The sequence below is a fragment of the Miscanthus floridulus genome, chromosome 11 (genome assembly GCF_019320115.1).
Source record: "Miscanthus floridulus cultivar M001 chromosome 11, ASM1932011v1, whole genome shotgun sequence".
NCBI classification, from domain to species: domain Eukaryota; kingdom Viridiplantae; phylum Streptophyta; class Magnoliopsida; order Poales; family Poaceae; genus Miscanthus; species Miscanthus floridulus.
Window position 1 is genome coordinate 98,428,101 of NC_089590.1, and position 70,632 is coordinate 98,498,732.

General features: G+C 47.6%; 5 protein-coding genes and 3 pseudogenes across 5 annotated transcripts; 4 read left to right on the forward strand and 4 right to left on the reverse strand.

The window, feature by feature from the left end:
- Positions 1-913: 913 nt before the first annotated feature.
- On the reverse strand, positions 914-5,439 carry LOC136492793 (pathogenesis-related thaumatin-like protein 3.5; annotated as a pseudogene).
- A 319-nt stretch (positions 5,440-5,758) lies between these two features.
- LOC136492792 (ASI1-immunoprecipitated protein 1-like) lies at positions 5,759-9,262 on the reverse strand. Its single transcript, XM_066488811.1, has 3 exons — positions 8,924-9,262; positions 7,036-7,502; positions 5,759-6,186 (listed from the first exon to the last, which is right to left on the reverse strand). Exons 2-3 carry the CDS (start codon positions 7,489-7,491, stop codon positions 6,037-6,039), a joined length of 606 nt encoding a protein of 201 aa, XP_066344908.1. The 5' UTR covers positions 7,492-7,502; positions 8,924-9,262; the 3' UTR covers positions 5,759-6,036.
- A 2,421-nt stretch (positions 9,263-11,683) lies between these two features.
- On the reverse strand, positions 11,684-13,745 carry LOC136492791 (uncharacterized). Its single transcript, XM_066488810.1, has 2 exons — positions 12,543-13,745; positions 11,684-12,418 (listed from the first exon to the last, which is right to left on the reverse strand). Exons 1-2 carry the CDS (start codon positions 13,218-13,220, stop codon positions 12,107-12,109), a joined length of 990 nt encoding a protein of 329 aa, XP_066344907.1. The 5' UTR covers positions 13,221-13,745; the 3' UTR covers positions 11,684-12,106.
- A 423-nt stretch (positions 13,746-14,168) lies between these two features.
- On the reverse strand, positions 14,169-19,893 carry LOC136492785 (probable receptor-like protein kinase At1g49730). Its single transcript, XM_066488804.1, has 9 exons — positions 19,723-19,893; positions 18,729-19,280; positions 18,360-18,638; positions 17,792-18,053; positions 17,661-17,713; positions 17,507-17,574; positions 15,985-16,074; positions 15,819-15,903; positions 14,169-15,557 (listed from the first exon to the last, which is right to left on the reverse strand). The coding sequence occupies exons 1-9, from the start codon at positions 19,841-19,843 to the stop codon at positions 15,025-15,027; spliced, it is 2,043 nt and encodes a 680-aa protein (XP_066344901.1). The 5' UTR covers positions 19,844-19,893; the 3' UTR covers positions 14,169-15,024.
- Positions 19,894-23,147: 3,254 nt separating this feature from the next.
- LOC136494461 (PI-PLC X domain-containing protein At5g67130-like) lies at positions 23,148-24,920 on the forward strand. Its single transcript, XM_066490620.1, has 4 exons — positions 23,148-23,456; positions 23,545-24,094; positions 24,175-24,398; positions 24,466-24,920. Exons 1-4 carry the CDS (start codon positions 23,211-23,213, stop codon positions 24,688-24,690), a joined length of 1,245 nt encoding a protein of 414 aa, XP_066346717.1. The 5' UTR covers positions 23,148-23,210; the 3' UTR covers positions 24,691-24,920.
- A 2,570-nt stretch (positions 24,921-27,490) lies between these two features.
- LOC136492524 (predicted GPI-anchored protein 58) lies at positions 27,491-27,910 on the forward strand. The gene has a single exon (XM_066488508.1). It carries the CDS (start codon positions 27,491-27,493, stop codon positions 27,908-27,910), a length of 420 nt encoding a protein of 139 aa, XP_066344605.1.
- Positions 27,911-37,518: 9,608 nt separating this feature from the next.
- Positions 37,519-39,064, forward strand: LOC136494406 (cationic peroxidase SPC4-like; annotated as a pseudogene).
- A 24,738-nt stretch (positions 39,065-63,802) lies between these two features.
- Positions 63,803-64,862, forward strand: LOC136492525 (peroxidase 2-like; annotated as a pseudogene).
- The last annotated feature ends 5,770 nt before the right edge of the window (positions 64,863-70,632 follow it).

The following is a 70,632-nucleotide window of genomic DNA, read 5'->3' on the forward strand; positions in this document are numbered from 1 at the left end:
AGAGCCTTATTAGGATCCGAAGCTATACCATATAACACATTAATATAGAAACTGAAACTACCTCTTAAAATCAAGGTATTTTTGTGGTATTTGTATAAGGAAGTAATCTTACCGAAAAACAATTTAGCAAGACGACAGTGGCAAGGAGATAGAAAGTGTTGTTTCTGTTCCTCTGAGGAGTCCATACAACATTTACTCTTTGATTGTCATTTTGCTAAATTTGTGTGGTGAACTATTCATGTTTCCTTTAATTTAATACCTCCAACTAGTATACACAATATGTTTACGGACTGGTTAGATGGGTTAAATAGGAAACTGAAATATAAGATTCTTGTGGGTGCAAGTGCTTTTTGTTGGGTAATATGGTTGACCCGGAATGACATAGTTTTTGATAAGATCCTAGCACCATCTTATTTGCAGGTTATCTTTAGGAGGACTTACTGGATTAGGTTCTGGTCCCTACTACAAAAGGAGGAGGATCGCTAAATGATGAAGATGGGATGTAGGAAGATTGAGACAACCGCAATATAGGTGTTTGCAAAAAACGGTTGGAGATTCAGTAACAGAATTGCATTTTAGATGTTGCTTTGGGAAACTTTACCTTGTTCTTCTTTGACTCGAAACTTTGTTTTTGAGATTGCGTGGACCTTTATGCTTATGCTTGTAATAAGGAACAGCTATATGCATTAGTTGATGTAGAAGTTGTGATATTAATATATTCCTTTTTCTAAAAATGATTGCAATCATGCATGTGGCCTGGTGCAGTGCTGCTGTCTGCACTTGCAGTGACTGAACCACATGCCTATTACTCCTACATGCATGGTAAAAAGGGAGAAAGGAGCAAGCAAAGAAGAATCACTTATTATGCTGTCTCAATGCTTGTCAAGAATCACTAATATATAGTAATAAAATATATGTTCACATGTACTACGTGTGTGTGTGTCTCGTCTCATCAGTTTGAGAGAGTGTGCCTGCTGTACGTATTTGACAAACAAATAAAATCACCTGTCTGCTGTACTTTTGTTCCTCGATCGATCAGAAAGTTAGAATCAGATGAGAGGAGCGAGCGAGGAGGACAATATTGCAAGAGAAGAAAAACAGTTAGCAGCAATAATATATACTGCATCAGGCATTCAGGCCGGCAGCCGGCTAGCTGCTCCTTGGTCGATCGATCCTCCCAGCTAGCTTACACTGAAAACTGGAAAGCCAAAAGGCTGAGGAGCAGCACGAGCATAAGCTTGGACATGCTGATCGCCAAAGATCTGCTCGAGTCACTGCAGACAAGCTGGTTGTTGTGGTACGAGCACACTGATTGCTTCCTGAAAAACAGAAATAATCAATGCAACAACGGGATTTATCAGTTAATCATACTACTACTTGGGACTAATTGGGAGCAAAAACCGGCAAACACATGTTGTGACAGGGGGTGTTTAAATCCAGGGGCTAAAGTTTAGAGGTGTCATATCGGGTGGCACATAGGGATGTCACATTGAGTGTTTGAATAGTAATAATAAAACAAATTACACAAGCCCTCAGTAATCTACGAGACAAATTTATTAAGCATAATTAATCCATCATTAGCCCATGTTTACTGTAACACCACATTGTTAAATCATGGATTAATTAGGATTAAAAATTTTATCTCGCAAATTAGTCTCAATCGATGCATTAAGTTTCGTAATTAGTCTATATTTAATACTCCATGTATGTGTAAGTATCCGATGTGACAGAGGCTAAAGTTTAGGAGAAAAAAATAAACACAGCCAAGTGATAACATCTTCAGAATGCAGGCAACAAACTATAATGCCGCTTGTTATCATAACCAAATTTCTAATCGATCGAAAAAATTACAAAAGCAAGCAGCACATCAGACAACAGTTTCAGATATATAAAAACAGTGCAGAGGGGAGCTTTGCATTGTTTCGCTGTGGCATCTCTAGATAGTACTCTCTTTTTTTGTGAACACTCTAGATAGTACCCTATATATGATTGCTACGATTCCATGTCGTCGCTATGCAAATGCACATGACACCTGCGTCAAGTTGGAATCAGATTCCTTGGCAGTGTAAGGAAAGTGTGTATGCAATTTCAGAGGTCGGTGAAAGGATAAGGTTCAGCAACACTGCATGTTCAGATGAGAACAGCATGCAGGCGTTACATGCAGCAGAGCACATATATAAGTTTAGTTGGCATGGAGATGGGGATTGATTTGCAGCAAGCAAGATTGAACCTATAATATAGGAGTATATATACCTGTTGGAGACTTGGAGCAGAATGTGATGACGTAGTCGGCGTCTGAGCAGGTGAAGATGCTGGTGGGATCGTCGTAGGCGTGTTCACGTCGTAGTAGTCCACGGACGCCAGCGTGAACTCGGCCAGGCTGGCCGGCGTCGCGCCCGACGACCCGCACTTGAGCAGTTGAGCGCGCTGCCGCAGGAGCCCGTGGCGCACGACCCGTTCCCGCCCGCGTCGAAGTTGCAGTCCGTGCGGCCCCAGATGCGGCCCGACCACCCCACCGGCGCCGTGAACATCATCGACTGCCCCGGACGCAGCGCGAACCCGCCGCCGCCGAAGCTCTCGCCGGGTGTCACCGCCGGCCAGATCACCGTCTTGCACTGGTTGATGATCGTGAACACGCGGGCCGACTCAGCACGCCGCGCCGCGCCTGCATGCATGCAATTTTTTTTTTGTCTCATCATAAGTACATATTCCTAGTAGTATTAATATAGGAGTCCATATTTAATTAACTGACATCTTGTTATCTTGTATTATCTTATTACTTATAAGATTAAGAGAAGTACAGTAACAATTTGGTAAACTGACCCCACCAAGTCGAAGAAACACGATGAATCAGTTTGCACATTGTTTTTTTTCAATCCAATGTGATGCAAAATACTCACTCCGTGGATGCAATTCTTGCTTTTCAAGAAGCCAAACAATTTTACATTTCACCAAATCTATACAAAAAAGTACTCGCATTTATAATGCTAATAAGTATATTAGAGTAATCAATGAATATATATTTTCACAGTATAGCAATTTGGAGTCATAAATGTTAATAATATCGAGTGGTTCGACTGATGGTTTTTGCGGCTGATAAGTCAGTTGATGTTGTTTTGTTGTGAGAGAAAAAAAACTGTACCATGACTGATAAGCCGGGTTGATAGGTTCCAGCCAATAGGACGAATTATTTTGTAAACTTAGTTAAATTTAAACAAGTTTGACTTAACTAAAACCTAGAATTGTATGTTTTATAGGAGGCAGTACATAGCAATATGTACTGGCAGTTTCATAGATTACAAAAACAAAAAAAAAATTGATGTGACAAAACAAAATGGTGGCAATCTCAAAGTGCAATAGACACGACCAGAGACAACTCTGATACATGTCTTTCCCTTTCCACAGGGAGCAAATGGGGTAGTACTGCAAACTGAAAAAGGCCAAGGCAAAGGAAAAGGAAAAAGAGGGGGGGCATTCATTCAACTCCTGAGCTTTCGGCAGGCAGGGAAAAGTGAGAGAGCACTTCATTTTTTTTCCAAGAAAGAAAAGAAGAATGTACAGTAACTAGCAGTACCTGACAGTAGGAAGCAGAGGAGGAGAGCCAGCAGAGGCAGGGAAGCTCTCTTCTCCATGGCTGTTTAACGTGGTGCGATGTGCATGGAAACGAAAGCCAGATACCTGGACAGAGCTCGGGTTTAATACCATACTCCATAGGGAGGAAGAGAATACGTACGTGATAGGGAGGCTCTCTTCTCCACAGCAGCAAGGAAGGTAAAAACCTTGGCTTGGCTTGCATGGCAGACTCATCTTCTTCTTGTACAGCAACAGAAGCAAACCATGCTCTTTCAGTTGTTCCTTCCTTGCTCGTTCCACATCCTCATTATCGTCCATCCCTCCTCCTCATGTCTCATTACTCTCACCCGATTCCGATTCCGATTCCAATACTAGTAGCTCCGTTGTTGGCTTCATGCTTTCAGCATCTCGTCAGTCAACTCAATCAGAATCACAATTCACATGATATGACCAGCATAGATATGATGTAGCTCACCAGGCTTTCCTCTTATACTGTATAGTCACTTCTCTGTGAATCCATCCAAAATCATGTTTGTTAGCACAATCACCAAGAGAAAGGCTACATTAACAATCCAAACTATTTTATATACATGTAATAATATACCATCGTCCCTAGAGGAGTAGGGGTTCATTGGATATTGGAGTCCATGCATGACTCATGTGGTTTCTATCTATGCGCCAACTGTTGAATTTTTTATTAATACATTTTAATTAAAATTTACAAATATATATGTATATATAACTACTACCCTGTAGCTGGCTACAAAATAACATATATATATACACACACACACACCTTGGGTCTACTCAACTACAGAAATAACATAATATCGTTTACTAGGAAAAATAAGTTTAAAATTTTATCTAATATTGTTAACAGTTCAAAACTGCCCAGTCCTTAAACAATTAACTGATGCGGTCATAGAAATGGCATGGCAGATCACAGATATGGATGTGCAAATTAATGCATAATTCATGTTGGTTTATTTATGCTATGCATCAAAATTTGTGTCAAACCTAATGTGGTAGACCTTATGTAGTATTCCTGTTGAACCAACGCGCTCTAACAGCCACAGAGGTGTGTATTACGGATGCTCATGAGCCAGCACTGCATAGTGTTGGACCCTCACCGAATAAAGGTTAATTCCAAAAAAGGCCCGTAAGCATTCCACTAGTTACCATTTGTTTTCACCATTCCCAAGTCAAATCAACATACTCATCATGTTAAACTAAATCAAAACTAGCCTACAAACAGCTATGACATACACAAAATTTTTACTTTCCAAATCATTATAAAGTAGGGTAAAAAAATCCAATCATAACAACCTTACAAGTAGCTATGGTAAACACAAATTATAAAGCATATAGACCTAAGGCTTATTTACTGGACCAAATTCCGAATAAAAAAAAGATGAAGCTAGCTGTGGCTGCGCCAGTACAAAAATAGCCTTACATACAAAATTAAGCTAGTTAAAAATAATAACTTAAAGCATAGTATTCACTAGTACAAACACTAACTTTACATAAAAAAGATAAATCAAGTTATAACCTACACACACGTACTAGGGCCTATAAACCAGCGTAGAACCGTGTGCTTAAGTATTAGACTAGTTTTTTTTTTAGAAAAAAAATATATATATGAAAACTTCACCTGCTGGTCGCACGGGCCCGCAGCTCGATCGGCCGCACCGCCGCCCAAGACGCCGCAGCAGCCCGCCGGACCCGGACGCCTGCGACTCCGTATCCGCCTGCCTCCCGCCCCGCGCTTTCTCCGTCCGCCTCACGCCCGCACGCCACCCGCTCCAGCAGATGTGGTCCGCGGATAGGAATGCGACCCCCGTGTTCAAAGTCGCGGACGATTTTGACATTTCGTGTTTCAGGTTGGCCCAAATTTTGAAGTCGTTTCATCGGTACAGTAGACAGCTTCTACAGATCGTTTTCCGGCTGGACGACGATTTTGAGTTGTCGTTTTACCGTCGAACGATTTCTAGCAGGCATCTTTTTCCAGCTATCAACGTATATTACAAAATAACATATTCTGGATAAAGATCCATCAGTAACATGTGAAACGTGCTAAACCGGGACTGAAGAAAATCGATCAGAAACGAAACCTGCAAAACTCACAGGAAAATGACCCAAGAAAATCTTTCTCTGGAACACAAGAAAATAACTAACCTTTGGTGCCTGGACACAATAAATAAAGGTAATCGGATTTCACGTGGAAATATATACACACGAGACAGCAGCTGATACTTCCAGTTTAACTACCATAGAAACAAAATGGTTACACTTCGGCGCAACAGCTGCTAACTAAGCTGGGACTTTGGGGCAGTTTTTACACCAGAGGGTCCAGCTACCGGACCAAAACTAACCCACGACGATGTGATTTGGAGTATCATCAATGTACTATTCCATCATCACACCAGTTGCCATCGCTCTAGGAAAAAGGACACGAATGACTCGTCAGTTGTCCAAGTTTATTCCGTAGCGTTGAGCAAGGTTCTTCATGGTTCCGTTTTGCACCAGAGTTTCCAGCATGTCGTACTTCTTGCAGTTTCCATCGAGTAACTCCTGCTGCCGATTCGCTAGTTCCTTCTCCTCTTCCAACAGTTTCTGGACAGAAAAAAATAAAAACAGCTCCACATAAGCACTATCATGTATAATATAATATTCTCAATGAAACATCAAAGTAGCAGCATCAACACCACAATAACAATCAATATTGTAGTTAAAGCACAGATACAGTACTTGGACACTCACCAATCTGACGAGAGTGTGAAGTATTTATAGGAGACAGGCCACCAGTATTGGTAAACTATGATAGATGCAGTGCAATGTGCAATAGTGCATATGCACTTGGCTATCCAATATGAATTTGCATACTTTTAACAAGTGATCCACACCTAGTCACAATTACTCTTGTATAGTCTCCTCTTCCTTTGAGGCGCCCCCACAAACAGCTAATTGATAGCATGAGAACAAAATAAGCATATCTTTTTGTGCCATTAAAACTCAAGGTTAATATCACCTATGGAATGGATATTAAGTTCCCAATTGTTATATTACATTTAAGATTCATGGAAGGAACTTTTCCACTTCTGAAAATAAAGGATTATAAATGGAAAGCACTAGGGGTCTCACTGTTTCATGTTTGGTCTAACCATGAAAATAACATAGCAGCCAGTAAAACCAACATTTTTATGCTAACCGAATGTACTCCCTCCATTCCAAATCATAAGATGTTTTGGCTTTTTCATATACATTGCTTTTGCCATGCACTTAGCTATACACTATGTCTAGTCTAGATATATAGTAAATCTAGAAAAGACAAAGCGTCTTATGATTCAGAATGGAGGGAGTACAACACAAAAGATCAAATAACACATCATCAACCATACACTGAAAAAGGGCAGGCACAAAGACAGTTTTCCCAGAGCAGTCACAAGACAACTAAACATTTACCTTTATCAGAGCCATGTTCTCAGATTCCTGCCTCTTTGCAAGGTTTTTCAATTTCTGCATCGCTTCATAGTCCTTATCTCCTTGTTTTACCCAACAGAAATCTTTTTTAAGGCCAGGGCAAGGAGGGCGATCGTGAAACATCTCAGGCTTGGCATGTGTAGCTTTTACAGGCCTTGGCATTCCACCAATTATGAATGGGAAATCATTCATCAAGTCTACAGCAGCCTTAGCCTGCACATCATCATTCAATTCCACCAATGCGGCACAAGGGATTTCATATGGGATTGTGTAGTTGACGATGAACTCCACACTGACAACATTTGCACACTGTGCAAGAGCAGCTTTGATGGCCGATTCCTTTACTTGAGGAGAAAGCTGGTCAATATATATCGTCCTCTTAACTTTCTCCTCGAAATCAGCATAGTCCTTGGAAGCCTGCTCTTTGGAAGTCTCCATTGAAGGGCAACCTGTTGAATATAAGGTACGACACTTGGTCACTCCAATCTATAACGTTCCATGCAAGGCGTAGCCAGTATACATAAGAAAATTCAGGAGAACAGTATACAAAAGCAAAATAGGGTTCAAAGTTGAAATGTGACAAACATACACATACAATATATTTTTGTATCGTTGACATAGCAAATCTGTTTTTCTTGCATGTTGGTCATTAGGTGGCGGGCTAGGATTTTTAAGCAAGGAAGCAGGGTGTATCTAGACAATAATAATCCAACATTGACTTCGGTGTGCAACTATAATTTGCCAAGCATTTAGTATGCAGATATAAATTTTATTAGAACCAGCAAACCACAATTCAGTAAACAGCAATATTTTCGAAAAGTACTATTCAAATCCTTGGAGAAAACATCTTGTTCAATAAATGTGACTAAACAGTCATTCAATAACTTATCACTTATTATACTATTTCTCAACTAATTCCTAGGTAGATGGACTAATTGCATAGAATACTCTTTTCAGTAGTTGTTATCTCCAAAATCAATTTAAGAATCAAGCACAGAAAATCATAACGAACACTTTTATTTGTTTCAACAAGCTTAATGGAGACCTCACAGCCTCTGAACCTGTTATATTTGCTCATATCTATATATCTATCTATCTATCTATCTATCTATCTATCTATCTATCTATATATATATATATATATATATATATATATAAAGTCAACCTGCAAAGAAAGACTACCTCCCGCATCATTGCATTAAGAAGAAGCATCTCACGTGCAGGCTGAGAAACACCCTGAAGGCCGGCTGCCCTGGACATGCCATCAAGCACCCAGGACACATGTATGCGGCCATGTGCATCTCGCTGAAAGCAACTCAGGTGCTTACACGTATAACTCAGGAACACAGCCTGTTTAAATTCGCTCCCATGGGAGTCAAACCTAGGACCTAAGGTGCTCCTAAGGCTCCTGTGACCACTAGGCTAGAGACCCTTTGGCTATATTTGCTTGTACCATTATCATCATCAATAAAGTTACCACGTTGGAGTTGAAGCCTTATCAAATCCACACTTGAAATATCCTTAGATTTTGATATTACGGTATCGCCAGACAAGAAGTCGAATACGCGATTCAGTATAATCCAATGAACAATCCAGTAAACCAGGGGCGCATCCAGTAAAGGTCATGGAGATGACAAAATGGTATATATAATATTTCTGACACACGTGATAGGAAATGCTGTAGAATATACGGTTCCAGTCTTCCACACATTCATCAGTTCAAAAGAACAAGACGATACAGTGCCAGATGTGCATTTAGACAATCCTGACCATGCGAATGGAGCAGATTCGCATCTAGAACAGAACGTGTTGCCCTTCCCACCAAACAGAGCTCGGCCTTGTGAATTTAGGGCTGGGGATTGGTGCTTACCTTCGGAGGATGCAGACGGCTTCTCGGCGCTCCGGCCTCCTCGGCGGGGTGGGACAGTGGATCGGTGCCGCACTGCCGCGTGGACGCCGATGCCGGCCTCGGTGGGTGCGAGCGCGACGATGCCCCTGGCTGCTGCGGCGCTGCCGGACCGCCCAGCCGCTGCCAGCAGGTGTGCGGCGCGGCAGCCGCCCAAGACAAGCTGAGCGGAGAGCTGCCGGTCCGCCGCCGCGTCACGACGGAAATAGGGTTTGGAACGCAGGAACGCGAGTCGGGAGGGAGAAGCGCCGTCAGGCCGACCGGACCGGGAGTCGCGCACGCAGAGCAGAGGGGGCGTCGGTACGGCGAGCGGACTGCGGATGGGGGGAATTGGACAGGTTGGGCCACTGGGGCATTTGTTGGGCCGACGGAGACGGACGGTAGAGCCGCAGGAGGCTACTGTTTTGGGCTCAATTCGCGAATAGCCTGTTATTTTAACTATATTTTCATTTTTGTCCACTCAAAAAAAACTATATTCTACAGTACACGTTGATAAATAGTACGGCCCAATACCGCTGGTTTAGCTGCAACCGGCAGCGAAGCGGCAACGCTGCCCGTTCCAGCCCTCCCCCCACCCAACCCCACCCAAAAAAAAAAGAACCGAGGAGGATACAAATCGGCAGTGTTATATACTGTGCCTTTCAATCGCTACCAGTTTAAGCCACGACCTGACAATAAATCAAACCTATCACCGGCAGTGAAATGGAACCTCAGCCATGGTACAAACCGACAGTGATAAGCTATTGCGGCATGAACCATAAATGGTAGTGAACCTGTCACAACCCTGCTAGCCTAGTACTATGGCAATATAGGATGTAAGAAATAGTTCCTCTCTCATGCCCGACCAATGGAGGTCTTTTTCTTCAAGTTATGCCAATAATGCAGCTATTTTTCATCAAAATTCCCATAGAAGCTCCCTTTTTTAATAAATGATATGATCATCACAGAGTATAACTATTTTGTTACTCCTTAAAAAGGAATTACAACCTGTGCTGTGACGATCATTGTAATACCCATGTTTTTGCCATTGTTGTTACATCTTTTTTACGAAGATATGTTCATAAAAGATTTGGCTTATATAACACTAAGATTTAAATCAGTAGCAGCCTATTAATCGTCAATATTGCACTCATAATTTTTCATTTCCTTGGGGCATTCCATAATTTAGAGTGATCTTTTGAGTTTAAATCTAAATTTTCCACCTGCTAACTCGTCCAAGGCATTTGATAAATTACCTAGCATCATCATTAATTAAATGGACTAAAATAACCCCAAAAATATGCATCCAAATCATTTGTGTTCTCTGTTGTAAAAATTATCCCAATCTAAATTATCCATTTATGTCTTATTTATATAAGAAAAACTAGCTCAAGGTCTGTGGTATTTTGGGTAAACTCTTTTTTACACCAACGAGGGGTAATTTGTAAGTATGTGGAGAGAGCTTGGTTTTCTACGGTCTTTCAGTAAGGAAGCGCCAAGGAATGGAAAAAAAAAAGGCAGAGAAAGCAGTGCAAGTTGTGCCGGAGGTCAACTCCGATTGTCAACGGAAGAGCAAGTTAAGCTTTTGTGACCTTTGTTTATTTTTGGACTAGGCACTTATTAGAGCAACAGGAGAACTCTCTCTATTTCCAAACTGTTAGACATTTTGACTTTTCTAGATACATGGTTCTTATTATGCATCTAAATGCATAATAGAAACTATATAAAAAAAAGATCAAAACGTCTTAAAATGAAGGGAGCAAAATCAAAGGCGAATTGGTACAAGTTTGTTCAAAATGAGAGACGCTTTTTAGTTACGCCCAGTTTAGTTGCACTTCATTTTGCAAAAAATTTCAAGATTCCCCGTCATATCAAATCTTTGACGCATGCATGAAGCATTAAATATAAATAAAAAATAAAACTAATTACACAGTTTAGACGAAATTCACGAGACGAATCTTTTAAGCCTAATTAGACTATGATTGGACACTAACAGTACCATTTCACCAAAAATTTCACCAACTAAACCAGGCCTGAGTACGATGCCAATGCAAGGCGATTGTTGACCTTTCTATTATGTACTGTAGCAATAGGAAAGGGGGAACGACTGAGGGACAGCTATGATATTGGTTGGGATGGTGACAGTCGCACATGCATGATGGATCGTTTGATGCGGACTGGACCACATCCATGTAGATGTAGGTACGCGCACAGCACAGCTCATCCACTGCATCCAGCATGCAGCTACCAAGTAGCCTTCCGGTGTAGGAGTAGTAAATTGTTAGTCGTTTTAATCTTTTTTTATCTTCTATATATGTTATTATACCTAGATACTATTAAAAAATTATAAACAATTTACTGTATAATTTAGAATAGAGAGAGTAGTCAGTCTCCAACAATGATTGTATTGTATGATGTTAGTAGAGAAGGAAGGTGTACAGCGCTTGCTTGCGTTGTATGTTGCTATATGCTGTTGGTAGGCAATGCAAGTCAATCCATCCGCATTGCAAGGCAATTCAGGCTCACTAATCAATCTGTAACCGCCAGCAGCTACTCTGTGTACAGCAATAGCTGGAGTGTAGCTAACACAAGAGTACTGTAACTGTACCTGCACGTACGTACAGACAAAGAGCAATGAATTGTACTCCTACATCGTGTATACGGTTTCATGTGTAGAGGGATCTCGATGTCATGAACATATTCTCACCCTGGCGATCCAGCGCAGCATCCAATTGGAAATTTGCATGGAATGGAATGGGGATGGATCATGGATGGGAGGATACTCGCTTCACAGCCATCCCATCCCATCCCATATATTGATTGATTCATTGATCCCATATTGTCATATTATATGTATATGATGACGATCCACAAAAATGAAGAAGAAATTAACAAAGATAATTAATACACAGAAGAGAGAGAGGAAGAAAAGACAAGAAAGAATTGGCAAAGCAAAAAAAAAAAAAATCAATACTCCATTACAGTACAATTGGGAGCTGGAGAGATGCATGGCCATGGTGATGTTGAGGAAGGATATTGTAGAGTTTTATAGTTTCCTGTGTTGAGCAGCTGAGGACCGGACCAAGAAGAATGAAGATTGAAGACGAAGAAGAAGAGGGAGAAGGAGAAGGAACGTGGCCGATATATTCATTCATGTGCTTAATTTAATTATGAGTAGTGGCAGGCCTTCTCGAGCGAGATTGGCTTGTTCTGCTTGCTGGGGTTCATGAGCACCCTGCACTCGACGGCGAGCGTGAACTTGGGCTTCACCAGCGCGCCCAGCACGTAGGCCCGCGAGTGCAGCGTCGTCCTCAGCACCATGGGCACCGACGCCACCGTGGTGCTCGCCTGCGCCCCCTTGCCGCCGGCCCCCGGCGCTGCCGTCAGCGTCGGCCCACCGCCGTACAGCGGCACCTTGTTCCCGACCACGGCGACGCTCACGGTGCGGCTGCTGCTGCGAGCCTGGTAGAACTTGTTCAGCTGCACAAGACAGATAAATTATGGATGAATGGCAAGGCATGCGCAAACAAAAAGAAAAATTTTGAATCCATCTTGGATCCAAATTTCCGAAATCTGGTGCAAGATCGATGGGGGGTTCACTTACGTCTCCGGACGCGAGCGTGAGCTGGCTGTAGGAGAGCTGGAACGGGTCGGCGGTGACGTGGATCCCGAAGAAGGTGCCCTTGTTGCGGTAGGTGAACTTGACGGTGGAGTTGGTGGTGGCCATGTCGGTGGGCACGAGCGACGCGTCGGTGCCGGCCTGGATGATGAAGTTGTCGAAGCGGATGCTCTTCATCACGATGTGCGGCTTCTGCGACCTGCTGGCGCCCCACAGCACGAGCGCGAAGAAGGAGAAGAGCGCCACGAAGCCGAGCACGAAGACGAGGAAGTAGTAGCACTTGCGGGGCACGATCCGGGTGTGCTCCTCCTCGTCGTCCAGGAAGCCCTCCTCCTCGATCACGCCGATCTCCTGCCACCCCTTGCCGCCCGGCGCGCCCTTGTTGCTGCTGCCGTGTCCCTTGTCGGCCTTGCGCTTGTGGTGCCCCGAGAAGCGGCTGGAGGAGGAGTCCCTGCCCACGGACGAGTGCGAGTGCCGCGGCGACGCCATGGGGCTCAGCGCGGGGGTGGAGTGCACGGACGTCGCTGTCTTCGTCTCGCCGTCGTGCGAGTCTCGGGACGGGCTCTGCACGTAGTACACGGCCCCGCGGGTCCGTGGCGGCGACCGCGGCGGCGACGACGGCGCCAGGCTCGTCACCTCCGAGTCCGTCTTGGCGTGCGGCATCTTGGCCGGCCGGCTCTCACCACGACGGCACGACCACAGGCTGCTGGGATGGGATGCACTGCAACTGAAGAGCTAAGATCCTAGCAAATGCAGTGCAGGCAACAATGGTAGAAGCTGAGAGCTCCTGCCTTTGTGCTTGATCTGCCTGCTGCATAGGGTGGCCTTAACTAACCACTCCTAGTTGGAGAGGAGAGGAGTATTAACTAGTAGGTGGAGTAATAAGCGGGATCGGCAAGGCGTACGCGGATCGATTGGATTATTAAAGAAAGAAAGAGAGAAAGAAAGCAAAGACAATGGCAGGCAGGAGAAAGGGCGAAAGCGAGTGTTAGTTGGCTCAACTGAAATCGTCGGTGGAGTGAGCAGAGCAGCTACCAAGGAAGCTGCACGGATCGGGATCACTTCACTGGCAGTGCAAGCAGCTAGGAGCAGAGTGAGCGAGTGATATGCATCCACTGCTCGGCATTTCGGCAAGCACCACCAGCAGCATGTGTGCCGGATTCGTCGGTTGCGAGACAGACTAGCCTCGCCAGTTCACCTGCGGCTGGCTGCCCAGTCCTCCTGTGTCTGTCGGTCCAGCAAAGCCACCACCACCCACCTGCCAGCCACCTTCTATCCACCCGACCCGCTTGGGTTTTGCATCTTCTCTTTCCCTCCCTACTCCAGAAAAGGAACTGTACATTTACGCCAACGAACAATATTTTTCTCTCACAACAAATCAGCCAACGGTACTTCAGCCAAACGAACAGGGCATTGACAGTTTACAAAAAATTCAGACTCACCTGACTACCTGGACTATCTGCATTTCGGTTGAAAGAATTCACCTGTAAAATATAGACCTGCATTTCCTTTTCTTTTCTATTTCTACCTATATGCAAATGCAGCTATGTCTTCAGATTTTGTCCGTTCCATATATGCCATTTTGGAACGGTTTAAATGGCTCTGAATTTACACAACATGGTTGTTAGTCAACTGAAGTGAACATGGTTGTTAGTCAACTGAAGCAATTTACAGATCCCAGTCAAAACTCAAAAATCAAAACTCGAGAGGGACATGACCAACAACCACATGGAACATGTGTTGCTCACTCACTGCCACTTGTTCCTTCCAATCACCACTTCACAATTTCTTTTTCTTACAAAATAAAACCAAAAAAAAACTGCACCTACCACTTCCCACCCACACACAGACACATGATATAATATAACAAGTTAACAACCAAACAAATAAAAAAGCAGTAATCACCAACAAGTTGCCTACGATGATGCATGGAATCTCTCCCATCCCCACGTGGCCCAACACGCACTACACCCATTCACCGACACACACAAAAAACCGCCAATAAAACGAGATTTATCCAACTGCAATCAGGGGGCAAGAAAAGAAACCACACCGGCATGCCAATACAACAACAGTTGAGTAAAGAGTGCAAAACCTTGATGTCTTGCCTTCTCAAACAGTCTCTGCAAAACCATGCAATACAGACGTGCATTCGTCTGGTTCCACTTCCATCCAGCGGGATCAACCAGGCTTTCGCTCCCAGACCCAGCTTCTGACTGACTTCGCCTCAGCTAGCATACACATTACACTACTTCTGTTTTTCTTTTTGAGATTCCTGCCACATGCCAACTAGTTGCCTTTACATCACGCAAGCTAGTTCCTGTGGCAAATGTTGCTGCCTCAAAACTGAATTCTCACCAGAAGACTGCAAGTGCATCATGTACTCCCACCACCGACACATACCCTGACATTATCATGAGCAGGCCAACATTTTTGCGGGCCGTGTCCAAACAGAAAGCACTCTTCATCACAGGGTTTCTGGGGGAGATTGAGTCTGCCCACTCTCAAGCAGCATGCTGCGGCTGCAGTAAGACCTGGTCGTGCTCGATGAGGAATGCAGGGACCTCATGTCACAGCTGTAAGGGACCAGCTCGTTCCGGTGATGGGTGCCACACTTGCTGCTCCTGGGATAAAAGCCCCCCTCTGCGTCTTCCATGCCCTCACCAAAGCTGCCGTTCCCCGGATCCAGCCTCTCTGAGAGCATCCTCAAAACCTGCCTGATGGATGGCCTCTGCTGCCCTTCTCTCTGGGTGCACCATTGCACAATGCCGACCACGAGATGCAGCTGGTCCATGTCAACAGCAGCCCTGATCCTTGGGTCTACAATTTCAGGAGAGATCACTCCAGACAAAAGGTGCATCTGTGCCCACTCAACCAAGTTCTTGTTGTCTTGTATTGCTCTCCGTCCAGTCACAAGCTCCAAAAGAAGCACGCCGTAGCTGTATATATCACTCTTCTCTGTCAACTCTTGAGTAACCACATATTCAGGGTCCATGTACCCTGCAGTTGATTCATTATAAGAGACAGATGAGCGAGCTTATCAGTTATCAATAGCTAGTCTGCAGCCTTTCCTGGATGTGTGTTCACTAAAGTACTGAAGTCACAGTGGTAAGGAGTACTTATTTTTCACCTAAGCTGCAATGCATTACCTATCAACGCTGTTCCATTTCTTATGTAGATTTTGAGGACAACTAACTGAGCAAGAAAGTAAACTGTTCTGTTCTATAGTTTCTCTAACTGATTCACATTGCAAGAGCTCACCTGGGGTTCCTCGTATATCCGTGTTCACAGCTTCAAAGCTGATCGCTCCAGTTCTTGATGCATGTGCAAGGCCAAAATCAGCAACCTAAGTAGAAGAGTGAGGAAAACTTCAGCAAGCATTAACCATGACTTATAAAGGTTACAACGGTGCATCACAAGACCATACCTTTGCAACAAAATGCTCATCCAAAAGAATATTGCTCGATTTGATGTCTCTATGGCAGAGTGGAGGGTTACAAAAGAAATGAAGATACTCCTGAAACAAGAGGACATGGAAATCACCCAAAAAAATGCAGTGCAACTGTGCAATTCATATAAAATGAAGTTGTTCACACACAATCATTTATAAAAGGAACCAATGAAACGTAGCTCACAGAACTCCAGGATAGAATGCATGATGCAGGCTGCAGTTCCAACTGTGAAGCATGAAGTATGGTCCAAGGAAGTCTCAAAAAGACAAATAGAGTTGAAAATGCAGCACCAGTAAATGCTATCATCCCTTCAATACCACAAAACTACCCTTATACTTCTTCAGAACCTCAGGGAAAACACAATAGCTTAAAATAATATTGCAGCAGAGCACATATATGAGCTGGAAAATATGTGTCTATGATTCTACTCAGCAAACCTTACATTGATATAACCATAAAAGATGTGCATGTCCCATATTAGTAAAGTATAAGGATGGCTAACTTTCAGAAGGTAGGGGGAGCTATTGGTTCCAGTTCAGGAGATAGCTATGGAGGTCGTGCCAACAACGGGTGGCGATTTAGTCATAGGATAAGTGGCTAAGCCTAGTGCCACTTTTGTTATCTCATTCAAATGAAACCTTGTAATAATTAACTGGAACTGTATCCATCAGATGATTTAAAAAGGCTGAACTCGTTTTCCATTTTTTTTTAAAGATTGGCCAATACTAATTTCTGAATGCTACTGGAGTGTCACAGCTAGTATTATGGATCAAACCAGTTTTTTTTTTTTTGGTGGTGGTGGTGGTGGGGGGGGGGGGGGGGGGGGGGGGGGGGGGCGAGGAGGCAGCACTATCACATAACAGTGACAATTATTGATTCAATTTTCAAAACAAGGACCATTCTTTGCGAAGGGGTGCAAAATGCTTCATATAGTACAGTGTGCGCACACCAAGGAATTAATTCTTTTATTGATTTTCAAATAGGATTTCCAGATATGGGGCATCACCCAGAAATATCTTAAACTACTGTCCAGGATTCGATACAGTGATAGGGCATCTCAGCAACTTAATGGCATTTATATTGATGGTCTGGACCTGGATGATTGCTCTTGGTGAAAAGAGGGAGGAGAGATGCGCAGCTAGATTTGATGCTACTGGCCATGGTTAGTTATGTTGTTCTCATGAGAAATTCAGTGCGAACTGTAGTCTAGTCTCCTAGCTCGATGCTTTTATTCCAGATGCTGTATGCCATTTTAGTGGGTATAGTTAACATCAAGCAAGCAACAACAAAGAAACTAAGGAAAAGAGTTTTGAGCTTCAAGATAAACCCAATTAGATAAAACAAGTCAAATACTGTAGTTACTAAAACACGTTGATAGACAACTTGAGCCGTGATTAGCTGAACACTAAAGGCATAAAGAATACTTTCCAGTGTTTTGACTAAAGCACGAACAAAATACAATGCATGTAGCAGTTCAATTTGCAGTGGCGAACTTACCAGAGCATTGGCCATGTCCATTGCAATCTGTAGCCTTGTCTGCCAGCTTAACGGCTTCCTTCCAGATGCTGCAGTATTTCAAATAAGAACACATAAGAGAAGTTCAAATATATGTTTTGCACATAGACAAGATTTGAAACAAATGAGAACACACAGTGCAGGTGATCTTTTAGACTTCCGTTCGCCATGTATTCATACACAAGAAACCTGAAAGGTTCAAATGTAAGCCCTCATGTCACTACATATTACTTAGAATACGCAATGATGATAAGGAAAGAACATTACCTTTCTTTCTTTTCAATACAGAAGCCCTTGAGGGTCACGAGATGGCGATGATGCAACCTAGCCAAGAGTTCCATTTCTCTACAGAACTCTTCTTCAGCTTGTTTTGAAACCTTGTCCATCCTTTTCACCGCAGCTATAGAGCCATCATTGAATTGAGCTTTACAGACAGTTCCAAATCCTCCCTTTCCAATAACTGTGCTGAAATTATCCGTTGCTTTCATTGTTTCTTTGTAGCTGTACCTTTGGAACATTGGTGATTGGCCTGAACAAGGTAAACAGAGTGGTTTGGATCAAAGACAAAGGTAAAATAAGACAGTCTGCTTGTTTTTTCTTTCTCTACCATACAATAGGTTCAGCAAAAGTTGATCAGTCAATGCTCAATATTAGATATAACAAACAGTTTTTGTTATTATTTGTTAGTGCTTCCTGCAACAAGCTTGATGCCTATGGAAACATTTCATAAGAACTGGAAAATAATGAGCTTATCAGTTTACAATATACATGAATGATGAGACAGCGAACGCACAGGCAATCATAGCTTATGTAGAAAGGAAGCATGTTCACAAACCATCGGGGCATCTCCAGGATTGATTGTGGTGAAATGTGTTATCTAGATTCCGAGCAGGAAATTCAGCATTCTTCAATTCCCTGCTCTTTCTACGAATCAGGACCACTAAGAAGATTTGCAGCAGCACAGCAAGCAATATAACACCAATTCCTATCCCTGGAATAACTGTAATCCTGTAGTGTTGCTGATGTTTCTGTGGAAGACTCTTGATATTTGGAGCCGGAGAATCAACAGTGACATTTGGAGAGGATGCTGGGGTAGATGTGACAGATGCTGGTCCTGGTGTGCTCCCAGAGTTAGACAAAAATCACAGGGTGTGGGTGGTCAAGAATTGAACATAGTCAAAATGCAGTATAACAGTAACAATACCTGGAAATGTGGTGATTCCCTGGACACCAAAGAAGCACTTGACGATATCTTCGTATGAAAGAATACCCTCTTGAGTCGCAAGCGTTACAAAAACCGCGTTGCGGCACACGCTCAGGCCAACATTATCGTCTGAACCGATGAGGCGATGGAGGTACACGATGCCATAATTCAAGCAAGTCTTACAGGTGATATCCAGCGACAAAGGGCCCCTGCAGCTCCCGATAACGTCGTTGAAGTTTGGGGACTGCATCATCTCCAGCACGGTATCCCGCCCAGCGCACTGATACGAAACCCGTATCTTGGGTCCCAGCCCGCAGAAGACATCGGCATCGGTGGGGATGCCCCGCAGCTTGAACGTCTCGGACACGGAGCCGAGACAGATCTCAGCAAAGGCAGGAGGGACCCCCAGCCTGCCCGTGGCGTTGGCGTAGCGAGCAATGGAAATGGCAACGAACGCATTGATGTAGCGGCAGCACGCCGCCCGCTGGGTCGGATCAGAGCAGGCGGCCGCAGCTAGTGTGAAGTTTGCCCAGCTAAAATCCAGAGGGCAATCTGTGGAAGAAAAAAGGAAATCACTGCTTTTAGTAAGGGCCTAATGACAGGTAAGGTATAGGACACGCACAAATTGGGTAAAATCAATGTTTAGTGCCCCACTGCCTGATTGCCTCCGTTGGGCAATCCGCATTGAATCAACTACAAGGTCAGCGAGAGGGGTAAAATGTGCGGTTTTTCCTGCAAAGGTGCCGTTCATCGTCCAGCATAGGAGCTCATAGCAAGCTCATCGTATAGATGAATCAAATCAGAGACAACATACGAGTAGCATGGAAAAGCAAGCGAGAATCACTATGTAGATCATATACATCCTACAATAACCATTGCACTCTGATCCCCAAACATGACGGAACCAACACTATCACGAGGGGATCACAAATAATGCGATTTATTCATTATATATACGCAACGCAATAGATGAGGAGAGAAGGAAGGGGCTGACCTCCGACGGCGGTTGCTGCGGGGCTCGGGGAGAGGAAGAGAGGGGAGGAGGCGAAGAGCGATAAGAGCAGTAGCAAGGGAATGGGGGAGGACCGGCGGCGGAAGGGCAGCAGCGCCGGCATTTGGAAGCGGCGGAGTGGAGTGGAGTGGGGTGGGGAAGGGGACGAAGAGGGTTTTTGGATCGGCTGTGGCGAGCGACAACGATTTTGTTTTTGGCGTTGCTTCCGGAGTACGAGCGGTAGAGTAGACCGCGGGTGGTGGATGTCGTGTGGTGGCTCACCCGGGGCCCTCCCCTGGGGTTCTGTAGCGTCGCCCACCACCCTAGGCACGGCAGCCTGCCCTGCTGCTCCCCTCCCCTCCGTCACAGCCTCCAGCTTGTTCGGCTGGCCGGCTCTGGCCGCAGTATTTTTCAGCAGTGCCATTTTAATGCCAGTCGAACAGATTGCTCATTCACAGCTCACCTGAGGACGTGAGGCTGCCTTTCTTGCTCACTGCTCCACATCAAGTTCAGCAATCACAGATATACCCATCCACAGGTACACCCTACACAAAAAATAGTACTGCTACTCCTGCTTGACGTATCATGGCCTTGTTTAGATCACCTCCAAAATTCAAGTTTTTTCACTTTCTCTATCACATCAATTTTTGGACGCATGCATGGAGCATTAAATGTAGGTAAAAAAAATAACTAATTGCACAGTTTGATTGTAAATCACGAGACGAATCTTTTGAGCCTAGTTAGTCCATGATTAGACAAAGTTTGTCAAATATAAACGAAACGTGCTACAGTATCCAGATTGCAAAAATTTACAATCTAAACAGGGCCCATGTCTGTTTTCTTCTTCTTCTTCTTTTTCCGAAAAAAAGTGTCTACCATCAAATTCCAACCAACCATTTGCACACAATTTATTTGGGTGATCATTATTGGAAGTTGATGCGGAAGTTTTGTTGGTCTTTTTAACTCCGTAGAAATACTGTGACATTAAAAAATTACACTCTTTTGTAAGTTATTTTCGGAGCAATCTATTGGGCACGTTTAGAGTACCTTGCAGGAGAGCAATACACTGTACTAACTTCTAAAGTGGGCTTGTCATATGTCGGAGATTGGATGCTGTGGTTGTGGAGATCTTCGTCAGACAAGGATTGTTGTCTTTTAAGAGGAATCGATGTCTAAGTAGCTGCTCATTCGCTTTGTTTAAAAAAAACATACGGAGGCCAGAACTTAATGAGGATTGGTTTTGTGCAAGACTATTATAGGGGTCAGAATAAAAATATATTTTTTTATAAATAAAAACGCTTAATTTAGAGAAAGGGATGCATTCTACCTAGGATAACAAGCTATATAGACTGAAGAACGGAAGATGGCACAAAGAATCGCTTCAAAATTAGGGGAGAAATTTGGAAAGGGAAGATTTGATGAAGGGTACAGACATTAGTCAGTGGCGGAGGTGTTGATAAGGAAATTACTAAAAGTGAAGAAGGTGAGGGGAGATGGTGGTGGGTGTGGAGTGCAGAGATAGGAAGCAGAGAGGAGAATTGAAGGGGAAGGGATTCCAACGCCTGCGTTGTTTTCTTTATACACACTTTCGTCGATTATCACCGGAAAAAAAACATCACCATTCAAATCTAAAAAATATGAGCACCGACATTTAAATCAAGGATTTAAATTCGAATGAATAGATTCTGCCACGTGGACTTAACGAGCTGAGCTACACTCAGCCCACAGTGCAATGACACGGTGTTATTTGAGAACTTTGTTAGTTGCGGTGAGAATTTAAGACCAGTCAGTGGCCACCAATGCAAGCAGACAACAACCTACAGCCTGTTCGGAAGGCTGTAAAGGATTGTGGATTATTTACTGCTGGCTGATTTAGTGTGAAAAAAAATACTATTTTAACTAAAAATTTACGATCGTCAACGACCAAGCGAACAAGCTTTTCTGGCTGGTTGGTTGACGCGCCCCACGCCGCATGCTTACATGGTCCATACACACACACACACACACATATATATCCATCCGTACACATGAATGACACATTCAGAAGGAACAGTGCAGAGCAGAGGAGAGGAGACGGAGGAACAAGAAGATGATACGTACGTACGAGTAGGATGATGCGTGATGACAGATACGTACACCTGCTTGCAGGGAGTACTTGAGTCTGGACTGCACTTGCATTATACAGTATATTGCATCAAAGATGAGAGGCTCCCCATTGATTGGATCTAATTAGGGAGGCTATTTTGTCTTATTTTGCTCGGTTTGAAAATTTTACAGAGTAACCTCACATAAATTAGTTTAATTTCGTATGTGAAAATTTCCTACGTTCCAGTCTAATTTCGTTAAAATTCTTACGTCACAGTATCTTCACATAAAACCAGTCTAATTTGGTTAAAGTTCTTACGCTCCAAGCACGGCCTTCCCTCACAATCCGAGGCTCATACGAACAAATGTAGCGCTAGATTGTACTACAACACTGTTGGAACTATCCTATCCTAATAAGGTTGCCTACAGAGTACAGAATCAATGCAAACTGCTTGCTTCTTACTACTACAACCTCAACCTGTAATAGGCAGGTAACTGCATATGTACCGCGGGAGATTGCTGAGTTAAAGGACGGTACGGTAGAGGATTAGAATGACAGGGGATCGAGGTGCCTGCTGCTTGTAATTAAGCTTCTTTTTGTTCAGCAGATCATCAGCGCTGCACATGCATGCCACCCGTCCACTTCATCATCAGATAATAATCCGAGAGATGCAGAAATGGCGGATGGAGAGAGGCAGCAGAGACATGCATTGCCAGAACAGCAGCACGCTGCCCCTACCCAACATACACCCCACCAAGGCACTAGAATATATATGTTTGCTTGCTGTTGTCGTTTCTCCCTCTGGCGGTCTGGCCTTGCTACCCTGAACTGAATACATACATATAATTCAATCTGATCTATATATATCATCCTCTGAATCTATGACTATACATCGTCTGATCTTGGCCTCTTGGGTTAGTTGGGTTCGTTTTCGTTGGAATTGGAACAGGGGACTGGGGATAACTAAATCATTCATTCTCAGCCAACCTGCCGGGGAGATGGACAGCGGGAGGTAATGATTTTATTAAAGGGCTGGGTGAATGCTAGCTCCGACCCACTGTGTTTGTCTCTCTGCCTTCCACTCTGGTCTCTGGATCAGATCAGGCAAAATCACATTGACGACAAGTCATCAGCAAGGCTGTGTCTACTCCACAGAATAAGAATATTTCAAGTAAATCTATCTATCTCTCTATCTATCTATTCTTGGCGGGCAGCTGCACTGCACTGCATGGTACGTAACGTACAGAGGAGGCAGGCACTCCGATCCCGCGGTTCGCGGCCGTCCTCCAGTTGCACACGCCGTGCCAGGCTGCCCTAACTAGCTTGTCCACGGCCGTACGTGCCGGACGCTTCCTTCCCTTGGCAACACGGATCGGACCCACGGGGCGCGCGCGCGCGATAGACGATGGCCGTGGCCACGGTCCGGCGGCGGCGTTGCTTCCTCCTTGTGCTGGGAACGGCCATTGCCATTGCCGCCTCGTTATTCGGCGCGGCGTCCGGCGCCGCGCTGGTGGGCGATTCGTGCAAGGCGTCGTCCACCTCGGACGGCGGCGGCTGCGGCAAGGGGCTGCGCTGCACCACCTGCGTGCCACCGCCGGGGACGGGACCCGCCGCGTGCGCGCGGAGCACGCCCATCGACCCCAAGACGCACGTACGTTGTTGTTACTGTTGTGCTGTCGTCTCGTCGATCGTTTCTTGCATTGTCGTGTATGCATATCATCCATGCACCGTGCATGCAGGGCACGGGTCTCCCCTTCAACAGGTACTCGTGGCTGACGACGCACAACTCGTTCGCGGTGGTGGGCACCAAGTCGCCGCTGGGGTCCGCCATCATCTCGCCGCCCAACCAGGAGGACTCGGTGAGCGAGCAGCTCAAGAACGGCGTGCGGGGCCTCATGCTGGACGCCTACGACTTCAACGACGCCGTCTGGTTCTGCCACTCCTTCCACGGGCGGTGCCTGCCATTCACCGCCTACGTGCCCGCGCTGAGCGTCCTCACGGAGGTCCGGGTGTTCCTCGAGGCCAACCCGTCCGAGGTGGTCACCGTGTTTCTGGAGGACTACGCCGCGCCGGGGTCCCTCAGCAACGCCTTCAACGCCGCCGGACTGTCCAAGTACTGGTTCCCCGAGTCCCTGATGCCCAGCCCCAGCAAGGGCGGCGGTGGTGACTGGCCGCTGCTCAAGGACATGATCGCCGACAACCACCGACTCATCGTGTTCACGTCCAAGAAAGGGAAGCAGGGGACGGAGGGCCTCGCGTACGAGTGGGACTACGTCGTGGAAACCCAATGTACGTATATCAGTCGTCGTCGTCGTCTTGTTTAGATTTGGGAATCACTTGTTGGGACTCCATCTCCATGCAACAAGCAGATGGGAGCGAGGGCATGTCGGATGGCGGGTGCCCGAAGCGGTCCGAGTCTCGGCCCATGGACTCCAAGGCCCAGTCGCTGGTGCTGCTCAACTTCTTCACCAGCAACCCGAGCCAGAGCTGGGCCTGCAGCAACAACTCCGCGCCGCTCATCAGCAGGCTCAACGCCTGCTACCAGGCATCCGCCAACCGATGGCCCAACTACATCGCCGTCGATTTCTACATGGTACTGTATGTCGATTGGTATATGTATATGTATACGTATACATTGACCTGAGTGATGAAATGCACAGAGGAGCAACGGCGGCGGCGCTCCCCTGGCCACCGACGTCGCCAACGGCCGCCTCCAGTGTGGCCGCGACAGCATCACCTACTGCAAGCCGTCTTCTGCTCCGGCACCCGCATCGGCTTCTTCACCGTCTCCTGCCCCGGCACCGGATTTTGCAGCCGCCGCTTCTCCGTCGTCTCCTGGGCCGGCACCTGGGCCTGCTAATAGCTACTACTCTACTACTGGTTAAGAAGCGGCCTCAGGTTGGACCTGGCCTGAAAATATCCATGAGAGAGGCCTATCTAGTGCTCACTGCTCACTGATGAATATTCTTAGATCCAGGATCAAAAATTAATTTCATTGAAAAACAAATAGCATTGTCAAGTTTTGTGTGTGTGTACATATGTAAGCGTGATGGCACCCCAAGCATATATAAGGGAGGTTTGCCATAAGAGTGATGGTGCAAAGCTTAATTTTATATATTGCCCTCCATTATCTCTCTCTTCCTGTGACGTTCCAGGGGCGGCTTAATATAATAATGTAATGTCCCATCGAGTGCACGTCTGCATTGTCTGTACTTAAGCCATATGCACCTACGAAACGTACACAAGCTTTGAAGATAAATTCAAGCAGTTGATCTTTCAGACAATGAGATAATAGTGGATATATATGCATGCATCATGCATGTATGTTTTTTTTGAGACAATAATGGATACATTTGCATGCATCATGCATGGATGGGAGTTTGGAACAGGTAGCTAGCACGTAGCGCGGCGCACGTGTGTACAGAGCACGACATGCACTGCCATGCTCTGGTCTCTGGTCTGCGAGACACAACACAATACTCTTGTATATATGGCATGATGCAAGAGTAACATTCGGTCAATCAATTCGAATTCGAATTCGAATTCAAATCCAGATGCATGGGTACACAATGACGTGACGGCGGTGACGCCGTAGCTAATAAAATTCTACCGTTATACCCCAACTTGGGGGGGGGGGGAATGTGATTTATACTTTTGCAACAAAAATTAAATTTACAGTGCTTGACGCTAACTTACACTCTAATACTATATGCAAAGTCAAAACAGAGCATAGTTATTTCAACTCGGCACTGGCTTTGCACCTGTCGATTATAACACCAACGCTATATTGCACGTAATATAAGCACAAGCACAACTTTGTTAAAATGGATTTTCTTTTTCAAATTATATTGTGGTTCTTGCAGCTTATTATTAATGTAACTCGAATGGATTATATATCACAACATCAGTCAGAATAAAAGAACTTGTCAAGAACATATAAGTTATTCTAGCATAATGTTAACAGTTAATAAGCTCCTTGCCACTCGCTACTGGAGAGATAAAAAAGATGATACTAGTCATCTATAGAAGGTGTGTTGTGCAACAATGCATGAAGGCTTAATAAACAATAACTTAGAAATCCTTAGGTGCCCTGGACATCCTCCACTTCTCTTTATTCATCTCATAGCACAAGATGTGCATGCGTTCGTACCGGTCATTTTTGAAGCTTTTCTTGCCTGTTTATATGGAAAAAGGTAAGGCAGATGTATAATAGGTTATGCATTTTCTTGACCAGCCAATTATAGTTTAAATAATACAATTTATGATGTCTTTAGACATAGTAATGAGGGGAGAAGTTCGTAGTTATTCATTTATGCAGCAATACCTGTCGCACAACTGAACAGTAAAAATATAATAAGAACCAATTAACCAACAAAAACATATAAAATTTACCCGAGAAAATCTAGTAAACCGTTCTTGTCATCGATGGTGACAGTAATCTCCACATCGGCATCCCCACCCTCCTACCGTTGCCATGCACATCACCCTGGTCGTGGCCTACGAGCTCCCGCCGCGCCATGGGGAATGGCTGTGTCTTGAGAAGTTGCATATGACTTCTCTATATTTCTGGTTTCTGCACTTCGAGGTGCCTCTGGGCCCTTCTTCGATGCAAGGAAGAAATGACAGAATTGGGACAGTGGTCTCCAGCGACTCCATTCTAGACAGTTTGGGACAGACACTCACTACCGGAGAAAACTACTTTGCCGAGTGCAAAATAGTTTATCGAGTGTATTTCATCGGGCACTCGGCAAAGACAGTCTTTGCCGAGAACCAGACCCAGCGGCACTCGGCAAAGAAATGCCGTCGGCAAAAATCTGCCTTTGCCGAGTGCCGAGCGCTCGGCAAAGATTGGTCGTCGGCAAAAAAAAATTTGCCGAGTGCTGGGCGCTCGGCAAATTCCGGCCGTCGACAAAGGTGGCCGGCGTGACGACGGGCACCTGCCGTCAGCCTTTGCCGAGCGCCCCGCCGTTTGGCGCTCGGCAAAGAATTTTTTTTTATTTTTTTAAATTCTTTGCCGAGTGCCACGTGCCCTGGCACTCAGCAAAGGCTTCTTTGCCGAGTGCCAGGCATCCGACGTCACAACTTGCTCGAAACTTTCTCAATTTTTTACCACGGCCTCCGCATGTGATAACAAGACACCTCAACAAGTTTCGTGATTTTCGGACTTCATTTGGCTTTTATATAATTTAAATACACTTTCCCCGCAAGTACCTCATCATGTTACGACAACAAGATGCTCGTAATTTCATGTGAGTTCCTGGATACGGCCTCAACATACGCTAAACATCATGAATACCATTTTTTTAATGACCAAATTCCATTATTGCATGTACCCGCAGTTCAAATTTAGAATATTCAAAAAAATTCAACGAAACAAAAATAATTAAGGAAATATAGTAAACAAACTCAAAATTGTCCCAAATTTTGAAATGGAGATATAATTACTGTAGCAAGGCCCCACAAAAAAAATAGGACCAAAAAAACAAAAAAAATTAATTTGCCGAGTGTCACCCTTTTGGCACTCGGCAAAGAAGCCTTTGCCGAGTGCAAGGGTACGTGGCACTCGAAAAGAATTTTAAAAAAATAAAAAAAATTCTTTGCCGAGTGCCCATTTCTGGAGCACTCGGCAAAAACCCAATAGAAAATGGGCCGCCGGCCCAAAATCCCCCCCCCCCCCACCCCAGAATGCTATCTGCTCCCTTGCGCCCGCCCGCCCACTCGGTCCCGACGCCCGCCGCCGCCACGGCGCCGCCGCCGCTCCACCACGCATCCCCGGCCCGCCAGCGCCGCCCGCCCGCCCGCCCACGCCGCCCTCGCTCGCCCGCGCCGGCGTCGCCCGCCCGCGCAGCTCGCACACGCACGCGCCGCCGCCACCCCCGATCCGCCTCACCGCGCGCGCCCACACCGGCGAGCCCCCGCCACCGTGCTCCTCGCCCCTACATCTCCCACCCCCGAGCACCCCCCAGCCCGGGCGCGCCGCCGCCGTCCGCGCGTGCTGCCACCGTCGGCACGCGCGGCCGTCCTCCCCTGTACGCGCCTGCCCCGCGCTCCCCCGTGCTCCCCTGGTCTTGCCGCCGGCTTGGAAGGAGGAGGAAGCAGCAGTAAGAAGAAGAAGGGAGGAGAAGAAGGAAGGAGAAGGAAGAAAAAAGAAGAGAAAGAAAGAGAAGGAAAAAAGAGAAGAAAAAGGAAGGAGGAGGAGGAGAGAAAGGAGGAGGAGAAGGGGAGAGGGGGAGGAAGCCGAGGTGGAGGGGAGGAGGAGGTGCCTCGGCCATCTTCTTTGCGTGCCCATCCCGTTGATGCCCCTACCGTCACCGAACCACCTACGAGCGTGGGCAAAGTATATCCACCCTTTCTCCGCTTGTCGGTCTTCGTGCCGTTGTGATGTCGGCCTTCGTGCCGCTGTGCTTATTGGCCTTCGTGCCGTTTGTGATTGTCGGCCTTCGTGCCGTTGTTTTTTGTAGGTTTTGAAAACCTCCCCGTGCAGGGGAGGTGCTGCCAAAATTTTGAACTTATAGTGTCGTGTTTCTTCTTTTGCAGAGCAGGACCTGTCGGAGGTGACCCGGAGGTCCCCGATCATCTTCGTCGGTGTCGCGGGTCTGCTTGCACTGCATCGCCTCGCCACTGCGCCGACTCGCCACTGCCCCGCTAGCCTGACTTCATCGACACCCTAGGTATAAATCACCTCTTTTTTTGCTTGTCTGTCATCGTAGATCGGTGTAGCCTAGTTAGGCGTCTCCCGTCTGAAAGAGATATCTTTGGAGGTATGCAGATCTTTGCATATCTACGATCGTATCTGTTTCGGATTATCCACGTTTTTTGGACAGCCCGTGAATGTGTAGATGGGTTAGTTTACATGGTCCGCTCCAATCCGAGACGGTGTTTTGGCATCACCCCCTGTTGTTCTCTGGATACACACTCTCCCTTGCAGGACGTATATCGGGAGAACAGCGGGGAGGTGCTGCCGAAATTCTGTCTAGGATAGGAGCGGAGCATGGAAACTAACCTCATCTACGCATCCACGGGTGGGATTAGGACCTATCCTCACCTATTAGAGAGTAGGGACACCACGTAGATGCAATTGATGGTCACTTGTGGAGATGTTATATATGCTAGAGGATGGAGGACCGTCAATGGATGTACATGGGCCGGACAAGTCAGGGTGATACTAGCATTGAATGGATGAACAAGACTGATCGTTTCTTGAAGCGTGCATTTGGCAAGGCCGCTAGATACTCGAAAATGGCTTTGTGTCCCTGCAGCAAGTGTGGTAACAGGAGAATGCAAAACCAGGAAGTCATGGGTATACATCTGCACAAGAATGGGTTTACGTCGAACTACACCCGGTGGGTCCACCATGGTGAAGCCGATCGTATGAGAGAGGAGGTGGTGAGACCACGCGTCGAGGCTTTCGATGCTGATGCCGGGGTAGCAGACATGGTAGATGACGTTCACTAAGCATAGTTTGCTAAAGGACGTGAGGAGGCGGAGATGTAGGCAGCCGTAGATGCGTTCAAGTACATGATGGACTCGGCGGCGAAACCCCTTCACGCTCATTCTGAGGTCTCTCAGCTGGATGCCATTAGTCGCTTGATGGGGTTGAAGTCCGATTTGAACATGAGTCGAGAAGGCTTCGATAAGGTGTTGGCCGTGGTTGGCACCCTGCTTCCAAAGGACCACATGTTGCCAAAGACCATGTACGAGGCACATAAGCTCCTTAAAGCACTGAAGATGCCGTATGAGCAGATACATGCTTGTCCGAACGGGTGTCCTATTTCAGGAAGAACACAAGGAGGCAAAGTACTGTCTGAAGTGTAACGCCTCGAGGTTCCTAGAGGTAGAGTCCGGTGATGGTGGTGGCCAGAAGAGGCAGCTTAAGATACCCGCCCGAGTCTTACGACACCTTCCCTTCATGCCGAGGCTTCAAAGGCTATTCATGACCGAGGAAACCGCGAAATAGATGACGTGGCATAAGAATGGCAAATGGTACAATCCTGACAAGATGGTACATCCATCTTATGGTGAAGCATGGACCAGCTTTAATGACAAACATCGTCTGAAATCTGATGAGGCTCGTAATGTACGTGTCGCGCTGGCAATAGATGGGTTCAATCCTTATGGCATGATGGCCACCCCTTACACATGTTGGCCCATGTTTGTTATCCCCCTCAATCTCCCCCCTGGCGTCGCCTTTCAATGACATAACGTGATCTTGACGTTGATAATTCCTGAACACCTGGGGAAGAATATGGGTGTGTTCATGGAGCCTGTGATTGATGAATTGATTAAAGCTTGGAATGAAGGGGTATGGACATACGACCGAGCTATAAAGCAAAGCTTCAAAATGTACGTCTGGTACCAATACTCCATGCATGACTTCCTAGAGTATGGGTTATTCAGCGCCTGGTGTGTTCAGGGGAAGTTCTCATGCCCAATATGCCAGGAAGCTATGAGGTTCATTTGGTTGAAGAAGGGTGGCAAGTATTCGTCGTTCGATCAACATCGTCAATTCCTAGATTCCAACCATCCATTCCGACAAGACACCAAGAACTTTAGAAAAGGTGTCGCAGTCATGGACCCTAGACCGCACTTGAAGACTGGTGCCGAGGTTCATGCTCAGATAGATGCTCTCGTGCCCAATGAAGAAGGTGGTTTTGTGGGATATGGTGAGCAACACATGTGGACTCATAAGTCTGGCTTGACGAGGCTCCCCTATTTCGATGACCTCCTACTGCCCCATAATATTGATGTAATGCACACTGAAAAGAATATCACCGAGGCACTTTATGCAACACTCATGGACATTGACAAGTCTAAGGACAACCCTAAGGCTAGAGTGGACCTGGCGACGTTGTGCGATAGACCACAGCAAGAGATGCGGCCTCCTGCAAACGGCAAGAACTGGAAAAGGCCTAAGGCCAATTTTGTCTTGAAACCCAAACAAAGGAGGGAAGTACTACGATGGATCAAGGCGTTAATGTTCCCTGATGGGTATGCAGCGAACCTGAGCAGGGGAGTAAACTTAGGCACTATGCGAGTCAATGGGATGAAGAGTCATGACTACCATGTATGGATTGAGCGGCTTCTTCCAGTGATGGTACGAAGTTATGTTCCTAAGCATGTCTGGCTAGTGCTTGCAGAGTTGAGCTATTTCTTCCGCCAACTTTGTGCCAAGGAGCTATCTCAGACCATGGTTGCAAACTTGGAGAAAGTGGCACCTGAGTTGCTTTGTAAGTTGGAGAAGATCTTTCCACCCGGCTTCTTCTTGTCGATGCAGCATTTGATTGTGCACCTCCCATATGAGGCACGTATGGGGGGGCCGTGCAGGCCTATTGGTGCTATCCAATCGAGAGATGTCTGAAGGCCGTTCGCAAAAAATGTAGAAATAAAGCTAAAATTGAGGCTTCCATTGTAGAGGCTTCCATTCTAGAGGAGGTGACAAACTTCACATAGCTATACTACACAACGAACCTTCCTAGCGTGCATAATCCACTCCCTCGCTACAATGCTGACGAGAATGAATTCAACCTCAGCCTTTTCCAAGGGCAACTCGGAAGCGCAAGTGGATCGACCAATAAGAGGTTGGATAATGAAGAGTGGCGTAGTATCATGCTATATGTGTTGCAGAACCTAACCGAGGTGAAGCCGTTCATTGAGTAAGTTCTCAACGAACTTGTTTTAATATGCTGTCACTATTCTGCATCCAACTGATTCTTTCTCGTTTGCACAGGGACTTTATTCGTGTATCCTGGCATCAACCAAGGGGTCCTACCCCACGGCAAACCGATACCCTTCTTTCACAGGGTCTGGGAGCAGGGAGGCCTGATTTCATTTCTTGGTTCAAAATAAAGGTATTGTCTAATTTACCTCGTACCTAGTTCGAGATTCCAAGTTTCGCGTACTTAGTCCGGCAATCTTTCATTCTTGCGCTTGCAGGCCCAATCCGATGCAACTATGAGTGAGGAGTTGAGACAGGTTGCAAATGACTTCGACAATAAGGTGAAAGCTTATTCAAGTTATGATGTGAATGGATATCGCTTTCACACAGCAAGCTACGAGCGAGCTCGGCCCCATCGAAAAACCACAAACAGCGGAGTTTATACTCCCGGCACTGATGGCCTCGAGTATCATGGCATAATCGAAGAAATCTATGAACTTTCATTTTATGCTTCGAAACCTCTTTGTCTCATCATGTTCAAATGCCACTGGTTCAATCCTCGACTAACGAAACGGAGCCCTAATATTGGTCAAGTCGAGATTCGACAAGATTTCGTCTATCAAGGAAAAGATGTCTTTATTGTGGCTCACCAAGCCGTGTAGGTTTATTATTTACCATACGCGTGCCAAGGCAACAAGGCTCTTAAGGGTTGGGCTATTGTGCACCAGGTATCGCCACATGGTAGACTAGCTGTCCCAAACAATGAAGATTACAACTTCAACCCAAACACATATGAAGGAGAGTTCTATCAAGAAGATGGGCTACTAGGGAGGTTGGTGATAGACTTAACCGAGGCGATCGGAATGGAAGTAGACAATGAAAGGGTCGATGATGAGGTGAAAAATGCTAAGGACATAGAAATGCTTGAGCGATTACATTTAGATGATGACGATGAAGGCAACATTGAACCTTCGGGCAGTGTTGTTTATTTGGACAATTTTGATAGTGATGATGAGACATATGATCTAGATAATCCCAATAATGATGATTACTTCTAATACATGTAATACTATGTTATTTTGTAATTGTGTTTTGTTTATTTATTTAGCATATATTTTAACACATGTACTAATATGTCTTGTTTGTTTCTTTTTAATTGCAGGTGATTGAACAAAGATGGCGGGCAGTCGTGGGCCAAGGAACATGAACTCGAGGTTCATGAGGGCACGCGATGTAGATCCGGATGCAGAAGAGGGGTCGTCGGACGGGAGGAGGCAGAGGGCCAGGAGCAGCGGTAGCAGGAGGGGCCGGCTTCCTCTAGTCAGGCCACGTGACGTGCCGGAGGAGGAGCGCCGTACCCCAGACTCCTCGGATGAGGAGGAGCTGCTTCGGCAGACGGACAATGAGGGAGATGAGGCACAACAGGGCGGCGAGGCTAGAGGCATAGCTGGTTCAGACTCCTCTGTTGTGGCCAGGATCTATCTACTTGCGAGGTCCCTCGAAACTCCCTGGGCCTCCGCTTCTTCCCCTACGCCAAGTGATCCGCCCCCAGGGGGATAGGTAAGTAACTTTAGATTTTATCACTGCTACTTCATATAACCTGTTGACAATTGTCAGAGAAACTAATAATGTTTGTTAATGACTTGTGCAGGCACTGGCTGGTTGTGTCGCCTGGTGACTCACGCAACCCCAACCACATCCTGGGTCTTGTGTGCAGGCACTTTTACCCCGGCATTGTCACGCACAAGGGGAACACTGAGCCGGCCAAATCGTGGGACCACTACAAAGATGCCCTCGACGCATGTGGAGATAAGCAGGAGCGGGTGAGGAGAGAGTTCTGGGTAAGTCTCGCTCGCACAACTTTGATCAATACATCGCATTCATTTGACTTTTTTTGACATAATGAATTGATACATTGTGTCTGTCTGCAGACTTTTTTCAGATGTGAAGAGGGACAAGAGGACAGGGCGGAGAAGGTGATGGTGAAAAGTGCCAGGAAACGAATCACCGACATGCACTACGAGGAGTGCCTCACTTGCATCGTCAAGTACTACGCCACGCACCTTGGTGAGAAGATCACCAAGACACAGGTAAGATAGAGGACGCTGACCCGGGAACAGTACATTGAGGTAAATGAAGAAGAATAATACTGATTCGTTTTGAGGTTAAGTAGCTTTAATTTGGTCTTCTTACATCTCAAATTCTTTATGACATGTAGATGATTCCATGGTGGTGCGAGTCGTATCAGGACTGCTGGGTGATGATCGTGGACAGGTGGTTCACGGAGGGTTATATCCAGGACCACGAGGCGGGGCAGGAGCGGCGTATGGCAGCGACAGGCCCCACACACCATCGAGGCAACCGTAGCCTCGGCGCGTACAAGCAAGCATGGGTACGTGAATTTTTAGTATTCTGACGCTCTATTCTGCATGTTTCTTCTAATCATCTTCTTGTCTTTCTCGCAGTCGGTGTCACATAGTGGCCAGTCCATCTCCAATTTCATGGCATATGGTCTGGCCCCAAGGGTAAGGCGACGTCCACTGTCACCTTCACCCCAGATGACCCGCCCGAGTCCTACAACAACCCGAGCGTCCACACCCGCATCAGTTCGTACGCGTCGAAGGCAAGGTCGGTCCATGGGCCAGACTGGGATCCGAGCACCGACGACATCGATGGGACGATGGTCATGAGGCTTGGACAATGCAAGAAGCATGGGCGGTACTGGATTGGCGATGGCACTCTCGAGCCCAACGAGATTCCCTCCCTCTCCCAGATCCGAGCACAGACCCCGAGCGGAGGCCCGGCCATACGCCAACGGACGTCCCCTTCACAGCAGCGGGTCGACGCACTCTAGGTTAGTCCCGTTTAACTCTTCGTACATTGATCTTTAAATAACTTAGTTACCTTTGCATTACTGAAACATTCGATTGAAATGTTGCAGGCCGAGAATGAGAGGATGGCTCAGGAGCTGTGGGACCTGGCGGCGAGGACCGAGCAGGCCGAGCGGGAAAGACAGGCCGAGCGGGCCGAGCGGGAAAGGCAGGCCAAGCAGCTAGTGGAGATTACGACATTCCTGTAGAACTTTGGGCAAATGCACGGTGTAGCTGTGCCGCAGTTCGCTCCACCGCTGCCGCTAGTTATAGCTAGTCCTGTGAGTATGAAACCAAATTGCTTCGACTAGTGCTTTCATTAGATGACCACTCTAACAGATGCAATCTCTTGTCCTTTATGTAGCCTCCGTCGGCGGGTTCGAATAACCCATCTCAGGCGCAAGCAGGCGACGACACTTTTCCTTCACCAGACACTCAGTTTCCTCCCCACCTGTAGTTTGTATCTCTTTTTCACCGCTTGATGGACATGTGATGCACTATGATCGACCATCGACTTGTTTCGATGGATATTGGACCTATTATGCTTGTGATGTCGTGTATGTGAGATATTGTGTGATCGACATGTGATATATATGTGGTATTGCCTTTGTGATGAGATGGATGTGATATATATGTGCTATATTGTGTTTGTGATGTCACAGATGTTATATATATCTCTTATATGCTGTGTTTGTGAATATAGAATCAAAAAAAAATTAGCCTCTTTGCCGAGTGCCCTGACTCTGGCACTCGGCAAAGCTGGGAATTCTGAGAATTCCCAGCTTTGCCGAGTGCCAGGGCCAGGGCACTCGGCAAAGAAATTACGAAAAAAATAAAAAAAATCTTTGCCGAGTGCCGACCTGGCATGGCACTCGGCAAAGAAATTATTAAAAAAATCTTTGTCGAGTGCCTCCCCAGCAGGGCGCTCGGCAAAGAAATTTTAAAAAAATTAAAAAAATCTTTGCCGAGCGCCTCTGACATGGCACTCGGCAAAGCATGTGCTAACGGAACCGGCGCCATGACGGTCACTTTTCTTTGCCGAGTGCCAAGATTGCACTCGGCAAAGACTTTGCCGAGTGCCCGATAAAAGACACTCGGCAAAGAATTCTTTGTCGACGGATTTTTTACCGGATGCTCTTTGCCGAGTGCTGCACTCGGCAAAGGCTTTGCCGAGGGCAAAGTAGCCTTTGCCGAGTGCATTAGACACTCGGCAAAGCGCCTGAATCCAGTAGTGACTTCAGCATGAAACTTTGTAGAACGATAACAGTAATGAGATTGTTGTAATGTTTTGAACTACTATATAAGGCCTTGTTTGGATGCATGTGTATTCACTTCAATCCACATATGCTGGAGTGGAATGGAATAGAATTTAGTTTAATTCCACTTCAACACATGTGGATTTAGATGAATACCAAACAAAGCCTAAAGGGAACTTAAGTTTCCAAGAGTTGGGGGGTGGGGTGGGGGGGGGGGGGGGGGGGGGGGGCTAGAATATGTTATGCTAAATGTAAACAGTTTTACACTTGCTGTTTCAATAAAGCGGGATAAATCTTTTTTCTAAAAAAAAAGTTGGGTCTAGGACTTTAGGTTGGTAGTTGATACAATGATACTACAATATGATATGATATGATCCACTTTACCTCTTGTTTGTATGTGTTTTTTTGCTTCCTTCCCTTAGCTTGTTTGCGCATGCTGTATATATACGTGTTTGGGATTTGAGTTGAGTGCGCGCTGGCAGCATCCATGATCGACTGCATGCCTTGAAATGTGTATGTGTATATATGTGCATGGTGCTGGGCACCTTTTATCGGCCGATCGATCGTTGGAACGCCAGCCCAAGTCGTCCTAACTAGCTACTCATCACCTAGCTAGCTTTATCCACTGATGATCATCGATCCATGGAAACCATTGTCCATGCATGGCACTAGCTATACCTAGTTGATGTAGCATATGCATAGCTTTGTCGCCGGTCCATGAGCTAGCCGAGAAACGCGCTGTATGCACATGCCTGGATGATATGCATGCACCAAGTAAGCTAGTGGCCATTTTACTATCCTTACTCCTCTGTTTGGCACTCGGCACTCCACCCCTTTCTGGTTTTACATACTTTATTTACCGCCATGCAGGGACCATATATGAGAGGGAAAGAGACACAATTATAAATAAAAAAAAGCAATATAATAGTTTTTTATACAAAATCGAGACTTTTGGCTCTATATATAGTACCATATATTGAGTTAACTATATAAACTGGCCAATGCAAGCTCATCAAAATGCCAAGTTGGTAGAAAGTAGGCAATGCATTTATGCCTCAGCATACTTGAGTTGTCGCAGCAATCACAGTGCTCTTCTCCACGAAATCTATATGCACGTACCATCCCTCCATCTCAAATAAAATATAATGATATACCATTTTTTTTTTTTAGAATTACACAGCACAGACGCCCACAACATGCACACACTCACCTCTACGAACACATGCACGTAAATTCTACTCATACGAGCACACCTTCGAAGGACCAAGCCGACAGATTTTGAGATTCACGAAGTTACCACAGGCGCGTCGCTATCGACGGGGACATCTCCTACCACTGAACCGATAACGCTTGTAATAAATCTAGAAAAATACGAGCACATGTGCCAAGTCGAGGATTTGAACTCCGGTGGACAGGTTCCACCACACGGAACCAAACTGACCGATTTATGATCAGTTCGAAATGATATACAATATCTTGAAGACAGATTAAGAATGAAACGCAACTACTCTATCACCAATGTTATGGCGTGTCTATTTAATCGCTTCTGGTTTCAAAAAGAATACAATGTAATTTTAGGTATCAGTCTGAACAAACACTTGCCTAGTTTATAATTATACCTTTTTTTTGACGGAGGGGGTATTTAGTGAAAACCATGTGGTCAGTCTTCGATCAAGCATGAAGTTTAAGACGACATATTTAATACACATGGTTATTTAGCCAATCGTTGCCCCTCAAATAGACATCAAGATCAAGGACCAAATTTAAACGCCCAAAGTCTCTATATTTTGAAACGGTGGAACTAGCTAGTACGTAGGAGGCAAAAAAAAAAAAAAAATCTAGCAGTGGTCTGGTGGTCGGCATGAGCTGGCTATAAAAAAGGAGCTGCTCGACGCGAGGAAGGCACACTCTTGGAGTAGCAGCCTAGCCTAGTACAGTGGTAGAAGACGAGATGGCGGCGAGAAGGGTGTGTAGTTCCGTGCTGGCCATTGGCCTGCTGCTGGCCGCCGCCGTCGGCGCAGTGCCGCCTCATCTTCAGCTGGTGACTGACACTGACGGTGGTTTGTCGCTGGACTTCCACGCGGCGTCGTGCCCGCAGCTGGAGGGCATCGTGCGCGCCGCCGTGCAGGCCGGGCGAGGCCAGGACGTCCAAGTCACGGCCGGCCTCCTCCGCATCTTCTTCCATGCATGACTGCCTCCCCCAGGTTCATATTCATACTCCTCCTCTTCATATATATAGCCTCCGTTACAAACTTACAAAGGAAAAACGCTTCTGTACTTTCTCGCATGTATGTAACGAATACAAATAAAACTAGGGGTGCGACGCGTCCATCCTTCTGGACGGCGAGAAGGCCTTTGGGCCCAACGCTTCTCTGCAGCCGCGGGCGCTGCAGCTCATCGAGAGCATCCGCGCCAAGGTGCACGCCGTGTGCGGCGCCACCGTCTCCTGCGCCGACATCATCGCGCTGGCCACCCGCGACGCCGTCAGCCTGGCCGGAGGTCCGTCCATCGCGATGCCCCAGGGCCGCACCGACAGTCTCAGGCCGGCCACGAACGCGGAGGTAAACACCCTCCCGTCGCCCTTCTCCGACGTGAACACGCTCCTCGGCACCTTCAGCCGCAGGGGCCTCGCCGACCCCGCCGACCTCGTCGCGCTCTCCGGCGGCCACACCGTCGGGAAGGCTAGCTGCAGCTTCATCAGGGGGAACGACGACTTCTCCCGGAGGCTCGCCGCCAACTGCTCCGCCGGCCGCACCGGGAAGCAGAGCCTGGACGTGATCACGCCCGACGCCTTCGACAACAGGTACTTCGTCGCGCTGAGGAGCGCCCAGGGGGTGCTGCTCTCCGATCAGGGCCTCGCCGGCGACCAGCGCACGGCCAGCTTCGTCGCCGCCTTCGCCAGCAACCAGGGCGCCTTCTTCGACCAATTCGCCAAGTCCATGGTCAAACTGGGCAGCATCAAGGCCGCCGCCGCCGGCGAGATACGCCGCAACTGCTTCAGGCCCAACGGCCGCGTCAGCCTCGACGACGTCAGCGCCCTCATCGGCGATGATGCCACCGCCGTCGCCTGCGACGAGGGCTTTGCAGCCTCCGCCGCTTGATGATAAGACATCATGCATGATCTCGCATGCACGCTACAGTACTATGTACGTGTAAGTGTAACGCGTTAATTGATTGTGGATCGCACCTATACACCTTAGTAGGTGTACGTACTACGTTCTTATTTCATGCTAAGTTTGCTTTGAGTGAGCCATCAGTGAGGTATGAGGTAGGTAGCTAGCTTGAATCGATCGATGGATGGACGAGATCGGTAGTGTAATAATGCCCTGCCAGTACGTGCATTGTTAGCACGCGGCAGGTTGTAGTATGTACTCCAATATGCATATGTGTTTTATTAACGCTAGTAGTTTGATGAATCATCATGTGAGAAATGCATGCCCATCAGCCAGACCAGATATGCATCACGTTATTATAAGCTTGTCCCTCGTTCGAGTGTTTTTCTTTTCTTTGTTTGTTTATTATTACTAGATAGAGTAGAGAGGTGTGTGGCGGCTTTAATCAGCTAATTAATTTGGCCCCTAAAACGGAACATTACAAACGCTGTACGGCTGTACCCGTGCTAGCTAGCTAGCCTGTTATTGCACTCAGAAACATGCGTTAAGTACGAAAAGAACTCCGATGATCCATATCCACAAACAGATCGAGAGTAAAGAAATGAGTTGGCGGGACCAGAACGTGTAACCAGCAGCAATTAGCAGCCCAAATGGCGTCAGTTTTTTAAGCTAGTAAAGGTAAGCTTATCACTAACCGGCATCATTTCATTTTGATCAACTCGCATATATAACTATTCATATAGAAATTAAATGTGAAAAGCGACTCGAGCAACAACGCCCGCAATGGCACGTTCTTTTTTTTTGAAACTAAGAAGTTGAAACGCTAGCTGATGAGAGCGAGGGAGGGTCAATGAATTGCATTGGCCAGAGACAACATCAAGTGCCTACGTGCGCCATGCATAGGAAAATGAAAACCTTACCAACAATAACGTACGCAACAAGTGGCAAGCAGTTTCGTATACTAGACTAGACGTGTGGATATACACACTGCACAATATAATGGAGCACATGCAGTGAATTTGTTAATTATTATCCAGGCAGTGGGCAGTGGCAGACATCATATATATCGAGGTTGGCTTGGGCACTGGGGCTCATGCATGCACCCGGACCCGGCCTCCTCCCGTTGTGCTGCAGCTTCTCGACCACACGCCGGCGTCTGTATTTTAATTTTAGGCCCTCGCAGACTTCTCCAACGCTTTAGTTTAGTTCTGGTTTCTTGACAAACTCCATTTTCATGAAACGACTCTGTAAGTGAAGTTACATAGAGAAGAAATCGTTCTTTTTATACATGATGAGTGATGAAGCCATCTAGAACATGACTTTTTTTTACTCTCACGGGGAGAGGGAGTTTTCCCCACCTAGAATTTTATTTGGCCCTCGCGGCCCACGGTAATGTTTACACTTGGCCCTGTTCGGTTTACCCCATATTCAGCTTGTTCGACTTCTTTTTTCAGCCGGAACAGTGTTTTTCTCTCACAACAATTCAGCCAGAACAGTGTTTTCAGCCAGTTTCAGCCAAGTTTCAGACCAGCGAACGGGGCCAGTGGGCCAGCTTAGCGGCCTAGCATGTCATGGAAGATCGTGCACCAATGATCCGCTACACTTCTTCTCGGCAGTTTGGCTCTCCATTACTCCGCTTCGCTCCTACAGGCAAGCAACAACTGTTTTTTTAATGTCATCGGGGGATTACTCTCCACCTTAATGTATATTGATGATATAGCCCCAAATCGGCTCGTTTTATGTTTTACAATGTTGAGGAGGAAAAACAACAACAACAAGACGCCCTGGCACCCAAAGCGAAGAGTGGCAGAAACCACAAATATACTAGCAAAATGCAAAGACTACCACAATAAGGCAGATGAAATCTTCGACGATGCCTCCACGGAGGTGGAATGACGACAAAACGCAATCATCGTCGGTCAAGCAGTAGCTTGGCAAGGTTTTCACCTGAGCCTCACCGTGAGGGGGGCACCGCTGCCACACCGCACGGAGCCGTTCCCGGACTCCCCCGCAATGGTGGGAGGCGCACACCGGCAAGCGTCCATGCCTGGACAGAGGGGGCGGGGCGGCCGCCACCACATCGCGTGGAGCCGTTCACGGACTCACCCGCGACGGTGGGAGGCACGCACCGACAAGCGGCCATGCCTGGATGGAGATGGGAGGGTGCTGGCCGCCACCACACCGCGCGGAGCTGTTCCCGGACTCGCCCACATTGGTGGGAGGCGCGCACTGGCACACGTCCATGCCTGGACAGGGGAAGGGGGGGTGCCGGCCGCTGCCACACCTTGTGGAGCCATTCCCGGACTCAGCCGCGACGGTGGGAGGCACGCACCGGCAAGCGCTCGCGCCTGGGTAGAGGGACTTGCTCACACACTTCACACAGCGCTGCTGGCACGATGTTCTTTCGCTGCAGATTGGTTCGGCATTGTATCCGGCCTTGAGTCAGCAGCCACATAAACATTTGGACCCTCAGTGGCGCGGAGTTTTTCCAAATGAATGTAGATCTTTCGTTGGTTCCCTGAATGCAGATCAAGAACATGACTTCTTCGACTTCTCTGGCTCCTTAAATGAAGTTGTTTGCGAAGAAAAACCCTACCAAACAGGGGTCTTAATCTTCTCCATTTACATACTTTGTTACTTTAGCCATTCAAGTGCAAATGTAGTTTAAACTTGTTTAAGGTATACCACCTAGGTCCTCATTATCAGCGAGGGTGCTTTAATTTGTTACCCAGTTTTCAAGAGTGTTATATCAAAAGGGAGTATAGCTGAGAATTTTTACTTTGAAAATTTATTTCAAATTTCAAGAATTTAAAACGAACATTTGGGCCTCTAAACTCCTCGCTTCTCGTGGCACTCCTGAATGTAATTACTTTGTTTAATCTCGATGGTTTCTCTACTGACTGCCTCATTGACAAGCATCGTCTCTTTCAGTGGCCGGCGCCTTTGTTAGCCGCCGCTCTGTTCCTGGACAAGTTTTGGGTAACCACAAAAGAAAAGGCTGGGAATATGTACCCCCTCGAATTGCTCGGAGGAAAAAAAAAATCTTCTTAACACAGGCACAACGTAGACAAATACCAAGTCCGCCAACATATGCATGTTGTGCCATTGGGCATTTCACTATTCCCTGTTTCTTGTACTGACACACTATTAGGCTTTGGTCCGCTGACTTACACCAACATAGTCCCATCCTATCCTTCCTTATCTGCAATTGCAACCACCCAAGTGCGACTTTTCAATTCTTCTTAGGACTACGTACAGTACTGTGGTAGGGGGTCAGTCTTTATTTTTTTTATTATTGGTCGGATTACCATAAGCGACCGTTTGGATTCTTTCATTTGGAGGAATTCAAATCTACTCATTAGACTAGGTTATTTGGCTTCAAATTTGACATTCCACCACTTTACAAAGTTCGCATATAAATTTATCTTAAATTCATAGGGTGGGAGATGAAAAATTATTCTATAGATCACCATACTATGTTTATACTTTGCAACTTATAACACGCTCTCCAACTTTCTTTCCTACTGTAGAAATACAACATATAAGCATCTCTCCTGTATAGCCAACTATAATTAATATAATCCATATATAACAGTATTAACTTAATTAATATGTGTCTAAATTGTGATTATTAAAATGAATTCAATTTCAAAGATTCAAACGGGGCTAAGAGTTTTACCCAAGCCAATCAATTTAAACGTACTACTTGACCACGAGCTAGCTAGCTCACTCCAACATAATATATAAAATTTATCTCGTACCCAGCATGCACGGATAGGGTGTTGTCAAAAAAAAAACATGCACGAATAGGGGCTAGCTTATTCGGTTAATAGGTAATAATGCTACACAATTTAATGGAGCTAAGACTACCTGATGTTAATAACACTGTAACTGATGCACCCAGTTCTGGCTCCGTGCCAAACCGAGAACCACTGGTCCAATTTTATCTCCACCTCAGCTAGAGCAAGTGCATATGTAGTCTACCTGGAAACTCGGTGCCAACTCAGACTATCTTCAACAACAACACCCAAAATACAAAAATCATTTAACGTTTGGGTAGCGCTACAGCCAAAAGGTTCGATACTCATTCGACGTCTTCTCCAACAACAGAACCCAAAAGAGAATTCTTTCTGCAAATGAGTTTCCAGGAGAGAGGATACTCATATTTGGGTTATGCCTCTCAGGCAACCCAAAATAAGTCTCCCGTATAGGTACTCTGTTGGAGGCTAATTTTAGGTCTCCTGCTATCTATTTTGGGTTTGGGTGCCCATATGAGTTATCTATTGGAGACAGTCTAATGCCTCTAATTACAAATGCAAATTTAACTTTGTGCTTGTGCACACGAAGTAGCTAGGCTAAGATAGGTGACCAAAACAAAGAATGTCTCGCCCTGAGAAGTTATTAAGAGGGTTAAATAAGTACATGCTTTTCAAATTTAGTGGACATAAAACAATTAATTAATGAGCTGAGTAATTAGAAGTAACACACCCCGCGACTGAGCAGCCGCCGCCGCCGTGGAGTGGATCTCGCGAGTCCAGCTTCCTCCGCCCTGCAGCTCTTGGATTCGAGCTGTCCTCCCCACCCTCTCCCCATCCATCCCATCTGTGTCCCCACTCGCCGCGCGCACGGGGAGATCGGAAACTTGTTGTTGTAGCTTCCATTGGCCGCGATGTGAGAACCAGGGTCGTTGACGCTGCTCCTAGGCCTGGGTGACTATTTCTATGCCGCCGGCCGCCTCGCCCCCTTCGGGTGCGCCCCCGCAGCCACCTGCCACGACGCCTGCCGGGTGCGCCCCTGCCGCTGCCCGATGCGACCCCCGACAAGGATCTGGCGATTTCCTACGGCGTCCACAAGCACCTGTGGTCAGATCCACCTCCAGCGGCGACAGCTTTGCCTCTTCATCGGCCGGCCCCAATGCAGATGGGCTAAGCCTCGGAGAGCTCCGGATCTGAAGGCGGTTGATAACGATGGCGTAGTCCTCGGATGCCCCGGCGGAGGCGCCGTTGTCCGGGTTGTGGCCGATGATGATGGCGTAGTCCCCGGATGCCCCGGCGGAGGTGCCGTTGTCCGGGTTGTGGCCAATGACGATGGCGTAGTCCCCGGATGCCCCGGCGGAGGGGCACCACAATCGCCGCGCATGGTGCTTGATGTTGCAGATGACGGCGCCTTCGAGGATCCTGCGGAGCGGCGGGACGTCGCCGATGGAGAGCGTGGCGCGGCGGTCGCAGTAGACGAACTGGCCCGTGTACGTGCCAGGACGTTTGCCGATGGAGAGCGTGGTGCGGCGGGCACAGTAGTACTTGTAGTAAAGCTAGGCAGAGACTGTGATTGAATAAGTTTTGTGGGGGGGGCTGAGTAAACAGTCCTTTTTATGATGAAATCACTTTGTAAGCGGTGAATTTGTGAAAAAAATTAACAAATTTTCACCTTTTGTTACGGCAAACAGCTTTTTGGCTTCCTTCTCTTGTAGAAGAGGTTTCGGTGCCTTCCGACCCTTCCCATGGCCCAAGTTGTAAGAAACTAGGAGTGCGGGCGAATTAATTCTGATCACGCTGGTGAGCAAAGAGGTTGTAGCCGCTGGGGCGTGGGTCTCTCGCAGTCCTACCAGTTGTACTCAGAATTTGTTCCCGAAATCTTAGTCCTTAGGACTTGTTATGAGAAGAACGGAAAACTTAGAAGATGTTTGCAAAGATAACATAGGAAGTGTTTGCAAGATAAATGTACTGGTATCATTTGTATCAGCCCCCGAGTGAGGTCTGACCCCTTGCAATTTGCAGGGGTCGGACATCACTAAAGATCGGGGATTTGTAAAGACAAAAACTGGTAAGGAAGATTATGCGTTTATTTAAGGGAAAAAGCGACGTAGCTGTTCGATGTTCTAGGCATTGGTGAAGACCTTGCCATCGATGGTCTTCAACTTGTAGGCACCTGGACGGAGTACTTCCGCGACGACGTACGGCCCTTCCCATGGTGGGGAGAGCTTGTGGCGGTCCTTGTTGCTTTGTACGAGGCAGAGAACAAGGTCCCCGATGTTGAAGGCTCGGTCCCACACCCGTCGGTTGTGGTACCGCCGTAGCGCTTGCTAGTACTTGGCCGAACGGAGGAGGGCGATGTCACGGGCTTTGTCTAGTTGATCCATGGTGTCTTGGTGGGATGCCTTGGCTCCCTGTTCATTGTACGCTCTGATTCTTGGCGCTCCGTAGTCGAGGTCCGTCGGGAGGATGGCCTCGGCCCCGTAGATCATGAAGAAAGGCATGTAGCCGGTGGCCCGGCTGGGAGTTGTTCTCAGGCTCCAGAGTACTGTGGGGAGCTCGGTGACCCAGCGTGCGCCGAACTTGTTCAACCGGTTGAAGATTCTAGGCTTGAGGCCCTGTAGGAGCATGCCGTTTGCGCGCTCGACCTGCCCGTTTGTCCCGGTGGTGCGCGACGGCCGTCCAATCGATCCGGATGTGTTGTTCATCGTAGAATCAAATGAACTTCCTTCCGATGAACTGCGTGCCGTTGTCCATGATGATGGAGTTTGGTACTCCAAAGCGATGGATGATGTCGAGGAAGAACAGCACATCCTACTCGGATTTGATTGTGGAGATCGGCCGAGCCTCGATCCATTTGGTAAACTTGTCTATGGTGACAAGTAGGTGGGTGAAGCCTCCGGGCGCCTTTTTGAATGGCCCAACCAGGTCGAGTCCCCAGATCGTGAAGGGCCACATGATGGGAATCATCTGGAGTGCCTAGGCCGGGAGGTGAGTTTGCCGAGCATAGTACTGACACCCTTCGCAGGTGCGTAGGATTTGCTCGGTGTTGGCTACTGCAGTGGCCCAGTAGAAGCCTTGTCGGAATGCGTTTCCTACCAAGGTCCTCGACGTGGCATGGTGGCCGTAGACCCCACCGTGGATGTCGTTTCGCAGAAGTTTTCCCTGTTCGCTAGGGATACAGAGCTACAGGATCCCGGTGTGGCCCCTTTTGTAGAGTTCGCCTTCTACAAGAACGAAGGACTTGGCGCGGCGTGTGAGCCGTCGAGCTTCCGTCTTGTCCGTTGGTAGCGCGTCGTGGAGGAGGTAGTCGAGGTAGAGCGCTCTCCAGTAGTTCGGAGGGTCGGGCTCTGTTGCTGGATCCTCTTCAAGCTCCATGACCTCAGGGTCGGATGGAACAGTCGGCGGGTCGGCCCCTAGGGCCAGATCAGTTGGGCCGTCGTTGGCCCGTTCTGACCCCTCGTAGCGCACCGAGGGCTTGTGTTGATCACTAGCAAAGACACCAGTTGGTACTGGCTCTCGGCCAGACGCTGCTTTTGCGAGTGCGTTGGCCGCTTTGTTGAGACGCCTTGGGATGTGGTTGAGCTCGAGGACGTTGAATCTGTCTTCCAGCCGTCGGACTTCTTGGCAGTATGCCGCCATCTTGGTGTTGTGGCAGCTTGACTCCTTCATCACTTGGTTGATGACCAGCTGGGAGTCGCCCTTGATGTCGAGACGTTGGATGCCCAACTCGATGGCGATTCATAGGCCGTTGATGAGCGCTTCGTATTCGGTGACATTATTTGATGAGGGGAAATGGAGCCGAACCATGTACCTCATGCGGACCCTGAGGGGTGATACGAAGACCAGCCCCACGCCGGCGCCCTTTTTCATCAGTGACCCGTCGAAGTACATCATCCATTACTCTTGATCGACGACCGCTGGTGGCATCTGGACCTCGGTCCATTCTGCGATGAAGTCAGCCAACACCTGGGATTTGATCACCGTTTAGGGTGTATAGGCGATGCCTTGATCTATCAGCTCGAGTGCCCATTTTGTGGTTCTTCCTGTGGCGTCCTGGCTATGGATGACCTCGCCGAGGGGGAACGACGTCACGACTGTCATGGTGTGTGACTCGAAGTAATGACGTGGCTTCCTTTTGGTGATGAGGACGGCGCACAGGAGTTTCTGGATCTAGGAGTAGCAGGTTTTGGAGTCGGATAGTACCTCGCTGATGAAGTACACAGGGCGTTGTACTTTGAAAGCATGCCCCTCTTCTTCCCGTTCTACTACCAGGGCGGCGCTGACCACTTGCGTGGTGGCCGCTATGTATAGTAGGAGGGATTCTCTGTCGCTTGGAGGGACCAGGACCGAGGGTTTTGTTAGAAGTAGTTTGACCATGTCGAGCGCCTCCTGGGTCTCGGCTGTCCACTCGAAGCAGTCGGATTTCTTCAAGAGTTGATAAAGGGGGAGTCCTCATTCGTCGAGGCGTGAGATGAACTAGCTAAGGGCGGCGAGGCATCCTGTGATCCGCTGAACCCCTTTTATGTTCTGGATTGGGCCCATCTTTGTGATGGTAGAGATTTTCTCTGGGTTGGCTTCGATGCTGCGCTCAGAGACAATGAAGCCGAGCAGCATGCCCCTCGGGACCCCAAAAATACATTTCTCGGGATTGAGTTTGATGCCGTTTGCTTGGAGTTTAGCGAAGGTTTTTTCAAGATCGGCGACAAGGTGGTCAGCCCGTTTGGACTTAACTATGATGTCATCGATGTAGGCCTCAATGGTCCGCCTGATGAGGTCTCCGAAGCAGTTGAGCATACAGCGCTGGTAAGTTGCCCCGACGTTCTTCAGACCGAACGGCATTGAGATGTAGCAGAATGATCCAAAGGGGGTGATAAAAGACGTTGCGAACTGGTCGGACTCTCTCATCGTGATTTGGTGGTAGCTGGAGTAGGCGTCAAGGAAGCAGAGGGTTTCGCACCCTGAGGTAGAATCGACTATTTGGTCTATGCGTGGCAAAGGAAATGGGTCCTTTGGGCACGCCTTGTTGAGACCTGTGTAGTCGACACACATCCTCCATTTTCCGCTTTTCTTTCATACAAGAACGGGATTTGCTAGCCACACTGGGTGGTGTACTTCTCTGATGAATCCGACGGCTAGCAGTTTTGCTATTTCCTCACCGATGGCCCTGCGCTTTTCCTCGTCGAAGCGGCGCAGGTGTTGTTTCATCGGCTTGGAGCCTGGGTGGATTTTTAAAGTATGCTCAACGACCTCCCTCGGGATGCCCGACATATCCGAGGGTTTCCACACAAAGATGTCCTTGTTGTCGCGGAGGAAGTCGACGAGCGCGCTTTCCTATTTGGAGGATAGCGTGGTACCAATGCGTACCGTTTTACCCTCAGAGCTGCTGGGGTCTACGAGGACCTCCTTGGAGCCCTCGGCCGATTCGAATGACCTAGTTGATTTCTTCACGTCGGGCGTTTTTTTGGCAACCTCCTCCCTAAGGGCGGTGAGTTCCCTAGAGGCGACGACCGCGGCGACGTGGCCGCAGCATTCGACTTCGCACTCGTAAGCGCGCTGGAAGGAGGTGCCGACGGTGATGACCCTGTGGGGACCCGGCATCTTTAGCTTGAGGTATGGTAGTTGGGGATGGCCATGAACTTCGCGTGCACGGTTGTCCTAGGATGGCGTGGAAGGTTTCGGGGAACGCTACCACGTCAAAGGTGAGGGTCTCAGTCCTATAATTGGACTGATCCCCGAAAGTGATGGGTAGATCGATTTGCCCTAGTGGCACGACCTGCTTACCAGGCACGATGCCATAGAAAGGCGCTCGGATGGGATGGAGGTTCGGTCGGTCGACGCCCATCTCGTCGAGCGTCTTGGCGTACATGATGTTGAGGCCACTACCTCCATCCATCAGTACTTTTGTCAGTAGCTTTGGGCCAATGATCGGGTCGACAACAAGCGGGTACCTTCCTGGGTGTGGGACAGTATCCGGATGGTCGGTCCGGTCGAAGGTTATGGTAGATTCTGACCATCGGAGGAAGGTAGGCATGGCCGGTCCGGCCGTGTAGACCTCACGGCGCGCGACCTTCTAGCGTCGTTTGGAGTCATAGGCTGTTGACCCTCCGAAGATCATAAGGGCGCCGTTCGGTGTCGGGAAGGCGTTGTCCTTCTCCTCGTCGTCGTCTGTGGTGGGGGCAGGTTCCTTCCCCTGCTCCCCCTTGTTGGTGCTTCCGAGCAAGAACTTCCACATGAGACCGCAGTCTTTGAGCAGATGTTTTATAGGAAAGGCGTGGTTCGGGCACAACCCTTCGAGCATTTTTTCGAAGTGGTTCGGAGTGCCCTCCATGGGCTTTCGGCCACCCTTGCGGTCAGCAGTGGCTACGAGCGAGTCATCGCGCTGTTGCTTCTTATTCTTTCTTTTGGCGGGGCGGTTGGAGGCGCCCTCGCCGACGCCCTCGTCCCGCCTTGCCTTGCTGTCAGAACGGTCGAAGATTGCTCCGATGGCTTCCTCTCCTGAGGCATGGCTGGTGGAGATGTCTAGGAGTTCCTTGGTGGTCCATGGACCCTTGCATCCCAGCTTATGGACCAAGGACTCGCAGGTGGTTTCGGACAGGAAGGCTCCTATTACGTCGGTGTTGGCGACGTTGGGGAGCTCGTTGCACTACCGAGAGAAGCGCCGGATATACCCGCAGAGGGTTTCATCAGCCTTCTAGCGGCAGTTCTTGAGGCCCCATAGGTTCCTAGGGCATTTGTATGTGCCCTAGAAGTTACCCACAAAGATTTCCCTCAGATCCGCCCAACTCTGAATGGCGTTGGATGGTAGGTGCTCCAACCATGCTCGTGCTGAGTCGGCCAAGAATAGTGGGAGATTGCGAATAATGAAATCATCATCATTCGCGCCACTAGCTTGACAGGGAAGCCAATAGTCTTCGAGCCAAAGCCCAGGGTTTGTTTCCCCAGAATATTTAGGGATGTTGGTAGGCGGTCGGTACCTTGGCGGGAAAGCGGTGTTGAGGATGTGCCGGCCAAAGGCCTGAGGGTCTAGCAGGCCGGGGCTTGGGCTCCGGTCCTCGCCGCTGTCGTAGCGTCCGCTGCACCGAGGATGGTAACCGTGTTTGGCTCCTTCTCTTGAGTCATTATAGGCACGTCTGCGAGCGTCGATGGTGCTGCGTGCGTCGCGGTTGTGGCCGAGGCGTTCATGCACTGGGACATCAGTGTCCCGCCTACCGCCTAGAGGTGTCTGGTGAACTGACACGTCCTTGGCAGGGCGCATCGATGGCGTGCACTGGCTGGTGTCGAGCTCGCATCGCCGAGACAACGAGCTTTCCGCCTGCTGCACCGCCGCATGCTCAAGCAGCATGCGAATTTCTTGGCGGACCCGGCGATCCTCGGACATCGTGGCCTCTGGAAGACCGTGAAGCAAAGCCATTGCGGCAGCGATGTTCTAGCTTGCCCGAGCGAAGTGGGAGATTGTTCCGTCGTCGGTGAGGATCCTTTGATGTACGTCATGGGCCGTGGCGCATGCGCGCCCACCGCTTTCGTGGCGTTCGATCTCGCGGTTGATCTCCGCGTACTCCTGCACGAGCCCTTGTCTGGCCTCATTGATCTCTAGCTTCCAGGCTCTCAGCTGCTCCATCCTCACACGAGATGGGGCCGCTACCTCCCCTCTGGTCTTGTCGTCGGGGTTGCCTGTCGGGGTAGTCTCCTCCTCGAAGATGCTTTTGATGCGCCCCTCAGGGGTTTCCACCATGAAGCACCCCCGGGAAGGGTGATGGCTCCCCCTGCTGGAGTCAAAGCTAGAGGACGATTCTAGCTCCTCAGTGAGGAGCTCGTAGAGAGACTCCATGTCGTGTACAATTGCCCCCACGAACTCGCTGTCCATGGGCAGTTGAACCATACGTAGTGCCATGAAGTGGCCAGCGGTTGCCACAGCGTTGTGGAGACCAAACGGAAACACTGTCGGGGTGCTCCGCACGTGGCACTCCGGAAAGAGGTGCCCCTCCTTGGAAGGTCATGCCACGTCGCTGTTGTTGGAAAGGGCGAGGCGATGCTAGTTCTCCCTGGACTGCTGGGGTCCAAGGGAGACGCTGAGCTGGCGCCCAAGCCCCTCATGGTCGAGGACGATGGAGGGAAGAGATTGGATGGCGGTGTGCGCCCGTACCAACTCTCCTCCCACCGTGATGATGAAATCTAGGCTCCCGAAGCACACGTGTGCACCTAGGACCCAGCTGACATTGTGGTTAGCCATCCGTGGCTTGGTTTGGAACGCGCAAACGCCCCTACCTGGCACGCCAACTGTCGGTGTTTCGATCAAGCACCGGCTAGTAAATTTATAATTGATGCGCGTTAGGCCCGGATGGTGCGCTAAAGGACACAAGGTTTATACTGGTTTGGGCTGAATGTCCCTATGTCCAGTTTGTTGCTGCTCGTGTTATTAGCATCGAAAGAGGTTCGTAGTAGGGGGTACAAACGGTCGAGAGAGGGACTGCTCCCAAGTCTCTGATGGAAGGGTTGAAAGGATGCCAAGAGCCTGACAGCAGCCTAGCTGTGCGTGTGATGTGTCGAACCGAGCTCTTATGAGTTCATCCGTGTGTGAGTTGTCTGTCAAAAGTCGATCCCTCTAGTGGGGAGCCCTGCCCTCCCTTTTATAGGCCAAGGGGGGAGCAGGGGTTACAGATAGAAGAAAGAGGAAAAACACTAAGAGTATAGAAGGTCCTTCGAAGGATCCGAGTCTTCCTTTTTCCTACGCCTACCCTGTATAACATGGCAGACAGTGTCAGAAGTGGCGTGTTCGTTGATCTTCGTAGGTCATGCCCCGGCCTCTTTTTAGCAAGTGGGCACGTCTCGTCCTACCCCTGCGAGCGGCGTGTCGGACTAGGTTGTCGATCTCCGACCCCATGGGGAGTGGATGGCGCGGTGACTGCTCGTTTGCTACTATAGAGGATGGGAGTCCCTCCTTGGAACGTAGTGGTCATCGTATGTCCATGTCGGGTTCTTCGCCTAGAGGCTAAAGGTGGCGCCTACAATCCTGTAGGGCGAAAAGCATGCGCATGCAACACTGTTCTGGCTCTGCCATGCCTAGAAGGGTCTAAGTGCTCATCCTATCACATCCTAACGATACTTCCCTGCAGGGGCGTAGGGCATGGCTCCTGATGCCACGGTTGACCCGAACGTCTTATCTTACCCTGTGCCTATCATCATGAGGATGCAGGGTGCGGTTGTCAAGTGAGGCAGATCCAGCCTTTGGATATCGGGCGAGGCAAGATCCGTCCTCAGACGTCAGATGAGGTGGAGCCTAGCTTTTATCCATCGGGCGAGGCCGAGCCCAGCCCTCGGGGGTCGGGCGAGGCGGAGTGTATCCCATGGGGGTCGGGCGAGGCGGAGTCTATCCCACGGGGGTCGGGCGACGTGGAGTTTATCCCACAGGGGTCAGGCAAGGCGGAGTTTAGCCCTCAGCCCTCAGGCGAGGCGGAGTCGTCCTCCAGCCGTCGAGTGAGGTGGAGCTGGCCCTCGGGCGTTGGGCGAGGTGGAACAAAACTCCCGTCGTTCGGGCAAGAAGCGCAGTAGTGCTCTTGTCCGTTCGGGAGTTTTTAACATTCGATGGTTATTAGTTCCACCTCCTTGGGTACCTCGGTATTAGGTCCCCGACAGTATGCTACTGAGCCTTATTACCCACGCCGACAGGTACGAGATAATGGTAGGCGCCCACAACACTGTTAATGCTACTGTTGAGTGTCAGACGCACGTGGGAGGTGGTGTTGTCTTCTTTGGGTATGGCAGATGTCGGTACCTGCATATACTGTTGATGCCCAGAGGCATGTGAGGAGTTTCACCAGGTTCACCCGGTACGGTAAATCCCGACGCCCACAACACTATCAATGCCCAGAGGCATGTGGGGGGCCTTACCGTATGAGAGTTAACGGCGCCCACAATACTATAGAGGAAAATGTCGGTGCCTACAACATTGTTTGTGTCAGGGCGATTGTAGAGTACTGTTCCTGCAGGTGACAGGGTATGGTCACTGGTATCGTGGTTTGACTTGAGTGCATTGCCTTGCTTTCTCCATTCGTTCCCTAGTCCTTTCTAGGCGGGCGACCCCAGTCGGTTGGTCCCAGTCGGCTCTGGTTGCGCCAGTTGGAGAAGAGCAGTGAGCAGGGTCTTTACATACCCCGGTCAGAGACACGGGGTCAGAGTTGGTGGTAGTGCTTTTGCTAGACCTTTCAGTTGGAGAAACCGTCCGGAGGCGGCTGGAGACCGAAGTGAGCGCTCCGGTCGGAGAGGTGGGCTAGAGTCGACAAGCGGGCGTTGTTCCTCCTCGGCCAGACCTTTCGGTTGATGACTGGACCGCTCTTCTAACCTGTTGTTTTAGACTCTTAGGCCGACCCATGAGTTACGCGCTGTCTGCATGGGTCGAGCCTTTGCGGGGGAAGCCGGTCTGCGAGGGACCCTGGGTTTATAAACCCAACACCTTGGGTCATCATCCTTCATTCTTTTTGCTTCAAACCTGGAATGGTTAGTGACCAAAAATATTCAAAGGAATATTTTCATAATTATATTTCTATTCTCATTTCACAAGGGCATCACAGCAAAAGGTGAAAGCTCATGTTGTCCCCCCGAAAGTGCTTGTTTTAGGATAGAAGCTCATCCATAGGAAACCTTCGAATTGTATTTTAAATTGGAGAAGTAGTTTCCCCTCCAACACCAACCTTTGCGTGCCTATCTCAAGATTCATACCAACGAGATTTGTAATATTTGTGATAAACATATGCATCTACAACCATCCTTTCAATAATTTTATGAACAGAAAGCATGTGGGGGTTGAAGATCTCGTGTGTGGCAATGTTGGAGAGACCAATTAATTCAGGAGATTTCTCATGTAAGCATGGATTTGATGAGGTGCTCACGAAATAACTTCCATGCTCATCGACATCATCTTCCTGCTCCAAGGTTGTTTCTTCATGAATGTCTATAGGCGGAAACATTGTCTGCATCATTCCATGCCTATAACATTCATTGGTCATTTTGTTGTCCAAGGTTTCTCTTGGATTGGTGACTCACGGGTTGATCTTATCTAAAGCCTCGTCTATCCATTCAATGGCAACGACACATAAGTTCTTAATATCCTCCAGCCATTGTTGTTGCTCTTCTTGGTCTTTCTTGTGGCCTTCATGACTCCTATGCTTTAGGTGTCTTAGTGGATTTCTAGGACCATCATGAGTCTTAGAAGAAAGAGCGTAAGAGGGATCATCGGGGTCAATGATGGGTTTAGAGATGTGTTCAGATAAGACATCTAATGTGGGCATAGAAGGGGGAGAGAATATGAATGGCTTCTAGATAGCTTGGCTCTCCTTCTATGGTTTCACTAGACATGCCACCCTTGTGTTCATCCCAATGTCCTATATGGGAATAAGGACGCTTTCTAAGAGATCCCTACTTGAGAGGATTTGAATTATATTTGCTCAAAGGTCTCTTGTGGAACTAGAAGTTTAAGCTTTTCTCAAAATCAGCATAAAAAGATCATCCTCACAAGAAATTTCAAAAGGTTGAATTTCTTCTTCCCTTAGAGGATTTTGGGGTATTGATGGTTCTGGATTGACAGCTAAATCTTGGGATTGGAGTGGTTGTGATTTGGCTATCAAAACTCTATCTTCTTGTTCGGGAGATGGTTCCTTCTCTTCCTCTGGGAGTTCATTATGAATGCTAGTGCAGGGAGTGTTTCCACTAATTCTATCAAGCATAGATCTTGCTTCACTAACAGACAAATGAAGGAAAGCTCCTCTAGTAGGTTGATCAAGGGTTTGCGTAGAATCCTTGCTAAGACCCATATAAAAATGTTGAAGGAGCATCGAGTCTGAAATAGCAAGGTCGGGGCTAGTGGTAATGAGGTCATTAATACGATCTCATGATGTGCCATGAGATTCTTCTTCTAGTTGTCTAAAATTTAGAACCTCTTTTTGAAGGCTAACTACTTTAGAGATGGGAAAGAAACATAAGCAAAATTTTGAGTATAACATTTCTCAATCTCCTTGCATACTTCCTGTGGTTTGACTGTACCAATGTTTAGCTCTTTCCATCAAAAAGACTAGAAATAACTTCCATCTTAAGGTCTTATCAGACATGCTAGCGATACGCAAGCATGCGTAGGTCTGTTCAAACTCTTGTAGGTGTGAGTATGGGTTTTCATTGCCTTCTCCCGAGAAGGATTGTTCCCGAATCAATTTTATAAAACATGGGCATAGCTCATAGCTAGGTGCTAGGATAGGCTCTAAAGATTTCGGTGGCTTTAGGCTTGCGCTCATAGGTTTAGCATATTGATATATAGGAGTGGAATCCATAGTAAAAAGAAAAAGCAAAACAAAAGAAAGAATAAAAGATACAATGTCAAGCTAGGCTCAAAGTAAATTCAGCAACCGTTTCCCCGGCAACAGCGCCAGAAAGCTTGTTGGTATATTTAACGCACACAGATAAATCCACAAGCACACGGATACCGTTGTAGCTTTCACCCGGAAGTATTCTAAGTATTGTATCCATAGGAAAACATGTAAGACGAACTACGATCTAACTTAACTAGGGGTAGCAACAAGGTTGAGATAAATAGGAGCGTAGAGAGAAAAACTAAGGTTCTCTAGTTCTGACTTGGGTAAGCTATATCTTCTACTATTCAACTATGGACATTACTAGGGAAAGGCACCAGCAAAGGATGCTTTCCTTCGTAACTGTGTCCTACTTGCGCCTACAGACGGGAGGTGGACTACAAAGGATCAACGAAGCTATATAGTATAGGCTATATAAAACTGATGTCACACACGCGATCTACCACCATCCAGAATGCAGGGTGCATCCACGATTAACCTAAGTCTAAGCACCATGCTTACACTTACGATTAATACTTTAACCTAGAGCGTCTATAAATTAAAGCACTCAAAAGAGAGTCGTGATCCTGATGAACAATATAAACAAAATACTTACTTGAATCAGAAGCTGATTACTAGAGAAATCTCAGATGCAAGCTCAAGTAGAACTTTGATCCATCAAGGTACAAGCCGTAGAGAGAGCACCGATAGGCTGGCATCTCCTTCAAACTCTTCCCTCACTCTCTATCTCACTATTATTTACAAGACTAGATCATATGGAGGACTAATCTTCTCTTGATAGATGGCTTTAATTCTCATTATATGAATTAGGGTTTTAGGATGGCCCTAGGGAGGGTGATAGGGGCTGGTATATATAGCCTAGAGCGTCCAACGTGAGCCTTTGGATCAAACTAACTTAAAGGACGGCGTAGATGCAACCTAGGAGGCAATGGAGAACCGACATTCGAAGGAGGGCCTGACATATGGGCATAGGGGGCTAGGCAACCTGTAGGTGGGGCCAATTGGCCCCACTTGGCAACCTCTGCCCCTCTGCTTTGGCGTGGAGCCCTTTTGAGTCTTCTAGAGTCTTCTAGAGTTTGTTTCGCTGCGGATAAGCGTGATTTACTTTGATGAATAGGTCCTCCTTGGAGTTTTCTAGATAAACCCAGCTGAAAACACAGATTCACCAAAACTCATGGAATTTACTAGTTTAAACCCCTATACCTATGTTTGGTGATGGAATTAAGTATAAATACAGGTTATGTTGATGGTTTATAACTGATATTAGTGACCGTCAACAAGGGTCATCCTACCATTGACACATCTTCTCTTCGTATTGTGCATCCATCGTCGGTGTCGTCCATGGCACAGGAGGAGCGGAGGCTCACCTTCAAAAGATGGGTTCGAGGTAGATGATATCGTTGTCTTGCCCACGACCATCAAGTTAGCTCCTGTCTGGATTCCTTTCGATGCATCCGCTGCTATCGTTTAGGGCCTAGGGAACGACATTGCCAATTTGGGCCTCCCCCTATTGCCCCACGTTCATGCTCCCCTTCTACCCAACTTCCCCCTCCTTCTTCGCATGCCCGGAGCTAGGCGGATGTTATGGCAATGTCTTCGTCAAGTTCTTCGCTGCTAGCTTCATCTAACTCTGATCCACAAGGTGGAGTGGATGTTGCATCATGTGCTGCATGTGGTTGTTGTTGTCGCACTACACATTGTTCACCCACCCCTAACCCTCTCTCCATGCTTGGGCCTCTAGTGGAGTCGCTTCATGCAGACCTATAAGATTTCCTCATGTCTTGAATTGAGGAGATGGCATGTCCACTCAAGGCCGAGGCATCTACCATCAGGCTCTGGTTGGCATGGGTGGCAAGCCACCTAGATCGTGTGTAGCCATCTAGCAAGGATCCTTCTACTGCTGACCTCATCAACCTTTTTGGTCCTTGTTCCTCGGTTAAGTTTTCTTTGACTCCGCCTTTCTTCACACCGCTTGCGGCTGACTACACGCCTTCCGAGGACTCCATGCCGCACAATGAGAAGTTGTCTTCCACTACCACAGATGATGTGGGATAGACCGCACAGTCGACCTCTAAGGACTATGAGCTTCCCATCATCAAGATGACTCCAGAGGATTCAGCAGGCCCTAGGTTGCATGTCCAAACTCTTGGGGTTCCATCATCTGCTGTGGACATGGCATTGACACCCCAGATGATAAACGGCTAGGCAAAACTTCTCACCTCTCTTGGGAGCAACACCTTCAGTCACGATGCCTTCTAACTGTGTGCAGCACATGGCAGACCCACAAGACCTTCCTAAGGAGCGAATGATAATGCAATTTGATATCTCTATTGACACTACTACACAAACGAATATGCGCAGCGTTGCACTTTTGCACTCCGTGGCGGGCACCTATTTTTGCCCACTGCGGTAAATCCCATGATTTACCGCGGCGGGCATTTTTTATTTACCGCAGTGGGCACTTTTGCCCGCCATGGTAAATCGATTTACCGTGGCGGGCATCTTAATATGTCCGCCATAGTAAATCGATTTACCGTGGCGGACACCTTACGATGTCCGCCACGGTATGTCCGCCACGGTAAATCGATTTACTGTGGCGGACATATTAAGATGCCCGCCACGGTAAATACCCTATTTACCGTGGCGAACATCGTAAGGTGTCCGCCACGGTAAATCGATTTACCGTGGCGGACATATTAAGATGCCCGCCACGGTAAATACCCTATTTTCCACGGTGGACATCTTAAGACGTCCGCCATGGTAAATCGATTTACCATGGCGGGCGTCCTAAAATGCCCGCCACCTAAAATGTGGAGGCCCAATAGCCATCTCCAATATAAACCGAGGCCCTCGCATCATCGTCGCCACCTCCCCCACTCTCTCTCTGTCAGCTCCCCGCCTCCCCCACTCTCTCTCTCTCTCTCAGCTCTCCACCTCCCCCACTCTCCCTCTGCCTCCCTCTACTCTCCCTCTACTCTCCCTCGATGCAGGCAGCGGCGCGCGACGTAGCTCTCCTCCATAGCACGGGACGACGGCGACGGCTGCGCCCTCCTCCTCCCCCATGGATCCTCCATGAACAATGATGGTGCAGGGCTAGGGTTTCAAATCCAGTGAGTTCATCTCCCTCTTCCTCTCCATCTCCCTCTTCCTCTCTCCATCTCCCTCACTCCTCCCTCTTCCTCTCTCTAGATCCGACGACGGTGACCTCTTCCTCCACGGATCCGGCGACAGCGACCTCCTCCCCCACGGATCTGGTGGCTGCACCCTCCTCCTCCATGGATCTGGCGGTGGAGCGACCGGATCCGACGGTGGATCTCCACCATGGCCACGACGCCGGGATCCACCACGGCCATGATGCTGGGACCTCCACCACGACGGGTGAGGACGCGTCGGCGCGGCGGGATCCGCGAGGAGGCATAGGGATCCATGAGGAGGCATCGGCGTGGTCCCTGTGAGCAACTGGCGAGGTGGTGGCGGCCGTGGGAAGCCCGGATCCATCACCGGTGGGCTCACCAGTGGGCTTGAGAACGGGCTCGCCGGCGGGCTCCTAGTTTTTTTTGTTTTTTTAAAATGATTAACCGCAGCGGGCATCCTAACGTGCCCGCCGTGGTAAAAGTATATTTACCACGGCGGGCACGTTACACCGCCCGCCGTGGTAAGTCGATTAACCACGGCGGGCAAGGTCGCCCGCCGCGGTTAAGCCACGATTTACCGTGGCCTCTAGGCCGCGGCGGACGGCTTTGCCCGCCGCGGAAAACTGAAAATGCCCGCCTCTAGTAAAGTTTATGTAGTAGTGTGATGAGACTGTTTCGGTGGAAGATGCTTATGAGAAAGATGACTCACCCCCATTGCCCACATTGTCACCGAGGATGGATCCAACCAACCTTCTGTCGAGATCAAGGAGAGAGAGCTTAAGTCATCAAACGACCTAGTGAAAGGTCCCTAGTTTGGTTTTGATAATTGAGTGACAACCTAGGTGGACTAATGTGTTTAAATGTGAGATACACATATGATTAGTACACAGGTACACTTTTATGAGCAACTCATGCCATGACGGTGAAGATGGCTTGGATTTGTTATAAGGTTCACAAATCACACATGTGATGAAGGAGCTCATTACATATGAGACATGACATTGAATCATGTGACTAAGGTGGAGAAGATCAAGACAAATCTTGGCTTGATGGACCGGTTGCAAGTGTGAAGGGCAAGTTGAGTGATGACTTGGCGCCGATGGACCGAAGCAACAGTGAAGAGCAAGTGAAGTCAAGATCGATAAACCAATACGGTCACATGATGATATGAAGTGGATCATATCATTTGGCGATTGGTTGGTACATGTGTTGCATCAACAATGGAGGAGATGGAATGGAATGCACAAGGCAAAGGTATAACCTAGGACATTTCATTTCACCGGTCATAGGCATGTAGAGAAGTTGATGAACGGGTTTAGGATAGATGGTCGTACTATCAAGAGGGGCAAACTTGTTTGCATATCGGTCATCTAGTGCCACTTGAGCGATCTAACTTTGTGACATTGCTAGGATCGAGTGGCGTGGTGAATTGTGTGACTAATCCTTTGAAAAATATTTGTAAAAATGCTAACACACTTCACTTGGTGGTGTACACTTGGTGGTGTTGGCACATTTGCAAAGTAGAAGTTGTTGGAGTTGAATTGGATCAACTTAGAAAAGAGAGAGTTTTTTCGGTTTACTCCAAACTATAGGATGGCTCTTGATTTGGAATTATGCATTGATTTATTGTGCTTTGGATCAAATATTCAAGTGGGTTGTGTAGCCCTCTGAATAAGCTTTCCAAAATGTCCAAGATCATCAAAATCGGAGTTCAGAGCTAAGAGTTATAGCCGTTTTAGCGCTGAAAGGTCTGTGACCGGACTCTGTGACCGGACGCGTCCAGTCAGTACCTGCAAGTCCGGTCAATGTTTTTAACGCGTCTAGGAGTGACCAGACGCACGGAGAGTCCGGTCAGTGATGACCTAACACGTCCGGTCATCAAAAGAGCTCTCTGAAACCTCTCTAGAAGTGACTGGACTCTAGGAGAGTTGAGTTCGGTCATAGGGGAAATGAGAGTCCGGTGAGTTGTGCAGAGGCACGTTGGTGACCGAACTCGGCCTCGGCGTGTCCGGTCGTTGGACCTAGGCACGTCTGGTCAGGAGTATGCATGTGCGGGAGCTAGCCGTTGGCGAGCAACGGTCATCTTCGAACGGCTAGTACACGTGGTGAACGAGGAGCGACCGGACTCTGGACCAGACTCTAGGGTGAGTCCGGTCAATGCGCAAAAATTAGGATGAAGGGGGTAACGGCTATTTTAGCCCTTGGGTCTATAAAAGGAGTGTGTGGCCGGCCTTGGCACATGCTTAGCACCCTTGGGACTTAGTGTCCATGCTTGGGGAGTGCTAGGAGAGCCTCTAACTCACTTGTGCACTTAGTGATCGCATCCGATTGTGAGTGAGTGATTCTAGTGCGATTGCATTGTGAGATTGCATCGAGTGGCACTAGGTGATCGAGTTGCAAGCCGGTGGTGCTTGTTACTCTTGGAGGCTACCACCTCCTAGATGGTTTGGTGGTGGTCTCTGTCGAAGCACGCAAAGAAGATTATGCGGTGCTCCGGAGAAGTGATTTGTGAGGGGGATTGTGCTCACCCTGCGGGAGCTACGAAGAGCAACTCTAGTAGAGCGAGACATGAAGAGCGACAAGTGGTCCGGCCGAGTTAAGTGCTAGAGCTTGTGGTAAGCACTCCACGTGAGAGAGTGTGACTTGCGTGTCACCACTAGCAAGAGGACCGGCGGCAACCTTGGAGCTTGTCTCAACGGGGACTAGCTTGGTGGCAACCAAGTAAACCTCAGGATAAAAATCACCGTGTTAACCTTGTTCATCCCGTTGGTTTGCATCCCCTTTACACAAGCTTGTATTTACTCTCATATACATTGTGCTTGTGTAATTGCTCTTGTAATTAGTTAGCTTGTGTAGCTTGCTAGTTACCTTCTTGCTTGTGTAGCATAGAAGTAGCTCCCTTGCGTGACTAATTTGGTTTGAGTAACCTTGTTAGTCACATTGCTTAGTTTGTGTAGCTAAGTAATTTGAGCTCTCTAATTTGGCTTGTGTAGCCTTGTTATTGAGCATTGCTAGTGAGCTTAGGTGGCTTTGTGCTTTTGCTAGCGAGGATTTCATTGCCTCTTCGTTAGTTTTTTATTGCAGTTGTTGTGGGTTGTGTTCCAAAGGTTTGGTGCAGTGCGTTCTATTCCTTCAGAGTTGCTTTAGGTGGTTTTGGGTTGCTGGTTGTTGTGTTGCTGTTGGTGATCTACCCTTGAAGGGTGCTCTTAGTTGCTATGTTGTACTGCTCAGTCTGAGCCTCTTCTTTTTAATATAATCCACAGCTCTCCTGCATGATTCGTTTAAAAAAACAATTAATTAAAGGTAATTCGAACTCTGGTGGCTCTGTTTCAAGCTACTATGGAAGAGGCTAAGCTATGGATTTTAGCATGCTATAACTCTCTAGTAACACCGGAAGGTTGCTTGTTATGTCGGTCGGCAACTATACTAGCAGGTACGTATAATTACGACCTAACGTTGCAGTCATTTACTCTTCCTGTTCTTCTTCTTTCGTTTCGGGCGAATTGCAGCTTGCCCGAGTTTTGTTATAAACTCTTCCTCTTAATGAAAAACATGTTGTGCATGATTGTTAAAAATTAATTAAAGGTAAAGAAAGAATTAACCGGCTAACTCAGTTGCTGAGTTCGCCTACGCGCACGCCTCAGCGGGATCCTTATTTACCCTGATTGCTTTGGTTCATGAATTTATATATAGGGGGAAACCTTTCTATCTAGTTGAGCATGCAGATAGAGCTAGCATGTGCCAGGAAAGTCGAGGTAAAAGGGTGTGATAGAGCTAGTATTTGTTAACAAAACTTTTTGACACCTATAGCTTATTAACCATGCACGATCTTTAGTGATGGAGTCCTCCATCTATCATAAGATATAAGGGATTTTCAATTGTCATGAGTCAATCATTCTAAGTTTGACTAATTTTATGGAAAAAATATTTACGATATCAAATGAGCTTCCTTAAATACATTATGAAACACATTTTCATAATTTGCATCTTTGACCTGATATATGTTAATGTTTTTCTCTACAAATTTGGCCAAAAATACATACCAACCTGAGCCAAATTAATCAATATTTATGATGTAGGGTATACTTTGAATTTTAGCAAGAACTAATTGGGTGAAACATTATCTTCCCATCGACTTACATATAGGTATATGTTCCAAAGTCTAAACTCTACAAATTAAACAGAGTAGTCAACATCTCAGTCGTGTTTTCTTCCTTTTCTTCACCTAAAAACAATGGTCCTCTTGTCACCCCAATTCGCGGGTCCTGACTGCCTAGTATATGGATGCCATGACAGCAACATACGCATGCGAGCTGACCTTTAAACCGTGACACATATTAGACTCCGTACGTTTATATTGCTATATGACTTTTCAGTTTAGTTGTTATAGAAGCGGCGTGTTAGATATACATGACAAGTAAAAATTATAAGAGTTGGTAGTGGATGCAAATATTTATATTTTTTGGGACCATAGACAAAATGCATGGCCTTGCTTATATTGAAGTGAGTCTGTCTACTACACAACCATGTGTTTTATGCAGTTTCAACACACGATTTTTTTTGCACTATAGAATTAAGATCCAACAGCTTCCACCTTTCTTCTACCTCCAGCCTCCAGCCTTATTCTACCTCCAGACAATCACAAATCACAAGATCACAGATTCACAGATCACAAGAAACAAATTTTTCTATGGAAAGACAAATCACAGATCGCAGAGGAGCAGGAGGAACACGCCCCGGATCGCGTTCGCGACGGCCTGCCTTACCAGCTCCCGCGGCGCTTCCGACGCCTTGGTGGTGGGGTGGAAGGCCCCGGCGAACGGGGTGAGCATGATGTTCCTCGGCACGCCCGTGAGGAGGGCGGCGGCCTTGCCGGCGTCGCCAACGACACCAACGGTGAGCTCGCCGTCCCGCAGCAAGAAGAGGCACGGTGATGCGGATGACGATGGGCTGGCCTTGGGTGCCGCCACGGTGCCGGTGAGCTTTGGGCGCGGTGGCGGCAGTTGCGGCGATCTTGGGCGTGGGCTTCGACTCGTTAGGCGGCATCAATGGCAACGCGATGGTCAACAACTATCAGAGGATCGCTCTCAGCTCGGACGGTGTATGGCTGCTGTTCTCTATGCCAAAGCTCGCTGAGAAGAACAGAGCGGGTTCCATGGCGCGATATATAGGCGCGGGAGCGGGGAGGACGAAGGTGGCGGGGCCCTTTTTTCATAGATACAAAAAAATCAATGTGTTTTTTTTTGTGCTAAAACACATATGTGTTGTATAGCATTTCTGTATATTGAAAGCATAAAGGAGTTACTACAGGGATTAGGGAAACCAGTTTACATATCAGTTTTGTGTGCACGAAGGCATCGAAAAGAAAAACAGAGCTGCTCTCCACCAACTAAATTAAAAACCTCCTCAATACGATAACAAGCGACTAACATCGTCATTTTACACATATGCTAAAGCACAGAGAGCCGAGAGAAGAAATGGCTAGATGCGAGATGCCCGAACTAGGAAACCCTAAGTTGTTATTATATACTCGATACTTGTAATGGGCTGGCTATGGATATCCACATGAGCCCATCCTGATCCATGATGGTTTCTAAATCTGTCACCTACAAACCGCCATATTTCTTGTAGTACGTGAATTCATTCATTGGCTTTCTTCCCCGGCCATTCCTCCTGGTCCTGGGCCGTGCATGGAGCGAGCTGCGACTCGACTGCGAGCATCAGTTGCCTTTGTGAGCAAGGCTATCATGCATGTGCAGAGTCCGATCCTCTACCCCTTGTCGTAACGAAACTACAAGCCCTCTACCCTGCTGCCTCTAGGTGGAGCCGTGGAGTGGAGCTACAGCCTACAATAGTGTAGTAAGATGGCGCGAAGCAGCAGCCCTAGGATGGCCATGCTGCTGCTGCTGCTCTCGGCCCTCGCTGTGCTCTCCCCACCCCAGCAGTGGCCGTGCAGGGCGGCAGCAACGACCTCTCCGTGGACTTCCACGCCGCGTCGTGCCCGCAGCTGGACGGCATCGCGCGCACCGCCGTGCGGGCCGCGCTCCGGAGGGAGATCGCGCTCGCCGCGGAGCCCCTCCGCCAGCCAGGAGGACGACTTCGCCAGGCAGCTCAAGGCCGACTGCGACAGGGACGCCCCAACCGGCAGCAGCAGCTGGACTTCGTCACGCCCGACGCCTTAGACAACGTCTACTACAAGAACCTCACGTCCGACATGTGTTGTCGCCGGCTGCCGGAATTGCAGCTCGACGAGGATCGGCAACGACGCAAGACTCGCTCTGGAACACACGACGTCGCGCTCTCTCTCACGCACGCGAATTGTGTGGATCTCAACCGAACACGAGGAAATGGCGCTGCCAATCGTTGCAGCTTTTCTGGTTGTTTTCGTTCCCTTTTATTCTCGGTGTTTACATGGTCCAAGGACCCACGATCGCCCCGCCATGCGCGCTCACGCTGCATCGTGCCCGCCTAAGGCACGGGAACGCTCTTCATGCGCGACATGGTGGTGATCACTACTGGCCGCACCGTGAACGCAGCACGGTTCTGGCTTGTACACCGCTAGGACACATGCAGCTAGCTAAAAAATTGGTAAAACAAACATGCACTACAACTGAATTACATGCATGAATGCTAATGCAAGAACGTGCACGGGATTAGCTCAACAACATGGCGCTCATCAGGGACCCCACCACGGCGCCCATCGTCAGGCGCTTCGCGGGGAGCAAGGACGCCTTCTTCGCCCAGTTCGCCAGCTCCATGGTCAAGCTCAGCAAGGTGCCCAGGAAGCCCCCCGGGAACGTCGGCGAGATCCGCCGCCGCAGCTGCTTCAGGACCAACGCCCACATGAGCATCCTTGACGTCGACGCTGCACGCGTTGAGGACGTCGATGCCGAGGGCTTCGCGGCGTCTGCCCGTTGAACATCTATTATTATCCTGCTGTACTCGCCATCGTCGGCGTCGAATATTATACTGTGCCAGTCATATCTGTGATGACGTGTACTCCTACGAGTGTTATCGTGCTTAGGTTGGTGACTGCTTGCAAAGTTTACGTACCCACGTCTCCGCTGTTACAACTACAACCAACTTATATTACTGTGTCTTCGTTCCAAATTATAAGACTGTTTTGCATTTTCTAGATACACATCTAGATATAAGCTAGGTCTAAATATATAGTACGTAAAAATTGTTAGAAAGACTAAAATGTTATAATTTAGAACAGAAGAAGTATCGATTATGCTCCAACCTTACCACACCCTCTTGTTGCATTGTGGTTTCTCTTCACCATATAAATTAAGATAGTTATATCAAGTTAAACTGCATTATGATTAATATATCTTATAACATTAATCCTCACGAGATTCTAAAAAACAAAAGCATCTTGCCTTTAAGTTAGTAGACTCCTCCAATCATCATCGCCACTAATACCCGTTGGATCTATTTTATTTTATACCCACCTTTGCCCTCATGAAAAAAATAAACTCCTAAATTTACATATAAATTGCCACATATGTTATTATAAAAATATAATTAAAACAATCCTTTAAATTTGTATCAAAATTACTTACCTCTCATGATGAAGGATAATTTAAAACAACCACCTAATTTAATATCTATCATTATAAAAAGTTAATACAAAATAACCCTTTATTTTATGTATAAATTATCCACCTACGATTTCTATATAAGAAAACTAAAATGTACCTAAAATCTAGGTCGAAGTATCATAAACTATTATGGAAAGAATTGAATGCATATACGAAAAGACCAATATACACTACCAGAGACTATGTAGTTACCGAGTGCCCCGACAATTACCGAGTGTCAAAAGTCGGGGCACTCGGAAAACATTATTTACCGAGTGCCAACACTCGAAAAACATAAACACCCGGTAGTGGACCGCTTTACCGAGTCAGCACACTCGGTAAATTAAGACACTCGGGAAAACTACAAGTTTACCGAACGGGCACACTCGGTAAAAACAGCCACTCGGTATTGAGGTGCCACGTCACCTAGGATAGCAACCGTGGGCCAAACGGCGTCACGGCATGACATGTTTACCGAGTGTTATGAGCATACACTCGACAAATATCACGGTAACAACAGCTCCGCCCATTAAGCGTAAAGTTTTACCGAGTGTAAGTGCACAACACTCGGTAAACACTATCTTTTACCGAGTGTATTGGCGCAGCACTCGGTAAAATTCAACCAAATTTCTTGTTTTTCCTTCATTCTTTTTCCTCTATCCACATATGATATTTAGTACTCCATTCCAAAATATGGTGTTTATTTCGATTTATTTACTATATTTCACAAACTTTTCATTCTTTATGAAAATTAGGTACATATCGTGTAAATTTAATTGTAATAATTAAAATCGAACTCGATAACTCACGAGATTGGAAGAATTAACATTGAAGCATACATCTATGTTATAGAAAAATTTTCATAACGTTTCGGAAGTATTTTTACATTCGTCGCTGCCGAACCGGTACATCTCCCAAAAAGACGTTAAACATTCACATTGACGAGTAGAATTTCTATTAAGAGTGAAATTCAACATTATGATTTGAACTTGGAATTTTTTAGATAGTAAATAGATGACATGAAATAGTTCATGTGAAAGTTTGGTGAATTTTAGGATTAAATTGGTATTTTTTTCTTTTTTGTTTTGCATGAAATAATGGATACTTTTACCGAGTGTGACCTCAAACACTCGGTAAAGGTTAGCCACGGCCCACCTGTCTAGCACAGTGGGCTGCCATGCTTCTGTTTACCGAGTGCCGTAGATCTGGGCATTCGGTAAACATGTACCAGGCCCACATGTCATTAGGCTGCGGTGCTTGAGTTTACCGAGTACCGTACATCTAGGCACTCGGTAAACAGAAGCATTCAACACTAAGCCATTCCTCCCTCAAATCGTGCACAGACACACACACACACCGCCGCGTCCGCCTCCTCCCCTCCACCACCGCCGCCATCGGGCGGTCCCCCACAGCCGCCGCTACCGGAGAGACGGAGAGAGAGAGACAGCGGCACCGGCGCACCGGACGACGATCCCCTCCGCCGACGCCGCCCCGTGCTCCCTCCTTCGCTCCCGTTCCCGCGAGGTGGGGTGGGGTGGGCCCCAGCAGCAGCGGCCGCCTCCTCCCCTCCACGCCGTCGCCAGCGCCTCCCCACCGCCGCGGCTGCCTCCTCCCCTCCACCACCGCCGCCACCGGGCGGTCCCCCACAGCCGCTGCCACCGGGGGAGGGCGGCCACCCGCCGCCACCGCGGGACTGCCGCCGCCGCGGCCGCCTCCTCCCCTCCACCACCGCCGCCACCGGGCGGTCCTCCACCGCCGCCGCCACCGGTAAATGCCCTAAGTCACCATATTTTCCTTTTTTCGAGTTATGACTATATGCATTTGTTCGGGAAGCTTGGCGAATCCGGCACTGAGTACAGCGTAGTTGCCATTCATCCAGACAGAAATTTGGTGTTCATTGTTCAATATTGGAACTGGCAACTCATCTCATATGACATGGACAGTAAAGAGGTGTGCGCTCTCGGCACTCTTGAGCATGAGTGTAGCCGTGTTACTCCTTTTGTCCCCTGCTTCTTAGACTTTTTGTCCAATTAATACTGCAAGGAAGCTGAGACATCATGTACTAGGTTACATATATGCCAGTAGCCAGTTATCCTAATTAATGTAGTTTTCTAAGTTTCCCGGACTATGCTGGTTTGCATTCAAGTCAGTATGAAATGCTATCTATGGTGTTCCCAGAATTGCAATGAACTCTGTTTTTGTAGTCTGACTCTGCTACCAATGTCGGTTTGTATTCAGGTCATAGGTTTCAGGTTATAATAGCGAGTGAGTGCTTGCTGTATATTTATTGTCTGTTCTTTCCTGCATTAGTTGTTTTTTGCTGAATGCTAAAGTAATAAGCTAAATGTAACTTCCAGATAGTTAACCAACAATGCTTGGCTGAAAGCTCGGAACTGAAACCTGTACTGTGTTAGCCACAAAAGCTTCCAACTGGATTGCATGACATGTCTAGTTTTCGGATAAATATTCCAATATATGCTGCTGAACAGTAGTTGCCATATTGTAAAAACGATGCTTCGGACTGATCATAGCTTGCTTGTCAATACCAGTTGCTAGAAGTGTTATGGAAGAACCATCTCATTCTATTTATCTGTAGACAATTGTTTGTTATACAGCAATCAATACTTTGAGCTTGTATTTGTGTCCGATATATACAAGTTAGCTCTGTCTGCAATATGGTACTTGAAAACTTGGAAGGCCTTTCACCTAAAATCCCAGTGACCAATGTACCCACACCTTGTTATAAGCTTGGAAATTATAGGTGATCAGGAGGCAAAAAAAAACTTGGAAAGTCAAGGAAACAATTTGAGAAAAGGAACCCCCACCATTATCTGGTTGTGAAGCAAGGAGAAATAATATATACTGTACAAATCTTTTTGAACAAAAATGATGGGCTACGAGACCATATGAACAAATCTTTTTGATAGTGATGCCTGCACAATAGCCTTGATGGTTGTGAAGCAAGGAGAGAAATAATATATACCGTACAAATCTTTTTGAACAAATCTTGCTAGTGATGGTTGTGGCTACAAAAGAATTGGTTCCATGTATTCCTCCATCTACAAGTGACATAGCGGCCTTTCAACCTTAGGTAAAATCTCATCATCCAATCTAGCAAACATCTTCTATGTGAATCGACCAAGAACATGAATGTCTCTTTATCATCTCATATGGTTTTTCTCTAGCACTACTACTCTATTGCTCTAAACTGCAATATCGTCTATATGTTAGGATGGATGACCGTCAGTGGATGTACACGGGCTATCAGAAGAGGGGTCAATACACAAATGAATGGATTGAGAAGGCCAATGATTTCATGACGAAGACATTTGCAAACGGACGGCGACATGCCTGGTGTCCCTGTAGGAAGTGTAAGAACAAGGCAATGAAAACATATGAGGAGATGAGTAAAGATCTTGTCAACAATGGATTTGTAGAGAACTATACCCGGTGGACCATGCATGGTGAACGCCATCGTGCGAGAGAAGAGGTCATGAGACAATGGATCGAGGAGTTTGATTCTAAAGCCAGGGTGGCAGAAATGTTAAATGACCATGACATGGCTTTCGATGAAGGAAGTGCAGAGCAGAAGCCAGAGCAAACTGCAAAGGCGTTTTACGCCATGTTGGATGCGGCACAACAACCCCTTCACGGGCGCACCAATGTTTCTAAACTGGATGCCATTGCACGTCTAATGGCTGTGAAGTCCTAGTTTAGCTGGAGTAGAGAATCCTTCGATCAACTGTTGACAGTAGTTGGCACCCTACTTCCGGATGATCACGTTCTGCCAAAGAACACGTATGAGTCAAATAAAATCCTTCGTGCACTCAAGATGTCGTACGAGCAGATACATGCTTGTCCGAACGGATGCATCTTATTCAGGGGAGAACATGCTGACGATAAGTACTGTCCGAAGTGTAAGGCATCTAGGTACATTGAGTTAGAATCTGGTGATGGTCGGAAGACGCAAACAAAAGTCGGCGCAAAGATCCTGAGGTACCTTCCTTTCATACCGAGGATCCAACGGCTTTTCATGAGCGAGGAATCCGCAAAACAGATGACGTGGCACAAAACTGGACGCCGATACACTGACAAGATGATACATCCGTCTGATGGTGAATCATGGAAAAGCTTCGATCGGAAGCATACCGACAAAGCTAACGAGGCTCGTAATGTACGCATTGCACTGGCAACTGATGGATTCAATCCTTATGGAATGGGTTCTTCACCATACACATGTTGGCCCGTATTCATCATCCCTCTCAACCTCCCACCTGGCGTCGCCTTTCGACGGCAAAATATTTTCTTGTCACTTATAATTCCAGGACACCCGGGGGCTAATATGAGTGTGTACATGGAGCCTTTGATAGACGATTTGGTCCGTGCATGGGACGAAGGGGTAGTGACATACGACCGATTCACAAAGACAAACTTTAGAATGCATATTTGGTACCATTATTCCATGCATGACTTCCTGGCTTATGGGTTATTTTGTGGCTGGTGTGTTCACACGAAGATGCCATGCCCGATATGCAAGTCAGCTGTGGAGTTCTTTCGGTTGGAGAAGGGGGGCAAGTTTTCTTCGTTTGACAAACATCGACAATTCCTCCCTCTTGACCACCCATTCAGGAGAGACAAGAAGAACTTTCGAAAAGGTGTCACAGTGGAAGACTCTACACCGGAAATGATGACAGGTGCCCAGGTTCTTGAGATGTTAGATGGTCTTGTGGTCGACAATGAAAAGGGGGGCTTCGTGGGATATGGAAAAGAGCATGCCTAGACACACAAGTCGTGCTTGTGGAAGCTTCCTTACTTTAAGGACCTCCTTCTTCCACATAACATTGATGTAATGCACACTGAAAAGAATTTCGTCGAGGCGGTCCTTCACACAATCATGGACTGGGAAAAGTCAAAGGACAATGTCAAGGCTAGATTGGATCAAGCAACGCTGTGCGATAGACCAAAGCTAAACATGTTGCCTCCCTTACGCGGGAAGTCATGGAAGAAGCCTAAGGCCGACTTCGTCCTAATGAGGGCCCAAAAGAAAGAAGTTCTTCAATGGTTCCAATCGTTGATGTTCCCTGACGGGTATGCAGCAAATTGGA

What these genes read in the sequence shown, in the direction of transcription:
- LOC136492792 (XM_066488811.1), bottom strand. Translation starts at nt 7,491, where the DNA reads ATGGAGACTTCCAAAGAGCAGGCTTCCAAGGACTATGCTGATTTCGAG. An exon ending in AGAACATGGCTCTGATAAAG is followed by an intron (nt 6,187 to 7,035) that starts GTAAATGTTTAG and finishes TTTTCTGTCCAG; the next exon opens with AAACTGTTGGAAGAGGAGAA.
- LOC136492791 (XM_066488810.1), bottom strand. Translation starts at nt 13,220, where the DNA reads ATGCCGCACGCCAAGACGGACTCGGAGGTGACGAGCCTGGCGCCGTCG. An exon ending in TCACGCTCGCGTCCGGAGAC is followed by an intron (nt 12,419 to 12,542) that starts GTAAGTGAACCC and finishes TGTCTTGTGCAG; the next exon opens with CTGAACAAGTTCTACCAGGC.
- LOC136492785 (XM_066488804.1), bottom strand. Translation starts at nt 19,843, where the DNA reads ATGCCGGCGCTGCTGCCCTTCCGCCGCCGGTCCTCCCCCATTCCCTTG. An exon ending in GGGAATCACCACATTTCCAG is followed by an intron (nt 18,639 to 18,728) that starts GTATTGTTACTG and finishes GGAGCACACCAG; the next exon opens with GACCAGCATCTGTCACATCT. An exon ending in ATCCTGGAGATGCCCCGATG is followed by an intron (nt 18,054 to 18,359) that starts GTTTGTGAACAT and finishes TACCTTGTTCAG; the next exon opens with GCCAATCACCAATGTTCCAA.
- LOC136494461 (XM_066490620.1), top strand. Translation starts at nt 23,211, where the DNA reads ATGGCCGTGGCCACGGTCCGGCGGCGGCGTTGCTTCCTCCTTGTGCTG. An exon ending in CCATCGACCCCAAGACGCAC is followed by an intron (nt 23,457 to 23,544) that starts GTACGTTGTTGT and finishes CCGTGCATGCAG; the next exon opens with GGCACGGGTCTCCCCTTCAA. An exon ending in CTACGTCGTGGAAACCCAAT is followed by an intron (nt 24,095 to 24,174) that starts GTACGTATATCA and finishes TGCAACAAGCAG; the next exon opens with ATGGGAGCGAGGGCATGTCG.
- LOC136492524 (XM_066488508.1), top strand. Translation starts at nt 27,491, where the DNA reads ATGCTATCTGCTCCCTTGCGCCCGCCCGCCCACTCGGTCCCGACGCCC.